The sequence below is a fragment of the Triticum aestivum genome, chromosome 4A (assembly GCF_018294505.1).
Source record: "Triticum aestivum cultivar Chinese Spring chromosome 4A, IWGSC CS RefSeq v2.1, whole genome shotgun sequence".
Taxonomy (NCBI): domain Eukaryota; kingdom Viridiplantae; phylum Streptophyta; class Magnoliopsida; order Poales; family Poaceae; genus Triticum; species Triticum aestivum.
The window spans coordinates 623,347,844-623,419,932 of record NC_057803.1 but is presented as its reverse complement, the minus strand read 5'-3'; the positions used below and the strand labels follow the sequence as shown (position 1 = coordinate 623,419,932).

Genomic DNA, 72,089 nt, shown 5'->3' with positions numbered 1-72,089 from the left:
TGGACAGCGGTCAAGAATATCCTGAAGTACCTAAAAAGGACTAAGGAAATGTTTCTCGTTTATGGAGGTGACGAAGAGCTCGTCGTAAAGGGTTACGTCGACGCTAGCTTCGACACAGATCTGGATGACTCTAAGTCACAAACCGGATACGTGTATATTTTGAATGGTGGGGCAGTAAGCTGGTGCAGTTGCAAGCAAAGCGTCGTGGCGGGATCTACATGTGAAGCGGAGTACATGGCAGCCTCGGAGGCAGCACATGAAGCAATATGGGTGAAGGAGTTCATCACCGACCTAGGAGTCATACCCAATGCGTCGGGGCCGATCAAGCTCTTCTGTGACAACACTGGAGCTATTGCACTTGCCAAGGAGCCCAGGTTTCACAAGAAGACAAGGCACATCAAGCGTCGCTTCAACTCCATTCGTGAAAATGTTCAAGATGGAGACATAGAGATTTGTAAAGTACATACGGACCTGAATGTAGCAGATCCGTTGACTAAACCTCTCCCTAGAGCAAAACATGAACAACACCAGAATTCCATGGGTGTTCGATTCATCACAATGTAAATAGATTATTGACTCTAGTGCAAGTGGGAGACTGTTGGAAATATGCCCTAGAGGCAATAATAAAAGCATTATTATTATATTTCCTTGTTCATGATAATTGTCTTTATTCATGCTATAATTGTGTTATCCGGAAATCGTAATACATGTGTGAATAACAGACACCAACGTGTCCCTAGTGAGCCTCTAGTTGACTAGCTCGTTGATCAACAGATAGTCATGGTTTCCTGACTATGGACACTGGATGTCATTGATAACGAGATCACATCATTAGGAGAATGATGTGATGGACAAGACCCAATCCTAAACATAGCACAAGATCGTATAGTTCGTTTGCTAGAGTTTTCCAATGTCAAGTATCTTTTCCTTAGACCATGAGATCGTGTAACTCCCGGATACCGTAGGGGTGCTTTGGGTATGCCAAACGTCACAACGTAACTGGGTGACTATAAAGGTAGACTACGGGTATCTCCGAAAATGTCTGTCGGGTGACATGGATCAAGACTGGGATTTGTCACTCCGTATGACGGAGAGGTATCACTGGGCCCACTCGGTAATGCATCATCATAATGAGCTCAGAGTGACCAAGTGTCTGGTCACGGGATCATGCATTACGGTACGAGTAAAGTGACTTGCCGGTAACGAGATTGAACGAGGTATTGGGATACCGACGATCGAATCTCGGGCAAGTAACATATCGATAGACAAAGGGAATAGCGTACGGGGTTGATTGAATCCTCGACATCGTGGTTCATCCGATGAGATCATCGTGGAGCATGTGGGAGCCAACATGGGTATCCAGATCCCGCTGTTGGTTATTGACCGGAGAGTCGTCTCGGTCATGTCTGCTTGTCTCCCGAACCCGTAGGGTCTACACACTTAAGGTTCGGTTATGCTAGGGTTGTAGGGATATGTATATGCAGTAACCCGAATGTTGTTCGGAGTCCCGGATGAGATCCCGGACGTCACGAGGAGTTCCGGAATGGTCCGGAGATAAAGATTTATATATGGGAAGTCCTGTTTCGGGCATCGGGACAAGTTTCGGGGTCATCGGTATTGTACCGGGACCACCGGAAGGGTCCCGGGGGTCCACCGGGTGGGTCCACCTGTCTCGGGGGGCCACATGGGCTGTAAGGGGGTGCGCCTTGGCCTAATGGGCCAAGGGCACCAGCCCCACATAGGCCCATGCGCCTAGGGTTTAAGGGGGGCAAGAGTCCTAGGAGGGTAAGGCACCTCCTAGGTGCCTTGGGGGGGGGAACCCCCCTTGGCCGCCGCACCCCCTAGGAGATTGGATCTCCTAGGGCCGGCCACCCCCCCTTGGCACCCCTATATATAGTGGGGGAGAGGAGGGACTTCATACCTGAACGCCTTGGCCTTTGGTTGCCTCCTTCTCCCTCCCCAACACCTCCTCCACCTCCATAGTGCTTAGCGAAGCTCTGCCGGAGTACTGTAGCTCCATCAACACCACGCCGTCGTGCTGCTGCTGGTGCCATCTCCCTCAACCTCTCCTCCCTCCCTTGCTGGATCAAGAAGGAGGAGACGTGGCTGTTCCGTACGTGTGTTGAACGCGGAGGTGCCGTCCGTTCGGCGCTGGTCATCGGTGATTTGGATCACGTCGAGTACGACTACATCATCACTGTTCTTTTGAACGCTTTCGTGCGCGATCTACAAAGGTATGTAGATGCATCTAATCACTCGTTGCTAGATGAACTCCTAGATGATCTTGGTGAAACGAGTAGGAAAATTTTTGTTTTCTGCAACGTTCCCCAACAGACATATGCACCACAAACTCTATACTCAGGGAAGTCCAATGTTTCCACTCTCATTGAGAGAAAAGAGATATTTTAAAATTGCTAGGCGTGATGAGGTATTTGTTGGCTCAACTCGAGTCATATTTACTATCCCTGTGGGTACCCGAGTAACATCGGGATGCTTTATTGCTTCCTAGGTTTAACTCGTACCCTACTAAACTATAGAGGTATCCGTCAAAATAGTTTCCATAGCGAAACTTATGATGACAACAAAGAGAAATATCTTCTCTTTACCATATGCAACGGATATGGCAAGCACATTCTCTATGTATCATCGGCATTGCACTACACATACTACAAAACCCGTAGCACATGTTGCGTACGAGATAGTTTTCCAGAGTGTCTTTTGCATGACAAACTTGGCATTCCTGCTTTGGTCATCATTGACATTGGGTTGAAACCGAAACTATCAACAATTCCACTGGTTTATGATTGTTATGATGCTAAATTCTAATAACATTTGGATTTTATGTGCACTACAAGTGACACAGGGAAGCTAATTTTAAGGCTCGCACACCTTAAAGTCTTCGCTGGACCACTCAGACTCCTTGAATGCATCAAGTCGAGGTAAGTGGCTCTTCCCAGCCATTGAGTAGACTACTCAGGTATCCATGGTTCTAAAAGACATATCTACATAATGGTCTTAAGTGTGTGCTTTATTCACACGAAACCATTGGCCATTATCCTGACATTGATTTCAAGCAAATTGAATGGATAACATTGCAGAATTCTCCTTGAGGGCCATCTCTATGGCTTTTGGATTGAAATATAGCAATTTGTCCTAATGTCTAGACTCAAAATGGTTTGGTAGAATCCTATCCAAAGAGTTAAGCTCACTGCATTATCTTACTTTGGAATTGCAACTTACCAACTTTACGTTGGAGTCATGTAGTTTTACACGCTCATGACAGAACTGCATAATATTATTCCCCACTATCTTTGATATGTGTATACCTACCAAGTATTTCCTATCTGCGGTAATTCGGTTGCATACCGATATCACCACCGGCATACATCATTGGCCCCTCAACATATAGTTGGGATCTATGTGAGGAATAACTGTATTTCCGTCAATACCTCAAGCCCCTCACATCGGGAGTTATTCAAGGCCAGTATGCTGATTCAATGAGGAACATTTCCAGGCATTAGGGGGAGATTTCAAGTACCATAAAGAATGCCAGGAAATTAGTGGAATGTTCAACACATTTTCTGCCTCAAATCCACATACTCAAAGATCTGAACCATGCGTTCAGAAGATTTGCATCACATTGCAAATAACCTGCCAGATTCATTTACTGACTATAAAGGTGTCACACAATCCTATAATCCTACAAAAATATGCCTGAAAGAGTGATGGTACCAACAAAATTCACTCCACTCCCTGTTCATAGCAACAAGGGGAGATGTATGGTAGAAGTACATCGGGATTCAGCTTCCCGCAAGCAAGGATATCAAGGCCTGTGAATCAGTAAATACAAGTCAACTTCACGTTGACAGACACCTATTAGGTAGTATACACCCAGTGGACGGGAAACCTCCACCAACCCAGGTCATAGTGCACACAATGACCAGGACATCGGAATACCTGACTCGATCGCATTGGGAAATCGCGAGCAGTCACCATGGGTAACGATATTTCTGAAGGAAATATGCCCTAGAGGCAATAATAAAGTTATTATTTATTTCCTTATAATCATGATAAATGTTTATTATTCATGCTAGAATTGTATTTACCGGAAACATAATACATGTGTGAATACATAGACAAACTAAGTGTCACTAGTATGCCTCTACTTGACTAGCTCGTTAATCAAAGATGGTTATGTTTCCTAACCATGAACAATGAGTTGTTATTTGATTAACGAGGTCACATCATTAGTAGAATGATCTGATTGACATGACCCATTCCATTAGCTTAGCACCCGATCGTTTAGTATGTTGCTATTGCTTTCTTCATGACTTATACATGTTCCTATGACTATGAGATTATGCAACTCCCGTTTACCGGAGGAACACTTTGGGTACTACCAAACGTCACAACGTAACTGGGTGATTATAAAGGAGTACTACAGGTGTCTCCAATGGTCGATGTTGGGTTGGCGTATTTCGAGATTAGGATTTGTCACTCCGATTGTTGGAGAGGTATCTCTGGGCCCTCTCAGTAATACACATCACATAAGCCTTGCAAGCATTACAACTAATATGTTAGTTGTGAGATGATGTATTACGGAACGAGTAAAGAGACTTGCCAGTAACGAGATTGAACTAGGTATTGGATACCGACGATCGAATCTCGGGCAAGTAACATACCGATGACAAAGGGAACAACGTATGTTGTTATGCGGTCTGACCGATAAAGATCTTCGTAGAATATGTAGGAGCCAATATGGGCATCCAGGTCCCGCTATTGGTTATTGACCAGAGACGTGTCTCGGTCATGTCTACATTGTTCTCGAACCCGTAGGGTCCGCACGCTTAAGGTTACGATGACAGTTATATTATGAGTTTATGCATTTTGATGTACCGAAGGTTGTTCGGAGTCCCGGATGTGATCACGGACATGACGAGGAGTCTCGAAATGGTCGAGACATAAAGATTGATATATTGGAAGTCTATGTTTGGACATCGGAAGTGTTCCGGGTGAAATCGGGATTTTACCGGGTTACCGGGAGGTTACCGGAACCCCCCGGGAACCATATGGGCCATCATGGGCCTTAGTGGAAAGGAGAAAGGGGCAGCCCAAGGGGGCTGCGCGCCTCCCCCCTTCCCCTAGTCCTATTAGGACTAGGAGATGTGGCCGGCCACCCCTCTCCCTCTTTCCCCCTTGGGAATCCTAGTTGGAATAGGATTGGGGGGGGGGGAGTCCTACTCCCGGTAGGAGTAGGACTCCTCCTGCGCCTCTCCCTCTTGGCCGGCGCACCCTCCCCCCTTGGCTCCTTTATATACGGAGGCAGGGGCACCTCTAAACACACAAGTTGACACAAGTTGATCCACGTGATCGATCCCTTAGCCGTGTGCGGTGCCCCCTGCCACCATATTCCTCAATAATACTGTAGCGGAGTTTAGGCGAAGCCCTGCTGCTGTAGTTCATCAAGATCGTCACCACGCCGTCGTGCTGACGGAACTCTTCCCCGACACTTTGCTGGATCGGAGTCCGGGGATCGTCATCGAGCTGAACGTGTGCTCGAACTCGGAGGTGCCGTAGTTTCGGTGCTTGATCGGCTGGATCGTGAAGACGTACGACTACTTCCTCTACGTCGTGTCATCGCTTCCGCAGTCGGTCTGCGTTGGGTACGTAGACAACACTCTCCCCTCGTTGCTATGCATCACATGATCTTGCGTGTGCGTAGGAAAATTTTTGAAATTACTACGAAACCCAACAGTGGCATCCGAGCCTAGGTTATTGATGTTGATGTTATATGCACGAGTAGAACACAAGTAAGTTGTGGACGATACAAGTCATACTGCCTACCAGCATGTCATATTTTGGTTCGGCGGTATTGTTGGACGAGATGACCCGGACCAACCTTACGCGTACGCTTACGCGAGACCGGTTCCCTCGACGTGCTTTGCACAGAGATGGCTTGTGGGCGACTGCCTCTCCAACTTTAGTTGAACCAAGTATGGCTACGCCCGGTCCTTGCGAAGGTTAAAACGGAGTCTATTTGACAAACTATCGTTGTGGTTTTGATGCGTAGGTGAGATTGGTTCTTACTTAAGCCCGTAGCAGCCACGTAAAACATGCAACAACAAAGTAGAGGACGTCTAACTTGTTTTTGCAGGGCATGTTGTGATGTGATATGGTCAAGGCATGATGCTGAATTTTATTGTATGAGATGATCATGTTTTGTAACCAAGTTATCGGCAACTGGCAGGAGCCATATGGTTGTCGCTTTATTGTATGCAATGCAATCGCGATGTAATGCTTTACTTTATTACTAAACGGTAGTGATAGTCGTGGAAGCATAAGATTGGCGAGACGACAACGATGCTACGATGGAGATCAAGGTGTCGCGCCGGTGACGATGGTGATCATGACGATGCTTCGGAGATGGAGATCACAAGCACAAGATGATGATGGCCATATCATATCACTTATATTGATTGCATGTGATGTTTATCTTTTTATGCATCTTATCTTGCTTTGATTGATGGTAGCATTATAAGATGATCTCTCACTAAATTATCAAGAAGTGTTCTCCCTGAGTATGCACCGTTGCCAAAGTTCGTCGTGCCCAGACACCACGTGATGATCGGGTGTGATAAGCTCTACGTCCATCTACAACGGGTGCAAGCCAGTTTTGCACACGCAGAATACTCAGGTTAAACTTGACGAGCCTAGCATATGCAGATATGGCCTCAGAACACGGAGACCGAAAGGTCGAGCGTGAATCATATAGTAGATATGATCAACATAACGATGTTCACCATTGAAAACTACTCCATTTCACGTGATGATCGGTTATGGTTTAGTTGATTTGGATCACGTGATCACTTAGAGGATTAGAGGGATGTCTATCTAAGTGGGAGTTCTTTAGTAATATGATTAATTGAACTTAAAAATTTATCATGAACTTAGTCCCTGATAGTATCTTGCTTGTTTATGTTGATTGTAGATAGATGGCTCGTGCTGTTGTTCCGTTAAATTTTAATGCGTTCCTTGAGAAAGCAAAGTTGAAAGATGATGGTAGCAATTACACGGACTGGGTCCGTAACTTGAGGATTATCCTCATTGCTGCACAGAAGAATTACGTCCTGGAAGCACCGCTGGGTGCCAGGCCTGCTGCTGGAGCAACGCCAGATGTTATGAACGTCTGGCAGAGCAAAGCTGATGACTACTCAATAGTTCAGTGTGCCATGCTTTACGGCTTAGAATCGGGACTTCAACGACGTTTTGAACGTCATGGAGCATATGAGATGTTCCAGGAGTTGAAGTTAATATTTCAAGCAAATGCCCGGATTGAGAGATATGAAGTCTCCAATAAGTTCTATAGCTGCAAGATGGAGGAGAACAGTTCTGTCAGTGAGCATATACTCAAAATGTCTGGGTATAATAATCACTTGATTCAATTGGGAGTTAATCTTCCGGATGATTGCGTCATCGACATAATTCTCCAATCACTGCCACCAAGCTACAAGAGCTTCGTGATGAACTATAATATGCAAGGGATGAACAAGACTATTCCCGAGCTCTTCGCAATGCTGAAAGCTGCGGAGGTAGAAATCAAAAAGGAGCATCAAGTGTTGATGGTTAACAAAACCACTAGTTTCAAGAAAAAGGGCAAAGGAAAGAAGAAAGGGAACTTCAAGAAGAACAGCAAGCCAGTTGCTGCTCAAGATAAGAAACCCAAGTCTGGACCTAAGCCTGAAACTGAGTGCTTCTACTGCAAGCAGACTGGTCACTGGAAGCGGAACTGCCCCAAGTATTTGGCGGATAAGAAGGATGGCAAGGTGAACAAAGGTATATATGATATACATGTTATTGATGTGTACCTTACTAGAGCTCGCAGTAGCACCTGGGTATTTGATACTGGTTATTGCAACTCGAAACAGGGACTACAGAATAAGCGGGCACTGGCAAAGGACGAGGTGACGATGCGCGTGGGAAACGGTTCCAAAGTCGATGTGATCGCGGTCGGCACGCTACCTCTACATCTACCTTCGGGATTAATATTAGACCTAAATAATTGTTATTTGGTGCCAGCGTTGAGCATGAACATTATATCTGGATCTTGTTTAATGCGAGACGGTTATTCATTTAAATCAGAGAATAATGGTTGTTCTATTTATATGAGTAATATCTTTTATGGTCATGCACCCTTGAAGAGTGGTCTATTCTTACTGAATCTCGATAGTAGTAATACACATATTCATAATGTTGAAACCAAAAGATGCAGAGTTGATAATGAAAGTGCAACTTATTTGTGGCACTGTCGTTTAGGTCATATCGGTGTAAAACGCATGAAGAAGCTCCATACTAATGGACTTTTGGAACCACTTGATTATGAATCACTTGGTACTTGCGAACTGTGCCTCATGGGCAAGATGACTAAAACACCGTTCTCCGGTACTATGGAGAGAGCAACAGATTTGTTAGAAATCATACATACCGATGTATGTGGTCCGATGAATATTGAGGCTCGTGGCGGATATCGTTATTTTCTCACCTTCACAGATGATTTGAGCAGATATGGATATATCTACTTAATGAAGCATAAGTCTGAAACATTTGAAAAGTTCAAAGAATTTCAGAGTGAAGTTGAAAATCATCGTAACAAGAAAATAAAGTTTCTACGATCTGATCGTGGAGGAGAATATTTGAGTTACGAGTTTGGTGTACATTTGAAAAACTGTGGAATAGTTTCACAACTCACGCCACCCGGAACACCACAGCGCAATGGTGTGTCCGAACGTCGTAATCGTACTTTACTAGATATGGTGCGATCTATGATGTCTCTTACAGATTTACCGCTATCATTTTGGGGTTATGCTTTAGAGATGGCCGCATTCACGTTAAATAGGGCACCATCAAAATCCGTTGAGACGACGCCTTATGAACTATGGTTTGGCAAGAAACCAAAGTTGTCGTTTCTTAAAGTTTGGGGCTGCGATGCTTATGTGAAAAAGCTTCAACCTGATAAGCTCGAACCCAAATCGGAGAAATGTGTATTCATAGGATACCCAAAGGAAACTGTTGGGTACACCTTCTATCACAGATCCGAAGGCAAAACATTCGTTGCTAAGAATGGATCATTTCTAGAGAAGGAGTTTCTCTCGAAAGAAGTGAGTGGGAGGAAAGTAGAACTTGACGAGGTAACTGTACCTGCTCCCTTACTGGAGAGTAGTTCATCACAGAAAACTGTTTCAGTGACACCTACACCGGTTAGTGAGGAAGCCAATGATAATGATCATGAAACTTCAGATCAAGATACTACTGAACCACGTAGATCAAACAGAGTAAGATCCGCGCCAGAGTGGTACGGAAATCCTGTTCTGGAAGTCATGCTACTAGATCATGATGAACCTACGAACTATGAAGAAGCGATGGTGAGCCCAGATTCCGAAAAATGGCTTGAAGCCATGAAATCTGAGATGGGATCCATGTATGAGAACAAAGTATGGACTTTGGTTGACTTGCCCGATGATCGGCAAGCAATTGAGAATAAATGGATCTTTAAGAAGAAGACTGACGCTGATGGTAATGTTACTGTCTACAAAGCTCGACTTGTCGCAAAAAGTTTTCGACAAGTTCAAGGGATTGACTACGATGAGACCTTCTCACCAGTAGCGATGCTTAAGTCCGTCCGAATCATGTTAGCGATTGCCGCATTTTATGATTATGAAATTTGGCAGATGGATGTCAAAACTGCATTCATGAATGGATTTCTGGAAGAAGAGTTGTATATGATGCAACCAGAAGGTTTTGTCGATCCAAAGGGAGCTAACAAAGTGTGCAAGCTCCAGCGATCCATTTATGGACTGGTGCAAGCCTCTCGGAGTTGGAATAAACATTTTGATAGTGTGATCAAAGCATTTGGTTTTATACAGACTTTCGGAGAAGCCTGTATTTACAAGAAAGTGAGTGGGAGCTCAGTAGCATTTCTGATATTATATGTGGATGACATATTACTGATTGGAAATGATATAGAATTTCTGGATAGCATAAAGGGATACTTGAATAAAAGTTTTTCAATGAAAGACCTCGGTGAAGCTGCTTACATATTAGGCATTAAGATCTATAGAGATAGATCAAGACGCTTAATTGGACTTTCACAAAGCACATACCTTGACAAAATTTTGAAGAAATTCAAAATGGATCAAGCGAAGAAAGGGTTCTTGCCTGTGTTACAAGGTGTGAAATTGAGTAAGACTCAATGCTCGACCACTGCAGAAGATAGAGAGAATATGAAAGATGTTCCCTATGCATCTGCCATAGGCTCTATCATGTATGCAATGCTGTGTACCAGACCTGATGTGTGCCTTGCTATAAGTTTAGCAGGGAGGTACCAAAGTAATCCAGGAGTGGATCACTGGACAGCGGTCAAGAACATCCTGAAATACCTGAAAAGGACTAAGGATATGTTTCTCGTATATGGAGGTGACAAAGAGCTCACCGTAAAAGGTTACGTTGATGCAAGCTTTGACACTGATCCGGACGATTCTAAATCGCAAACCGGATACGTGTTTACATTAAACGGTGGAGCTGTCAGTTGGTGCAGTTCTAAACAAAGCGTTGTAGCGGGATCTACATGTGAAGCGGAATACATAGCTGCTTCGGAAGCAGCAAATGAAGGAGTCTGGATGAAGGAGTTCATATCCGATCTAGGTGTCATACCTAGTGCATCGGGTCCAATGAAAATCTTTTGTGACAATACTGGTGCAATTGCCTTAGCAAAGGAATCCAGATTTCACAAAAGGACCAAACACATCAAGAGACGCTTCAACTCCACCCGGGATCTAGTCCAGGTGGGAGACATAGAGATTTGCAAGATACATACGGATCTGAATGTAGCAGACCCGTTGACTAAGCCTCTTCCACGAGCAAAACATGATCAGCACCAAGGCTCCATGGGTGTTAGAATCATTACAGTGTAATCTAGATTATTGACTCTAGTGCAAGTGGGAGACTGAAGGAAATATGCCCTAGAGGCAATAATAAAGTTATTATTTATTTCCTTATAATCATGATAAATGTTTATTATTCATGCTAGAATTGTATTTACCGGAAACATAATACATGTGTGAATACATAGACAAACTAAGTGTCACTAGTATGCCTCTACTTGACTAGCTCGTTAATCAAAGATGGTTATGTTTCCTAACCATGAACAATGAGTTGTTATTTGATTAACGAGGTCACATCATTAGTAGAATGATCTGATTGACATGACCCATTCCATTAGCTTAGCACCCGATCGTTTAGTATGTTGCTATTGTTTTCTTCATGACTTATACATGTTCCTATGACTATGAGATTATGCAACTCCCGTTTACCGGAGGAACACTTTGGGTACTACCAAACGTCACAACGTAACTGGGTGATTATAAAGGAGTACTACAGGTGTCTCCAATGGTCGATGTTGGGTTGGCGTATTTCGAGATTAGGATTTGTCACTCCGATTGTCGGAGAGGTATCTCTGGGCCCTCTCGGTAATACACATCACATAAGCCTTGCAAGCATTACAACTAATATGTTAGTTGTGAGATGATGTATTACGGAACGAGTAAAGAGACTTGCCGGTAACGAGATTGAACTAGGTATTGGATACCGACGATCGAATCTCGGGCAAGTAACGTACCGATGACAAAGGGAACAACGTATGTTGTTATGCGGTCTGACCGATAAAGATCTTCGTAGAATATGTAGGAGCCAATATGGGCATCCAGGTCCCGCTATTGGTTATTGACCAGAGACGTGTCTCGGTCATGTCTACATTGTTCTCGAACCCGTAGGGTCCGCACGCTTAAGGTTACGATGACAGTTATATTATGAGTTTATGCATTTTGATGTACCGAAGGTTGTTCGGAGTCCCGGATGTGATCACGGACATGACGAGGAGTCTCGAAATGGTCGAGACATAAAGATTGATATATTGGAAGTCTATGTTTGGACATCGGAAGTGTTCCGGGTGAAATCGGGATTTTACCGGGTTACCGGGAGGTTACCGGAACCCCCCGGGAACCATATGGGCCATCATGGGCCTTAGTGGAAAGGAGAAAGGGGCAGCCCAAGGGGGCTGCGCGCCTCCCCCCTTCCCCTAGTCCTATTAGGACTAGGAGATGTGGCCGGCCACCCCTCTCCCTCTTTCCCCCTTGGGAATCCTAGTTGGAATAGGATTGGGGGGGGGGGAGTCCTACTCCCGGTAGGAGTAGGACTCCTCCTGCGCCTCTCCCTCTTGGCCGGCGCACCCTCCCCCCTTGGCTCCTTTATATACGGAGGCAGGGGCACCTCTAAACACACAAGTTGACACAAGTTGATCCACGTGATCGATCCCTTAGCCGTGTGCGGTGCCCCCTGCCACCATATTCCTCAATAATACTGTAGCGGAGTTTAGGCGAAGCCCTGCTGCTGTAGTTCATCAAGATCGTCACCACGCCGTCGTGCTGACGGAACTCTTCCCCGACACTTTGCTGGATCGGAGTCCGGGGATCGTCATCGAGCTGAACGTGTGCTCGAACTCGGAGGTGCCGTAGTTTCGGTGCTTGATCGGCTGGATCGTGAAGACGTACGACTACTTCCTCTACGTCGTGTCATCGCTTCCGCAGTCGATCTGCGTTGGGTACGTAGACAACACTCTCCCCTCGTTGCTATGCATCACATGATCTTGCGTGTGCGTAGGAAATTTTTTGAAATTACTACGAAACCCAACAATTTCCATCAAGTCTGTATTGATATATAGATTCTGGAGAATCATATAACCGGAAGTCTACAATTGTCGACATATATTTCTCAACTAGATTGCAAAAACCTTTCAAATGATTCAGATCCAAAGACCATGGCCATGGCAAAGTGTGAACAACACTCGGACTGAACTCAAGCAAAGGGTATAATCTAGGTAGAAATGATCTTGCTCAATAATGGGAAGGTATTCATAAGCAATACCTACACCAGTTTTCTTCTGGAAACGGAATTGAGAACAATGAGGTGGTGAAACATAGAGCAAGTATTGTAGCACAAGGGTTCACGCAGATACCCAACTATTCTCTAGAGGCGGAATCTCTTTCCGATAACTTATATCATTGGCAGTACAAAATCATCTATCTCTGCAGTTGATAGATGTAGTGATTACATATCCATGTCGATCACTAGATTCAGACATATATGATTGATTCCCGATGGAGTCTCAATTCTGAATCGAAATACAAAATGCAACATACATTGTGTAAAATCAGTAAGTCACCATAAGACTTATTGTTGGCGGTACATATGGTACAATCGACGTAGTGAGGTCCTTATTCACAAGGATTACTCCTACAATGATGATTATCCATGTTTGTGTGTCTGCAATGACGACACATGTAATCATCTAAATGACGGAGTTTAAAATGAAGGATTTGGATGAACCAAAATACCGCTTGTTACTACAACTTAAGCACCTTCATTCATACATTATGGTATACTATGTTGTCTATATCCAAAATATATTGGAGAACATTGTGGACAAATCTTGTCCATCCATAACTCTAATGGTAGTTCATTCTCTAGACATAGAGAAAGACCTATTTAGACCAAGAGATGATGGAAATGAGATATTGGGACTCAACGTTCCATAATGCCATTGGATCCACCAAACACAATTGGTTGGTACTCAAGAATATCTTTCGATATCTCCAAGGCATCAAACATCTTGTCCTGGTTTTTCAGTTTCACAGAAATGTGAACACCAATATCATTGGATACATCGATCAGATCCCCACTATGTCAGATCCTAGACAAGCTTAGTGTTCCTACTAGGTGTGGTAGCCCCCTCATGAAGAGTCTTCAAAACAGACCTCATGGCTACATCCACCAACCATTATCTCAACGATAATGTTTCTTGTGTTGCCTGGATGCCAACAAGTTACATAATAAGCAATATCACTATATTGCATATCTTGCAAGTCAAATCATGTGATTGATTTGTTCATCGGGTATCTACCAACTTCTATGTTTCAGAAATGTGTTCATGGAGTTGGTAGGTGATGACTTCGAATTTTGCAAGAATCAGGGGGAGTATCTTCCTGAATTGTTCCTGTTCAATGCATCATATTATACTCTTTTCCCCTTCATGCGTTTACTTTACAGGTTCTCGTGAAGGTTTTTAATGAGGTAATATCAACATGAGATCATATGTCATACTTTCAGTTTTCCCCACTGGGGTTTTTAGGAAAGTATATATGACATATTCATTGTCCTCTAAAACTCTATGGGTTTTCTCGTATTGAGTTAAAAGAGACAATAACCATTATATGTTGCATCATTTTCTCCTTATTTTTCCCACTGGGTTTGAAGGAGTTTTAGCAACATATCAAACATCTATCTCTTCACATTTTTCCCACAGGGTTTTTCGAGGAGACTTACTTAAGTTGATGATGATGAACATTCTCAAAGACAAACCAACTCGGAGGAGCTTTTATGAAGATGATAGAAGTACATAGACAAGTGTAGATTAGGGGGAGTGTTAAGACTTAATTAACACAAGTTAATTAAGGATTAAATCTCCACTTATCCTGACCGTCATATAAATAGACGCGACTTTTGTAAGCGTCGTGTTCCTCCGGATGCGTCTCTTCGGAGACTATAAATATGTAACTTGTCATCATCAATAGACACAGTTTTCAATACTATCGATTGTCTTTCGTTTTCTTTCAACAGCATGAATGCAACTTTTCCTGTGGGTGACGCGGCAAGTGATATGGCAGCTTCTTCTTCTGTCATCTTTTTGTACCTTCCAAGTGTTAGGCGTTCGGGATGCTTAATGGCACAGGTTCCACAATATTTGTGATTCACTGAATGTGTGGGGAATGGTGTTCAAGTATCTCATGGGTCCGATGTAGCTTCAACAAACACCAAAAACTAAAGGTGACATAGCATGTTAGAGGGTTTAGATGTACTGAAAGAAAGGCAAGCCTCACACTTGGAGGCATTAAACGGACTTATCTTAGAAACAGAGCATACAAACTGTTTCTTACAAGTTATAAGCACTGGAATTCATTTGGCATCTCTTCTTATTCGTAAAAAAATATCTCTGGCGAGAACATGCCATCTCTAATCCGCTTAACCACCATTTCTTGCTCCTCTTTCCTATTTGGAAATTTCGAAGGACGCGACGACATAAGGGCGTCACAGGAACTACACTGCTCGTCTCCCATCAGAACTATCTTCTGCAAGTTGGGACATCGCTCCATCATTGATCTTATGAACGTAAACTGGTGTTCTAGTGATTTAAATCCAGCGAATTCTAGCTCTTTCAGAAGCTTGTTCTCGGAGCTGTTGTCCAAGTGTCTTTCCCACCAAGGAGTACTTCTGGTAAGGTAGGAAGCGAGCCTGCCCTCACCCACATCGCACACATGTTCCCATACCTGCATTTGTGGGACTGATTCATTACATATGTCATTGGAATCAAGTTTTAAACAACTTTCAACTAAAATTTGTGAAAAACTAAAGCTCCAAATGTGGACAAGAAGAGAAATACAGACAAAGACATCACCTCAATGTGCAATATTTCGACAGATGGTGCTGCTACAAGAAAGGCTATTGTCCATGAAATGTCAAATTCAACAAATATACCACGTACGGATAGCTTCCTTAGCTTGCTGAATGCGGTGTGGAGTTCCTCCATTTCAGGTTGCAACCAAAGCTGATCACAACATTAAACAAACAAACAAAATAACAATGAATAGTTTGCAAGCACATACATGATATAACTTTCATAAATGTGATGACATGACGAATACCAAATAAAGTACCATTTAGCAAAAATAAAATAGCACTGACATTTTCTCCTTGAAATCCAATGTGAAAGACATAGGGAATACCAAAAAAAAATGCACAATTAGCGAAAATGAAGTAGTACCTACATTTTCTCCTTGGAAATCCAATGTGAGAGTGTGTATACTTGTTACTCCATATAGAAGCTCACTTAATTTAAATTCGCGTTGATCACAATTTGAACCACATGAGAGTTCTAAGTCCCCAAGAGATGGGACAAAACCAAAGGTCACTGGGGCATACTCAGATACCCAGGTCTCACATAAGAACTTCTCCAATTTCGGGAGGCAGACCAGGTCAATCCTCACAAAGCGACACTTCTCAATTTCTAGGACACAAAGTTTTGAGTCTGGTGCATCAATCTTAAAGAGAGAGTAGGAACCAGTATCACAATGGAAAAGGCTTAGATGCTGAAGTTGCTTGCAGCAGTCAAACAGGACATGGTGCATGTCCAATTTATCAAAGCCTACATTTTTTAGGAAAAGCTTTGTGAGGCAGTGGAGCACACTAGGGTAAGCACTGAAAAAAGAATCTATTTCTTGAGCTCGCTGCAGCATATCCTCCTCAGTACGGGCCAAAGCATCTGTCTCATCAAGAACACTGAGATCCAAATCTTTCAACAAACCACTGTCGATTGCATCACCTATCAGTGGGCCAACTTCACACAGGAAAGTGTTGATCAAATAGAGGTTAAGGTGCAAACTTGAGATAGTGGATTCTCTCTGTTGTTTATTCAACAAACTCCTGGTTGCTTTGGTCAAAGAGGCCATAGCTTGCTCCATATCATTTTCCTCAATAGGGTCAGCGCGCGGAGCGGATAGGAAATCCTCGACATTGATGCTGAGTTCAGGCAGCAACCAAGGCAGATGCCTCCACCGTGTAGAGAGCACACTTGTCCTTGTAGCAATAAGTGAACTGACTCTCCCCAAGATGGACAGTAAAATATCATCGGTCAGCATGCTGAGCCTATCTTCGCCGTCCAGTTGCTGCAACATAAATCAAGGAGCCATTATTTAGCTGCCATAACTTTATTCAGAAATACCAAACAGAGAATATCTACACATGGTGACAGGAACTAAAAATCTATCTGGCGTGTAAATTGCTTGATTGTCTCTACTACTACAGCATACCAACTCTCAAACTTTGAATTCCAGGATGGAAACAAAACTATGGTGTGTTGATTAGTAACGATCTGACGGCTAAATTTGCCGCTACTGTACCATCTAAAGTAAGCAATGTGCACTTTGCTGTGTATGGTTCTAGGTACAACCTCAGTGGCCATATATATAAAGAAATCCTGCTAATTGTCGCCCGCCGACATTCGCAAACTTTATTATGAAAAGTATGCACCAATCCACACAAGTCAATAATCGTCGAAAAGCTGCCAACAGAATGGATGCAGGAGTTGTGCAAAAGAAGAAAATAAAAATCATTCCCATCACTATCATTGGCTAGAACAGGAAGATGTAAACTGGAGCTTTATATCGTCAGAACAAAGAGAGACATCTCCTTCGGACACGATCGTGTAAGTGTTCTACAAGTTGAAGGTGGGCAAAAACAAAACAAAGACACGGCGGCATGGCAAAACTTTGAACCCGAATCTGGCAATAATTTTTGGCTCTGTTTATTCACTTCTTCACTCTGTCAAACCCACGTAAATTATACTATGTAATTTGGCTCATAACACGCTAGACAAACAACTTAAAAAACAGAACATTCAACCTTTACATGGCGCGCTATAATAACTGCTAACAGTTATACAGCTATTGGCGTTGTACGCACAGTGGAATAGTATATAAGAAGAGAATTGGAACAAACGGGCATGGCGAACAAGAGTGGAGGGGACTTACTTGGCTGCGGGGACTGTCGCTAAAATCGTTATCATTCGCCTCCATGGAGTGTGATGTCTAGACGAGGTAGGAAGCTGAAACCCGACGAGGCTTTGAGCGTGGATGCTCGATTATCACAGGCCAATCCTCGTCCTTATTCTGCCACTATTTATAATGACTAGCCTGCACCCCCCTCCCAGTCGGAAAGGGAGGGAGGGAGGGTCCTAATCGGATTGCAGACCCTGAAATACAGTTCAAATTCAAATTCAGGGTCGAATTCGGCGTGGACTGGAACGTGCTGCACATCAGTCCTCCCGCGGAAATTTGAAGATCTGGCGCGCTACTGACCCGGGCCGGGCGCCAGACAGAGGACCCTGAAATCCATTCAATTCAAATTCACCCCCGCGTTAGAGATATGGATAGATGCGAACAAACGGAGCCGAATCCGTGATGGATTTGAACGCGCTTATACCTTGCCGGAGGGTTATGGCCGGCTGGGTTTGCGGAGAAGAAAGAAGAGGGCGGCGGCCGACGTCTGGAGGATGAACCCTAGCGAGATTTTTCTCGCTCGATATATATATAAGGATTGCCTGCCTGCTGGGCCAACGTTGGGCCGATACTTGTTGATTTCCTTTTTATATTTAACCACGAACCGAATTCTACCGACGGACCGGCGCGATGGTGACCGGCAGCGGCAGAGTGAGGCGCCGCGACGACACGACTGCCAGCCTAGAACAGAGACGAGGCAGAGTGATTTATCTGTTTTTTTTTTCTGAGAACAGAGTAAATTACGACAAGAATCACGAGGTGTTGGGTGACGACGAGCCAAGCCATGAATCTCGGCTGCCGGCCGATCGAGCGACGTTCGTCGACCTGACCTCGCGCGTCCTGCTGCCGTCTCTGCCCTGCTCCCGCCGGGAAAAAAAAAGTGCGCCAGTGTTCAGCAGCTGATGCGTCGACGAGTAGCTTGTTGCTGGAAGTGATCTCCATCGCCGGAGGCGGCCAAGGCAGGGACGGAGGAAGCGAGCGGCATCCGCCCCGGCGGCCCCGGTCACGGACTGTGGAGACGACGCGATCGATTCGATAGCGTGCGTGACGATTTTCTTTTTCTTTTTTATTAATTTGCCGCGTCCGCTTTCGATCCGCCGCGGTTTTTTTTTTGAGAAATCACGATTGGCGACGAAGTAGCTCAGTGCGGGAGGCCACGAATTGTCGTGCAATGGGCCCGGCCCAATAAACATGTTCTCTTTCGGTGAGAGAGACAGAGAGAGAAAATGTGTGCCCGTCCGCCAGAAAAAAAAAATCAAAATATGTTCTCTGCGGGGGAACCAGTTTGAAAACCTGCGACCTGGCTTCTCTGGCAGATTTTAAATTGTATCTTTGAAATAAATAACTCAGTCATTTAAAAAAATGTTTGTGCATTTATAATATGTTTGTGCATTTATACAATGTTCACAAAAAAAGATATGAAGTATCGTTATTATCCATGTCTCCATGATGAACAACCACGACTTTGTCGCTTGAGCATGAGTAGGATCAACATGAGAGTCCAAGAGTGGCTTCAATATGACTTGTCCTAATAGAGATCATCGGTAACGAAAAAGGAAAAAAAATGCAGAAAGAAAACCGAAAGAGCCGGAAACGAAAAAACAAAAGCAAAAACCCAATGGAAAAACTACGGAGCCATGCCCTGGGGGTCCGTTCATTCGACAATCATTGTCCTGTTTTGACCAGTCTGCAAAGACCGCCTATGTATGATTTGATACGAACTCACTCTATCCGTCGCTACGAGCGAATAATAGGTGATTCCGCTTAGGGTCTTCGAGTTGTCCACCTGCCTTTAAGGGCTTCGGAGGGCTCTTCTTCACCGGATTTGGATGGTAATATTCACTTCATGCTTCCTGATTATGTATGTATGTTGTTAAAAGGAAAACAATGCGCCAATGTTGAGGAACTGAAGCGTCGGCGACGGCGAGTAATTAGTCGCTGGACGCGATCTGGATCGCCGGAGGAAGTGAGCGGCATCCACCCCGATCGCCGAGTGTGGAGACGACGCCATCCATCGATTCCATAGTGTGTGTGACGAAACAGCAAGGCGCGTCTTGTTCGTTTTCGATTCTCCACGCTTATTTTTCGCGATGATAGTGGCTCAGTGTGGGAGGCCACCAATTATCGCTCAATGGGCCGGGCCAATAGTGCCCCCGCAGCTACGCTCTTTAGTGAGGAAAAAGAATGCGAGCCCGTTTCCTAGAAAACCCTATTTGAAAACCTTTCCCCACAAAAAATAGAAGGTTTTGAAATAAATAAGTCTGTCATTTTTTAAAAAAAATATGAATTTAAAATATGTTTGTGCATTTAAACAGCGTTCGCAAAAATAAAGAAATGAAGCCTCGTTATTATCCATGTCTCCATGATGAACAACCACAACTTTGACCCCAACGATTTTGTCGCTTGAGCATGAGCAGGATCAACATGAGAGGTGCCTCCGAGAGTGGCTCCAATCTGACTTATCCTAACAGAGGTCATTGGTAAAGAAAAAATGCGGAAAGAAAACCGGAAGAACCGACAGAGAAAAAACAAAAGCAGAAAACTCAAGGAAAAACAACGGAGACATGCCCTCGGTATCCGTTTGTTCAACAATCATTGTCCTGTTTCGACGGGCCCACAAAGATTGCCTATGTATGATTTGATACGAATGCACTCTATGCTTCGTTACGAGCGAAGAATAGGAGATTCGGCTCGGGGTCTTCTAGTTGTCCACCTGCCTTGAAGGGCTTCAGAGGGCTCTTCTTCACCGGATTTGGATGGCCTATTGCGCGGTGCTCAAATTTGATTGTATAGGCCTGCCACGGGAAATGACGATGTCCCCTTGGCAAACTTGCCTCGGAATCAACATGTAATACAAACTTGATATAGAGCATGTACACGATGAGATTGTAGACATAGGAAAAATCATATGGCCAACAAACAACTCACTGACAACAAGAAATCACAAACATCAAAAGTATCATTCACACATAATATTAGCACGACTAACCGTCATTTAAACAGGTTGCACGAAGTATGAGAGATCACAAGGGGCATGCTCCCCTCCAACGCCCCTTTGGCTCCATCACGGAGTACCACAAAAAAGAACACCACGTTCAAATATAAAGAGTGAAAACCTTAAAAGCAAACACTTATTTGCCTTCTTTTCATTGACAACATTTAGATGGCCTTTAGTAGTCTTTATCTACTTTGTACTTGTTTTTGCATCCACAACTTGTTTTCCTTCCTTTGCCCCGAACTTCTTGGCTTCTACATACCTTGCCATCAGTTTGTGCTTGCTGCCCAGTAAGGGAAAAAGGGTTCATGAAAATGGAAATCAATTGCAAAAAATAAGTATAGATGTAGCTAAGAGTTCCAAATTTAACTTGACTGCCTTCATTTTCCCCCCTCTTTAACATTGGAAAAGTTCTTATGTTGCCCTCTTCCAAGGTTATTTTTTTGCACATGGATTTTGCTACATGTTGGCATAGGCCTCTCTTGCATATAAAACCGCAATAGATGATTATCACTTTAGTTTCATATCCAATTGCCTAGGGACAATTTCGCGCATCCTACCACCCGCTTTTCCACACCCGTTAACTTTATTTTACAGTTCTTTAACAACTCAGCAACTAACTTTTATTTACAAGTCTTCATTATATTGCAAAGCTACCATTTCATACCAGCTAAGTACTTTTGTTTCATTTTCTAGGTAAAGCAAACACATAGTGTACGTAGGATTGTATCAGTTGCAGATAGGACCTAATTAAGAGAATACTAATCCTACCTTTATCTACTTGTGGGTTCGATACTCCATAATTACCACCTCCATCTTTGAAAAGTGCTGCGGCAATTCCTTGCACTTAGATTATCAATTGGTAAGTGCTAATTGGCAAGTTATGGTTTGATTTGTCAAGATGGAGGCGACATAATTAATTACAATTTGATTCCTAATCAAAGGGGAAAAAACAACATGTGACGTGGAGGTGAGGGGGTGGAGCCTAACGTAATTAAAGAGCTACTACAAAAACTATAACAAAACTGCTAACATACTGCATTAGCACCTGACATAAATATGTGATGAACATAAATTTCGAGCAACAAAGAAAAACATATGCTTAATGTCCAAGTCAAACAATCTACATATCTACCACACAGGGGGTTGGTGCTAGCAACCAATAGCTCATTGCCACAGCCGCCCTCGCGTCGTCCGGACGGGCAGCACGGGCAGTTTTCGATCTGATCTCTCGGCGACCTCCCCACCTCTCCCGCTTCCCTCGCCGCCGTCAGACGATGCTATCGGGCAAAGCTCGTGCGGCTGACGGCAGCGGCGGGGCTCCAGGCGATGGCTTTGATGTAAGGCGGGCCCGAGGGCGGACGACGAATCATCAACGATCTTCATATAGTGGCGGGCGGCTCAAGCAATCTGCGCGCAGTGACTGGGTGGAGCTCTGGACGCGGCATGGTCAAACCTTGGCAACGGCCTGGGTGGAGATGGCCATCATCCTCCATGTTCGTTTCGTGGAGGCTCTAGCAGCATGTGCAGTCAAGGTCCTGTTTGCAGTCTGGCGCGCTGCTACTCTAGCTGTCCAAACGTTGAGCACGACGGCATTGGTGATAAGGGTCGTCCACTTTCTCTGATGCACAGAGTCATATGGAGACCTAAGACGCTCGCCACCGGCAGATCACAAGGCCACGGGTGGTCGGCGGTGGCGCCTCGGGTCTCAGATTGGCATGCTGATGCTTGGCGCTTGGCCGCTAGGTGGTTCATCCAATCGCGAAGGAGCATTCGTCGTCATGACCGTGGCGGAACCGTCCGGCCACTCGAGCTGTAGATTGTGGTGGCCACTGGAGGATGTTCATGAGGATTTTCCTCTTCAGATCCAATGGCTGCTGCGAGCGGCACGCCACTGGCGACATTGCGAGATGCAACCAAAAGGCTCTTTTATGAGTTTTGGATGTTCATGAGGATTTTCCTCTTCGGATCCAATGGCTGATGCGAGCGGCTCACAACTGGCGAGATTGCGAGATGCAACCAAAAGGCTCTTTTATGAGTTTTGGTTGCACTCATTCCAGTCAGTCTGCATTCAACGGTGAGATAAATTATATGGATGGTGGCTTGACGTAGAGGATATGGTTGTGCGGTCATGGCGATAATGCCACGCTTGTAGCAGCTGGGAACGCGAAAAGTGGTGGCGACAAGACATGATAACATTGATTTGGTGGTGCTTCTCGAGTTCCTGTTCTCGAGTTCCGGGGTGAAAACCTGAGGTCTGACCTAAACTAGTTATACCTGGCAATGGCGATGTTTTTGCGTCTTTACCTTGTTGAGGGCATTGCTTGGATGTACTCAGACTTGTTTCTTGAAGGTGAAAACCTAGAGCCTGACCTTTAATGGTTGGATCCAGTGACAATGACGTTTGAGCGTCGTTTCCTTTCTGAAGGCGTTGATGTTGAAGAATCTTTCTCGTTGTCCTTGTAGTGTGAAGAGATGGTTGGTGCGGATATGGTCATTGTCGTAGATTATCCATCTTGTGTTGATCGTTTCAGATTTTTTTTCCCGCTTAGGCATAGCTTGGGTCTTGTATGACTTTGCTTTTTGCATGTATTTTCAGTCTAATAGTATAGACCGTTTTCTTCTCAAACCTTGATATTCTACAGTTTATCATAATGACCTTTTTTTCAGTCTACCTTGCTGCATGGTTATTGATAGGTAAAGCTCATAGATCATTTTGTTACCTCTAATAAGTTCTAACATAATGCCATATGTATAAAGATCAGCTCACTTTGGTTGCATGTTGATATATGTTCGTTTCTTTAATGATGGGCACGGTATGTGTTATTTTCATTTGGAACCATATACTGCAGTTCAATTTTCAGCGCAGCAGGATAAAAAGGGCCATAAAAAAGATATAAGGTGAGATTGTTCTTACCTATCTTCATTTGTACCCTTCATAATGTTTGTTTCTTTATTGATCTGCCCAGTGTTTGTTAATTTTATTTGGGATCATAGACTGTAGTTCATTTTATTTGGGAGTGACCTCTGATGTGAAAGGATTATCTTATACTGTATTTAAACATTGGCAGTTGAAAAAAAACTGTTAGTGAAATGCTTAATATTTTGGATATTACGTCCTCAGTGATGCAACTGCCGTTAATTTTGCAGTTATGACACAGGAAGATACAGAAGGTACATGGGCGTGGAAAGGGCATTTTCTGAAAGACAAAAAAGACAAGTATAGCTTTTTGTGCTCTGCAGGAGAGATGATGATGCTTCTGTGAAACAAGCTTTCAAAGTTGCACACGCACAAAGACAGAGCATCCAATTCTTTACTGTAATATTCAACACAAAATCCAACACATTGTGATCCGAAGTGGACACAAGGCTGCATGAGCCATGAGGTGTGGTGCCACACAACTTTCGGCAGAAACAGGAGACCACTCTGTCAGAGGCTGCGTTATTCAGTGCTGGAACTCCATGTCATGTACTCTCTCTGTTCCTAAATATTTGTCTTTCTAGAGATTTCAACAAGTGACTACGTACAAAGCAAAATGTGTGAATCTACACTTTAAAATATGTCTACATACATTTGTATGTTGTGTTCTATTTAAAATGTATAGAAAGACAAATATTTAGGAACGGAGGGAGTAAGTAGCACTATACTGTACCTGAACAATCAGTGATGTACAAGCAGCATGTAACACTTTATATGCATTCTCAACCATGTTTTTTCTTTTTTTGCAAACTACCCCCTCTGTATACTGTATCAAAACATAAAACATTTTTTGGCACTGTCATAGTGTCAAAAAACATCTTATATTAAGTTACGGAGGGAGCACATAAGAAAACTCTGCCTGTCTCTTCTGCATGTGCTGATTAATAAATCTTCTCATGTGCAGTACCGAGCAATAAGCTGCTTTCTTTTTCTCTGTATCTTTATACTCCACTGAACAAAATGTTGCATGGTTCTTCTCCACAGCTGCCTGCCTGCCTGCAATGCAGGGAGAGAAACTTTGATGTAATAAACTGGTGATACTTGAAACTTGATGCAAGCAAGCAAAGTCCTGGCAATGCATCTGCAGCCACACACACAACTTTGCCCAACAAGAATGGCAACAAGAAACAAGTGGCAGCAGCAACAGAGAGGAGCACTCCAAAAGGTTCATCCTCATCATGCTCATCGTGCTCGCTGTCGTTAGCTCGCTGACCGGTCAATCCATGCCATGCCAGCCCAGCTATACTACTAGTAATACTACTACAGTTCTTACATGCCACTGTAAAGTGCAAAGTGTGCGTGTGCTGTGAGAAGCTGATTCATCACAGCTGGACTCCAAGCAAAGGTGCTGGTAATCAAGCATGTGCTCAACTTACCACTTTACCAGAACGTGTCCTGCACTGGGCACAGTTACCGGTCAGATGCCGACGGCGTCGAGGAGCTCCGAGTGCTGCGCCACGGAGACGAGCGTGTTGGCGACAATGGCCCCGCTGGCGGCCACCGCGGGCACGCCGATCCCGGGGAAGGTGGAGTCGCCGCAGCAGAAGAGCTGCGGGACCGGCGTCGCCTGCCCCGGGAACGTCGCCTCCCCGGCCTTGATGGCCGGGCCGTAGGTGCCCCTGTTCCGCCGGAGGAACCGCTTGTGCGTCAGCGGCGTGCCGACCAGCTTCACCTCGCACTTTTCCCGGCTGAACTTCGGGCCCAGGGCCAGCTCCACCGCCTTCCACATCACCTGCAAGGAAAAAGTTTGCATTTGCATTACTACAAAGTTGGTTAAGACAGACAGCAGGTAACAGCAGCTCATGGCCAGTAAAAAGGAAGGATTGTCTAAACTAACTTTTGCTTCACTTTTGTGAAAGGAGTTTTTTGCTAAACTTTGGACGAAAGGAGCTCCAAAGGATGTTGAAAGTGGTAAAGTGCATCGATTTTCTATCTAGGTGCTGATTCCAAGAGACCATGGGAACAAAGCTATTACGTGGATTACTGGAAGAGTAGCAATTCTACATTTCTACTAGCTAGTATGTTGCATATTACTATGTGGAGTACCTCGGAACGCTCCTCTTTTAGGCTCCGGTATGCCGCACTCTTCCGGTCGAGCCCGTCCCACAGGCCGAAAGGCTCCGTCCCCGGTGTGTACGCGTGAAGGATGTGCTTCCCCGGCGGCGCCAGGCCCTCGCTGAGAACGCTGGGGACCGATATCAGCACCACGTTCTGCTCGCCGTCGACCCCTTTGTCCCAGTCATTAACCACGATATGGTGGATCCCAAGGTCCTCCTTGACACACTGTCCAGTTACATACATAGATGGTTACAGCGAGAAAATGTACCGATTAAGCAAACATGGAAGTAGACATGACTATCAGGGATAATTTGTTAGGATGAAGCATATAGTACTATATGACAACCAAATTAACCAACCTCCGTGTCGAAACCCAGGTGGAGGTGCATGAACGAATCGCACTGGGGGGTCGCCTTCACTTGATCTTGGTATGATCTCGGGACGGCATCTGGTGGCAGAAGACCCAAGGTATCCCACATGGACGCGTTGCTAACGACCGCTTTCTTCGCACGTACAATCTGCAAAGAGGAAAACATTCATTCATGACAGGATTTCAGCAGCCGATTCAATGTTTCAAGCATGATGGAAGTCGATACGAAGGAAAATGTAATCATGCATGGCACTCGAAAACAGATGCATGAGACAACGAGGAGGTCGCTCGTCTTGGCCTACAAGATTTCCATGGTCTGCCACTAGCTAGTGCAAAGGTGGCAAAGGCCTGAATCTTTAATGGGATGGATATCCAGTAGACAGTAGTACAGAAGATAGCACTTTGTTTACTTGGGAAGGATGATACTATATAGAATTGGCTATTGCGGATTTGTACTAAGGTTGTACTAAATCAGCAACACTTATTTTGGGACAGAGGGAGTGCTTCATAACTAAAGATATGCCACATGAATCTGAATTGGAGCCTTACTATCTGGCGAACGTTCGCCACAAGAGATGGCATTTACGAACGTTCGTCTGACAGTTTCAGTATATTTCGGAAACTGGGTTGCTTTTTTTTTTTGCAAAACTCTCATGGCATTTCTTTTATTTTGAGTGTAGAAAAGTTATCCAGTCTGCACCGTAGGATCAAGATCGTGTGGCAGTTTAGTCATTCGCTGGCAGTTGCTCCCTGGTGAACGTTCGCGAGTTACTATTTCCGTTATTGGATACTAAAATATTACTCCAGTACTCTTAGTATTGATTTTACTGTGTCCCCTCTGATTTCCAACCATGTATTGACACCTCACCCGGTAACTGTAATCGCGTAAGAATTCGTCTCTCACCTCTGTTCTATTCGACTGCTTAATTAGGTTGAGCCGCCTCCGTCGTCTTTGGGCCCTTCAGCGCCGCCACCCCCGGCTCACCGTCCTTGGATTCTCCCGTCCGATTCAGGTTCTCGGTTACTGTGCCACTACCTTCTCTCTCCCCTCGCCCGCTCCTGTGAATTTCCAGTGCTGTACAAGCCTACAAGGTAGCCTGCTTTCTGAATCTCCAACGCCAACGCACACACATGCTTTTTGATCTTGTTATTACTTGAAACCTAGCTCGATCATCTCGCCTTCTTTAGGTCCCATGTTGCCACTGAGTTCCAACTACGTACTACATTAGATTTCATCTTACCAGGATCAACAGATGACTCAGTACCACGCTACCCAGTAACAGTAGCCAGATATCGCGGATAATCCAAGGCCTTGCGCATTGTTTGCTATTGGGTCAAGTTACGATTCCTTCTTTCTTATGTAATTTCAGTTCTAAGCAGGCTATTTTTATACAGTTTGCATTCACACACGCTGCTCTCGTTCCAGGAGGCATAAAGAGATCTTTTTATTTGATGTTGATGTACATATATACTCCTGGTAATGATGCGGGTCCTAGTTATCCTACAAACCTGCCAATTACGCACATTCTTGCTGAATTCCGTGACATCCCCTTCTACACAAATAAATGCAAGTATCCCTGGGAGGAAGATGAGGAGGAGATTAAGGCGAATGAATACGATGAAATAGATTATAATAAAGTGTCGGGCAAACCGTGGTCACCCGTGCCACATACTAGATCGAGAAAGGGAAAGGGGCGAAGAGGAAGCAATGTTGCTGATTGCTAACAAGGGGAATGGCGTGACAACATGGGATCAGCTTTGGACGTGAGTCTCGGGGAGAAGGTGGATTCACCACAGCCGCTCATCACTAGTGATGAAGTTCTTCGTGTTCGTTTGGACATGTACCATCTGAAAGAGTCTCAAAATTCAGAAGAGAGCCTCTTCAATTGCCAGGCAGCCAAGGAGGAGCTACGTGTCGACTTCACTCGCACCATGACATACTACTATCATGCCATACGTGATGGCATCAAAGCAAAGTCCTATCCGCACTTCTTCCACCAATTTACTGGGGAGGTAGGTACACATCTAGATCTTTCCTCCAACTATCACTTAATTTCATATATGCATTGATTATGTAATGTACCGCATTTGGAGTCTTAGCTTTCTATGTTTTTCGTGTTGACAGTATTCCTCTCCATGTTGTAATTATATTGAACCTACCACCCTGGATGGTGATTTGCAATGCATCGAGTTTTTTGACAAGCTAATGGAGTCAGCGAGGTATAGAGAGACCAGAGATGGGGTGCTTGCTAAGGCTATCGTCATGGAAAATAAACTTTTCAATAAAATGCTATTTTTCCAAATTAAGATTGCTGTCAATGAGTGCTTACAACTCATGGAGCATCTGGAGAAGATGGGGCAGAGGCATCAGTTGTATTACTATGTTGTGCATGAACTTCTCATTAAAAGAAAGGACCGTCAAGATATTATCGACCAAATCCGAGAAGGAAAAGTTCAATTGGTCTACGATCTTACTGAGTTTGCTGGTCTAGATTTGGAGGATTGTGAATCTTCTGTACAAGATACGGTACTGGTTCACATGTATTATTACCATCCATTTAATATTTGTTTACACACAATATTGCACATTATGGAGTTAATTGTTCTGCATATACTTTTCAGGTTGATCATCTTATTGATCTTACTGGTGCTAAGGTAGCATTCAAAGCTTATCATTTATTTATTTTCCAAGAAGAGCAAATGACCCTTTTAGTCAATAGCGTTCTTCTGATGTTAGAATTTTGTGTTTCCTCCATAGCATACGACACTTTCCTCAAACAACTCTTTTGCCATGGTCTCATGTGTTTACCATGAATTTATCTTGTCAAGCGATTTGGGCTATTTATTCATGAAAATTAAAGCAAAACATGCATATGTTTGATTTGCTTGGTGTAGTGCCAACTTTTGCCTTGGCAAGCCAATAAAAATGGCTTCCACTTGGTTTGGCACTAACATTTGGAAATGCCCCAAAAGTTTGGTAAGGCTTCTCTCATGTTGGTAGCAAACGAAACGGGCCCTATGTTCCTGATGAAGCCTAATTCCTCCATAGAAACCAAACGGCCCTATCTTCTGATTAATATGACTCTTTCAATTCCTCTAATGCATCAGTGCTTAAGCGGTAAATACATGTTTGCTATCCTATCTTATAGGGAGTTTTCAGGAAAGGCATTTTGTACATATATCCTTAGATGAGATGTGAAAATATTTAAGAGTAGCACTTTGTGGCATTTCTATTTTTGAAGTGGCTTTTTGTCAGAGCTATCTTTCTTTGTCATTCAGTTCTTTGCAACTTATTTATCATTTAAACAGAAGCTAAATTTAAATTGGGATCTAGTTGTACACTTTCAAACTTTTGACGCGCGAGGATTGAAAATGTACTTAACATAACAAGATTTTCAGATTATTATTTGGTGGAAATTGAGATATCATATTAATCATTGACAAATTGGCTTTCAACAAAAAATCTTAAATCCATGCATACCTACGCAATTCATCTATTTGCTCAAATTTCTCTGTATTTGCATTTTATTGTCTGTTTATGATTTGGAAATATTCTAATTCAATTTTTGTTGCGTATAACAAAACACAGTCACCTCCAAAGAAAAGCATCAAGGATGGTACCTACAAAAGGATTATCTGTAACGAGGTCGATAAGCTGGTAACTAAGTTCTGTTTTGTAAAATCTCTTGACCTTTTTTTTAGTGTTATAAGGGTTCATAAGCAGTGTTGTTAATATTTTCTTCCCTCATTCCCCCCTCACAGTTTCCAGGAGATATTGAGCTTTATACATATTTTCTGAAGAAGAAGATGGAAACTGCCGAAGAACACAACGTGATACCCAAGGCAAGCTTCTAATGTGGACATAAGAAAGACATTCTTGCTCTTGCTCCACATCTTTTTTCTAACAGTAATTTCTCTTTGCCCGTTTTGAAGGGAACTTGTGAACATCTTGGCGGTTTATGTTCCTTTGACTCGAGAGATAAGAAACTAGGGATAACCAGGTGTATCACCTGCTATTGCTCAGTAAAAGGCTTCGCTTATCCGACTGCTGAAGGGGCGCAAAGAAAGATACAGAGGTGATTAGCCGAGTTCTTGGACTTTGACGTTGGAGCAAGCTGATGATTTGGTTGTTTGAGGCAAGGACATTTCAATCTATCAAGAATTGGGCCAGTGGCTTAGAAGATTTGGAGCATGTAGTTTCCTGCCACTAACAGGCTGTATTAATTATTGCATTTTGTACTGTACCATCTGACTCGAGGAATTTTGGCATCTTGAAGATATTATGAAATATATGTCGTCTGAATCAAAGACTTACTAATAATTGTCAAGCTGTTAATTCCCATGAACTAATATTATACTTCATATATTTGGCAATAAAACGGTATCCTCTGGAGCAGCTTACCTGTCCACCTCGTAGCTTGACGCCAACAGCCCGACCGTTCTCGATCAAAATCTTCTCCACATGAGAATTAAGAGCAAGTCTTCCACCGAACTTTTCGATACCCCGTACGAGGGCATCGATTATCGCTCCACTCCCGCCCAGAGGGTACTCCAGCTTGCATCCTGGCTTGTACCATTCTGCAAACATATAAACCTGACATTGTAGTTAGACCAAATGATGAACATAAATCCTCAGAATTATGTACTTCAGAATATATTCATGGAGCAGGGGCGAATTTCAAGGGAGTGTTCATCAGAGTCGCCAATGATTAATTAGAAGTAAAGGTTGATTTGATGTGGAAAAGCTAAGTCTCACAAGTTACAAAATCCCATGGATCTAATGTCAAATATCCGGACAAGAATTTATTCATGAATTATATTGGCAATGAAAATGCAACCCACGGATCATATGTTATATTGGCAACATACAGAATTACGACACAAGATGTGGCTGTAGTTTAGTGGTGAGAATTCCACGTTGTGGCCGTGGAGACCTGGGCTCGAATCCCAGCAGCCACATACATTCTTTTTTACTTTTTCCTTTCTATAAGAAACACACAAAGAATAAGTTCTGTTTTTGTTACTTTATAAATTTATCTCATTTCTACTACTTTCTAGTACAGTTCATTTTCATGCATGTGATGATCGGGACATGGATTTCTTTTGGACAAGCACTGAAGTGAAACAGGATAATTAACGTGGTGGAAATTCAGCTTACCATTTCTGCAGAAAGTGCGCTGTCGGATTTGACGCCCGCAAGCAGAAAGCACAGGAGGTCGATCCAGTTACGGACAAAGGGGTTTTTCAGCTCCAGCGAGTCGACGATCTCCGAGAACGGGCGTAGCAGTTTCGTGGCGCCTAGGGACCCCCGAGGCCCCATTTTAATCAAGGACTGCAACAGAGAAGGTGCGTATCTACCGGCTGCTGTGGAAAGGATGCCCAGATCGCCGCGGATGGAGAGCGGAGGCAGAGCCATCGCAGCTGCAGATATAGGAATAACTGCATCCTGAGATCGTTTTTGATACCGTGTTAGCAGAGGTTTCAAGGGGCATAACAGTACCATATGGTAAACTAACCTTTGGTCTCATATTTGAATCATGAAACTTCTATAAATTTAAATGATACTTGTATATATATGCTATACACAAAAAAGAGACAATTCATTGCCCATTTGGCTTCATGTGTTTTTTCAGCATTTCAGTAGGTACAGCTAAACAGACTTGTACTAAGAAACTGAATATCGAATGCAGGGAACTCACTAGAAGCTTTTGCCACTCCCGGGTCGCGTCAAGACCGACATAAGTCTCAAGGTCCTGCAAGAATTATATGTAATCACTTATACTGCCAGAGCATTGGGATACAAACAAAGGGTAACATACAACATCAAACAAAGTGCACTACTAAGTTTCATAGGTAGAAAGCAACCAATTGTAAGTCATGCTTATTAGCAAATTTCAGTCTCATCCTGCCGACCAAGCAGCGAACATCACATCTATGAATCCAGAACAATTCACTGCAAATTAACCAAGCAGAGTCTGGCATGTGCTACAAGTTAACTGAACCTTGAGGAAATCAGTCGGCCCTATCCGCGACTCGAACTGTCCTTCAGGGACATGAACCATCCAGGAGTCATAGGATGCACACGGAACCGATTCGCCTAGCGCGTCGAGGACCTGCAAGGCCAGTAGAATTCATCATTGCATCAGACCAGCCTCGAGCTCTCACCACAATTTCTGCATTTAGTACAGACAGTTTTGCTCTGTTGATTAGTTCAGTTAAGACTTCAGACAGTTATTAATTTCTCTGAAATGTTTTCCCAATTTTTGCTCTGTTGGTGTATGCAGAGGAAGGAAGGGTGACCTGGGCGAGGGGGTTGGCCTGCGGCCCTCTGGACTGGAAGCCGGAGAAGAGCGAGGGGCCGGAGTCGAAGTGGAACCCCTTGACGTCGAACGAGTGGGCGGCGCCGCCGGGCCGGTCGTGGCTCTCCAGCACCACCACGTCCTGCCCGTACCTCGCCAGGAGCCCCGCGCAGCAGAGGCCCCCGAGCCCGCTCCCGATCACCACCACGTCCGCCTCCGGCCTCTCCGCCACCCTGAACCAAACGTAAAGACGACGACGATTGCCTGATGAGCTCTGAGCCTCTGACACGGTTCGAACGGCGAAGAGCCGGTGCGAGTAGTGGGCTAATGATTAATACGTACCCGGGTGGCGAGGGGCCGGCGGGGGCGGCCACCGCCCGGCAGCGCGCGGCGGCGCCGAGACGGCGCGGCACTGGAGAGGCGGCGGCGGCGGCTGCCGGGCACGCGCGAGGGTGGCGGTTGCCGCGTGGCGCAGGGCGCGGCGCCGGGGAGGCCAGCGCGGAGGAAGCCATCTAGGCCGGCGGTCTCGTCGCCGGTGGCGCGCACGGCAATGTCACGGGTTTGGGTGGGGAAGAGGGAGCGGGAGTGGAGCTCGTGAGTGAGGCAGCGGCTGGGTACACGTGGCGCCTCAGTGGCCTCTCTCCACTTGCGGCTGAGCTCTCTCGCCTCTGCTGCTGCTAGTTGGCTTCGTAATCTTCCATGAGAATTGAAAAACGATTTTTATTTAAAAATGAAGCTGTTTAACAAGAATAAAGAATGAATTATATTTTTTACAAGAAGCCAGTTAACAGGGCATCAGAAACAAAAATCAACATGTGGTTGGATGGTTAGAGGGATAATGGTATCCCAGCGCTTGCATTATTTCTAAATTTCTTTCAATATTTCCGACGATGCGCTTTCAGTGGGAGGAGACATTCCCGTCGACCACGAGGCGCATAGGGATGAGTATATGCGCGTATGTATGAGCGCTTGCGTCTATACTGATGTAAAAAGAAAAGAAACAGAGAATGAAGTCATGTTCGGCGGACCTTTTTTGAAAAGCGAAATATATTAATATCAAGTAGATACCAAGTACACCCAGTCTCTGTACCAACAAGATGCTTAAAAGCATCCAGGATGCACAGAACCAAAAAACAAAATAAGAAGAGAAAAAGAGAAAAAATGACCCTGCCATGATGATCAATCACCCGAAGTACTAGCACTATAACCACCACTAAAGACAGCACCTGGACTACAAAGAAGGTTCTTCAAAAACAATGCCTCCACAAAGGAAACAATGCACAAGTGTTGTCGTTGCCCAATCAAAGATGGTTTTCACCCTGGAAACAATGCCTTCAACAAGGCCACTGCCAGACACAATCAATAAAGGCCAGACCTTGGGGTTTCAACTTAAAAAGCACGACTCGATACTCAAAGGAGCACCACCAACAATGAAATCCTCCAATGCTGCCGCCCCCACTTGCCAAGGCTACTACTACAAGTCACGTACCGCCAGACTCACAGGAACTCGTGTCCGGTCTGGACGGAAACATATCCCGCAAGCCAGGTCTGAACAACTGCCTGTGAAGCAAAGTCTTCTCACCTACGAGAACCAGACAACGCCGCTTGCAGGCCCTCCACTCATGCCATGGCATTCTCTGCATGTGTTGATCCTTTGGAAATCTTGATGCAAACATGTCCCAAGGTGTCAACAAAAATAGAGCTTCGTGATACCCCGCTGAAGCTGGTTATGCTGATATTGCGGGTGCACACGACCGGACCCAATCCAAACAAGGTGTCCAAAAAGTGCCATATACGTCAGTCATTGGTTTCCTTCGAAGGAGAAGTCTGAAACTTGCCGATGGCCAGATCAAAGAGGACTGATCAAAGGTACAATGGTGACTTCGCACGAAGACCACTAGGGCTACCCAGATCAGCTCTGTGTCACCGTACGTTCGGCGGACCTATGTTAAGCCTAAAATAAAGGCCACAAACATGACAGAAAATATCACGGCATAATGATGGTTTGTGTGATGGTGTACTGGCGTCGTGAATGCAACTAGGAGCTCTGTAAGGAAGCCAAGGCATGAGTCTATCGATGATCCTAACATATCATAATATCATAAAATATGAGAAGACACTTCTGGACGAGTTGTCATTTCTTTGGCCCACTTTCTCACCCTCCAACATATCATTTATCCCGACGCCTTTCATTCTCAGAGCTCTTCACCATGTTCTTAACCGGAACCGCTATTTTAAACATTAAATGTATATATAACATTGTTACACTCTTGTAGCCAATCATCTAATTTTGTGTTGTGTAAGAAAACATATTGTATTCATGCTAAGGTTAAGCGTTGAGTGTCCACGGGCAAAGGACCTATGGGGCGCGATGGCGAAGGACTGGATTCTTCCAGACATCAGTTTGATCCAGAACACGGGGCCGGAGTGGTTATTCGGTGTTCTGGAGCCCCTCTCGGATACTTCTCGCATGGTGGCCCTAATGATATTCTGGAGATCATGGCACGTTCTTAATGAGATCATTCATGACAAGGAACCGCCCCCCACAGAAGTTTCCTGCAGATTCTTGCATAGCTATATTTCTTCGCTTCTCTGTATTCAGCAGCACCCAATGGGAGATGTTGTAAAAGGCAAAATGGTGCTCACAGACCCGGCATGCCTAGCTGGTGTAGTTGCTGCGCCGGCGCCGAGCACGAGAGGCGCAGATCCGCGACCAACAGAGAAGTGGGAACCTCCCCCTGCTGGATGGCTAAAGCTGAACATTGACGGTGCCTTCTCCGAGCACGCAGGTAATGGTGGAGCTGGTATGGTCCTGAGGAACAGCGACGGCAACATTATCTTCACTTCATGCAGACACTTGTTTGCATGTGATAATGCACTACGAGCTGAGTTGGAGGCGTGCAAAGAGGGAATTTCTCTTGCGCAAGAATGGAGTTCGTTGCCTTTTATCATTGAAACGGACAACTCAGTGGCTGCAATGATGATCAGCCAAGCTGCTGTTGATCGATCTAAGGATGCTGCACTAGTCCAGGAGATCAAAATGCTAACCAGGGGTGATAGGAGGGTCTAGGTGAAGGCTATTAAACGTGAGAGGAATCAGGTTAGTCACGAGCTTGCTCGTATAGCTCGTACAGACATAAAAACTGCAGTTTGGCTGGGTTCTGGCCTTGAAGGGATTGTAAATCTTTGTGTACTAGATCAGCTTGATTCAGGTTGATTAATACAAATCCTTTTTCCTCCGCAAAAAAAAAGCGTTGAGTGTAGAATATGAAATTCACAATCAAACAAGTGGAGGGTTTATATAGGGAAGTGGATGTTAATATGGGTGGGAAAGTGGGTGAAGAAATAATGTACCCCTTGTATCGTGAGAGCGGAGATGAGTTGGAGACAATTTATTGTGAAGGTTAGTGATCTGAAATTGATTTATTTCACACATCACAGTTATAATAATATGTACGCATCATAGTTATAATACTGTTCACCGAGTGCAGATGGGCCCAGGCTAAAAAAATGAATATTCGGTTACTGAGGATACTTTTTATCTAAATTTCTTGAGAAAATATTTTTTTCAAGATACTCGCAAGGAGGCCCGCGCAGCAGAGCCCTCCAAACCAACTTCGGTTGACCACCATGTATGCCTCTGGCCTCTCGGCCATCGGGGATGAAACAACGATGACCATGACGGTCCAAGTGATTGTTTGTCGGTTGTCGCCCTCTTTCATGATTTGAGCGATGAAAAGCTAGTGCAAGTGGTCGATGAAAATTACTCCCTCTGTCCTATAATATAAGAATGTTTTTAATATTAGTGTTAAAAATGTTTTTATATTATGGAACGAAGGGAGTAATATATATCCGAGTGCTTCATATGGAGATAATTACATCTACAGTCCCTGTATTCTTCGGCGTGTAACATGATGGTCCTCAAATTCACGGAGTACTTCACTATGGTCCTCAAATACGAGAATATGCTCCAATACGGTCCTAGCTACGTCTCCTACTACAACCTGCTGCCCAGCCCTGTGCCACATCAGCATTCGATACACGCGTGGGTCCTGCATGTCAGCATATCAAAGAGGAACATGAAAAAAATATTCTGCATGTCAGCACAACAAAGAGGAACTTGGAAAAAGAATTACCAATCCAGAATTCGATGCAGAGCCCACACGTCAACCTAACAGACGAGCTAACCAACAGACCGGACGATGATTCGGTCTAACAATGATATAGAACTTTAGATAAATCAGTGTGTAACGTATCCGTTTCCTTTCTATTTTACTCCCTCCGTCCCAAAATTCTTGTCTTGGATTTGTCTAGATATGGATGTACCTAATACTAAAACGTGACTTGATACATCCGTATTTGGACAAATCTAAGACAAGAATTTTGGGACGGAGGGAGTATTTATCATCTGCGTGTTTATTTTTCCTTTTAGTTGACAATTTATTAAATAATATACATAAATTATGTATTAATAATTCTTGTAGTTTTTCTTACTTTTTTTAAAAATGGGAAAGTTAAAAAGGAAAAAAACATACTTGAAAATAAAGAATAAAAAAATAGTAGATAGGCGTAGATTTGGATAAAAATATAACCACACTGAACATTATCCAAAATACATGCTGTCAATTTATGTTAAATAGTATTGTATTTACAAACTATAGTGAAGATACCCTATAAATGTCCGTGTTGTGGTCCTGAATGAAGATAGATAAATTTTCCCAATAAATGTGCGTGCTTTTGATCCAAACTACATTTTTTTCTCTCTGATGTGCTGACATGTGAGGTCCACATTTGTACTGTATTGCCGGGAGTAGCGTGAGATGTAGACAGGACCATATTGGAGTGTATTCTCGTATTTGAGGACCATAACGGAGCACTTCATAAGTTCGAGGACCATCATGTTACATGCCGGAGAGTATAAGGACTATAGGTGTAATTATCTCGCCTCATATGGGGGCGGTCACCGCCTGGCAAACGAGCGACATCGACATGACTCGGCACTGGAGCGGCGGTGGCTGCTACTACTGGGCATGCGCGAGGATGGCAGTTGACGTGTGATGGAGGGGAGCCCAATGCAGAGGAAGCAATCTGGGCCGACGGTCTCGTCGCCGCTAGAGCGGAGGTGGCGCGCGCAGGCAAGGCCACGAGTTTGGGTTGGTAAGAGGGAGCACGAGTGGAGCACCTGACTGGCGTGGGACACGTGTCGCCTTGCCAACATCTCCGGCTTCACCTAATTGCGTAAGGCCAACTCCACCGCGCAACCCCAAATGGACGTCCGATTTGGCCGGATTTTGTCCCTTTGGGGCGGCTATGCAGTCGCCCATGTCTGCGTTTGTCCGTTGGGTCGTGGATACGCCCAGCGTGCGGCCGCACCCCAAATCATGTCCGCGGTGGACGTGATTAAAAAAACAAAGAACTTAAATAAAATGCCTAAAAAGTAAATAAACACACTTAAAAAAACTTAAAACATATATAAAGGTCACGGCGACAAAACGGCCCAGTTTCACGCCGTACTTAAACAGCCCAGTGTCATAATTAACATAAAAACAAAATAATAAAAAGCCGCCCGCACGCTGCTACCGCGCCCGTCCATGCCCTGGCCGTCGCCGTCGCCGTCTTCAGTGGACGTCGCCGTCTTCAGTGGCCGCCGGTGTCGTCGTCGTCGTCGCTGCAGAGGTCGACGTAGTCCGGCGGCGTCCAGAGATGGGCCGGCGGTTCGCGGTGCACGGGGGCGGCGGGCTGGAAGGTGGCCGGTGCCTGCACCACCTCCTCCCGAGGCGAGGCGTCGCGCTCCGGCGACCGTGGCGGCGTGGGGCACCAGTTGCCCCCCACGGCGTCCGCCATCTGCTCCGCCGTGCACGACCAGGTCCACCCCTGGCCCACCAGGCCCGGGTGGAAGGCGGCTATGATACGTCTCCAACGTATCTATAATTTTTGATTGCTCCATGCTATATTATCTACTGTTTTGAACTTTATTTTCCATTTTTATATTATTTTTTGGGACTAATCTATTAACCGAAGGCCCAGCCTAGAATTGCTGCTTTTTGCCTATTTCAGTGTTTCGAAGAAACAGAATATCAAACGGAGTTCAAACGAAATGAAACCTTCGGAAACGTGATTTTCTCATCAGATAAGATCCAGGAGACTTGGACCCTCCGTCAAGAAAGCCACGAGGCGGTCACGAGGGTGGAGGGCGCCCCGTTCCCTAGGGCGCGCCCCCTGCCTCGTGGGCCTCTCGAAGCTTCACCGACGTACTCCTTCCTCCTATATATACTTACGTACCTCCAAACGATCAGGGACGGAGCCAAAAACCTAATTCCACCGCCGCAACTTTCTGTATCCACGAGATCCCATCTTGGGGCCTGTTCCGGAGCTCCGCCGGAGGGGGCATCAATCACGGAGGGCTTCTATATCGTCATCCAAGCTCCTCCGATGAAGTGTGAGTAATTTACTTCAGACCTATGGGTCCATAGTTAGTAGCTAGATGACTTCTTCTCTCTTTTTGGATCTCAATACAATGTTCTCCCCCTCTCTTGTGGAGATTTATTCTATGTAATCTTCTTTTTGCGGTGTGTTTGTTGAGACCGATGAATTGTGGGTTTATGATCAAGTCTATCTATGAATAATATTTGAATCTTCTCTGAATTCTTTTATGTATAATTGGTTATCTTTGCAAGTCTCTTCGAATTATCAGTTTAGTTTGGCCTACTAGATTGGTTTTTCTTGCCATGGGAGAAGTGCTTAATTAGCTTTGGGTTCGATCTTGCGGTGTCCTTTCCCAGTGACAGAAGGGGCAGCAAGGCACGTATTGTATTGTTGCCATCGAGGATAACAAGATGTAGTTTTTTTATCATATTGCATGAAACTATCCATCTACGTCATGTCATCTTGCTTAAGGTGTTGCTCTGTTTTTAACTTAATACTCTAGATGCATGCTGGATAGCGGTCGATGAGTGGAGTAATAGTAGTAGATGCAGGCAGGAGTCGGTCTACTTGTCTCAGATGTGATGCCTATATACATGATCATACCTAGATATTCTCATAACTATGCTCAACTCTGTCAAATGCTCAACAGTAATTTGTTCACCCACCGTAGAATACTTATGCTCTTAAGAGAAGCCACTAGTGAAACCTATGGCCCCCGGGTCTCTTTCTCATCATATCAATCTCTATCACTTTATTATTGCTTTGCTTTTACTTTTTACTTTGCATCTCTATACAAAAATATCAAAAATATCATTTATCATCTCTATCAGATCGCACTTTCGTAAGTGACCGTGAAGGGATTGATAATCCCTAAGCGCGTTGGTTGCGTTGAGCTATTGTTTTTGTGTAGGTATGAGGGACCCACACGTAGCCTCCTACTGGATTGATACCTTGGTTCTCAAAAACCGAGGGAAATACTTACGCTACTTTGCTGCATCATCCTCTCCTCTTCAGGGAAATCCAACGCAGTGCTCAAGAGGTAGCAGGCCACCGGCGGCTCCTCCATCACCTCATCCTTCGGCACCATCTGCAGCTCGGGGTTAGCGACGTCGCCGGCGAGAGGGCCATCGTCTTCTCGAGGCCCGGCCATTGGCGCTCAACATGCGTGTACATGGAGTCGTCCATGACACGCGCCATGATCCGGGCCTCCTCCTCCACTGTCATGAGAGGAGGTGGAGGTGGCGATGGGGAAGGCGACGGCGTGGGCGTCAGGCCGCGCACCTCCCGACGTGGCCGCCGCGGCCCCGACACCGTGCCGGCGAAGTACGACGCGCGTCGCACGTCGTGCTCGTCCTGGAGCCAAGTGTCCCACAGGACGGAGTCGGGGCGTACCTCTCGTCGTCGAATAGGTCGTCGGGGAGGAGGCGACAGCGGCGCATGATCTCATCGCGTCTGGCACGGCCGCTCGCTGGCACCGGCGGGACAGGGTCCCGGTCCACGGAGAGGTGCCAGTTGGTGGGGAGGTGCACGTCGCTCCACGGGACCGGCGTCCTCGTCTCCCATGTTGGGGATCGTAGCAGAAATTTAAAATTTTCTACACATCACCAAGATCAATCTATGGAGTAATCTAGCAACGAGGGGAAGGAGAGTGCATCTACATACCCTTGTAGATCGCTAAGCGGAAGCGTTCAAGTGAACGGGGTTGATGGAGTCGTACTCGTCGTGATCCAAATCACCGATGATCCTAGCGCCGAACGGACGGCACCTCCGCGTTCGACACACGTATGGAACGGAGACATCTCCCACGCCTTGACACAGCAAGGAGGAGGGAGAGGTTGAGGAAGAGAGTCCAACAGGAGCACGACGACTTGGTGGTGATGGAGTGGCAGTACTCCGGCAGGGCTTCGCCAAGCTCACGCGGAGGAGGAGAGGTATTGGAGGGGAGGGGCTGCGCCAGGTTCAAGGGTGTGGCCGCCCTCCCACCCCTCCACTATTTATAGGTGGGAAAGAGGGGGCCGGCCCCCCTTAGATCCCATCTAGGGTTGGGGCGGCGGCCAAGGGGGGAGGAGTGCCTCCCAAGTCAAGTGGAGGCCCTCCCCCTTAGGGTTTCCCCTCTCCCATGCGCATGGGCCTTGGGGGGGCTGGTGCCCTTGGCCCATTAGGGTTAGGGCGCCCCCCTACAGCCCATGCTGCTGTATTGGACGTGGTGGAACATTTTCCGGACCTCCAGACCCCTCCGGAATCCTCTGGAACCTTCCGGAAGCTTCCCGGTACAATACCGGAAAAAACCGAACTTTTCCCAGAACCCGAACAACAACTTTCCATATATAAATCTTTACCTCTGGACCATTTAGGAACTCCTTGTGACGTTCGGGATCTCATCTGGGACTCCAAACAACATTCGGTAATCACATACAAGTCTTCCTAATAACCCTAGCGTCATCGAACCTTAAGTGTGTAGACCCTACGGGTTCGGGAACCATGCAGACATGACCGAGACAACTCTCCGGCCAATAACCAACAGCAGGATCTGGATACCCATGTTGGCTCCCACATGTTCCACGATGATCTCATCGGATGAACCACGATGTCGAGGATTCAATCAATCCCGTATTCAATTCCCTTTGTCCAGCGGTATTGTACTTGCCCGAGATTCGATCGTCGGTATCCCGATACCTTGTTCAATCTCGTTACTGGCAAGTCTCTTTACTCGTTCCGTAACACATCATCCCGTGATCAAAACTCCTTGGTCACATTGTGCACATTATGATGATGTCCTACCGAGTGGGCCCAGAGATACCTCTCCATTACATGGAGTGACAAATCCCAGTCTCGATTCGTGCCAACCCAACAGACACTTTCGGAGATACCTGTAGTGAACCTTTATAGCCACCCAGTTACGTTGTGATGTTTGGCACACCCAAAGCACTCCTATGGTATCCGGGAGTTGCACAATCTCATGGTCTAAGGAAATGATACTTGACATTAGAAAAGCTTTAGCATACGAACGACACGATCTTTGTGCTAGGCTTAAGATTGGGTCTTGTCCATTACATCATTCTCCTAATGATGTGATCCCGTTATCAACGATATCCAATGTCCATGGTCAGGAAACTGTAACCATCTATTGATCAACGAGCTAGTCAACTAGAGGCTTACTAGGGACATGGTGTTGTGTATGTATCCACACATGTATCTGATTTTCCTATCAATACAATTCTAGCATGGATAATAAACGATTATCATGAACAAGGAAATATAATAATAACCAATTTATTATTGCCTCTAGGGCATATTTCCAACAGTCTCCCACTTGCATTAGAGTCAATAATCTAGTTCACATCGCCATGTGATTAACACTCACAGGTCACATCGCCATGTGACCAACATCCAAAGAGTTTACTAGAGTCACTAATCTAGTTCATATCACTATGTGATTAATACTCAATGAGTTCTGGGTTTGATCATGTTATGCTTGTGAGAGAGGTTGTAGTCAACGGGTCTTGCCATATTCAGATCCCTATGTATTTCGCAAAACTTTATATCATAGATGCTGCTACCACATTCCACTTGGAGCTATTCCAAATTATTGCTCCATTATACATATCCGGTATCTCTACTCAGAGCTATCCGGATAGGTGTTAAGCTTGCATCGACGTAACTCTTTATGTCAAACTCTTTATCACCTCCATAACCGAGAAACTTTTCCTTATTCCTCTAAGGATAATTTTGACTGCTATCTGGTGATCCACTCCTAGAACACCTTTGTACCCTCTTGCCAGACATGTGGCAAGGCACATATTAGGTGCGGTACTTCAGCATGGCATACCGTATAGAGCCTATGACAAGAGCATAGGGGACGACCTCCGTCCTTCTTCTTTCTTATGCCGTGGTCAAGCTTTGAGTCTTACTCAACTTCACACCTTACAACTCAGGTAAGAACCCCTTCTTTGACTGATCTATTTTGAACTCCTTCAAAAACATGTCAATGTGTGCGTTCTTTGAAAGTATCATCAGAAGTCTTGATCTATTTCTATAGATCTTGATGCCCAATATGTAAGCAGCTTTATCCAGGTCTTGCTTTGAAAATCACTCTTCAAACAACCGTTTATGCTTTTCAAAAAATCTACATCATTTCGAATCAACAATATGTTATCCAGATATACTTATCAGAAATGTTGTAGTGCTCCCACTCACTTTCTTGTAAATACAAGTTTCTAGCAAACATTGTATAAACCTAAAAGCTTTGATCACTCCATCAAAACATATATTTCGACTCCAAGATGCTTGCTCTAGTCCATAGAAGGATTGCTGGAGCTAGCATACCTTTTAGCATCCTTAGGATCGACAAAACCTTTTATTGTATCACATACAACTTTTCTTACGAAAACTGGTAAGAAAATTTGTTTTGACATCCATCTGTAAGATTTCATAATCGAAAAATACAGCTAATACTAACATGATTCCGACGGACTTAAGCATCGCTACGGGTGAGAAATTCTCATCGTAGTCAACTCCTTGAACTTGTGAAAAGACTCTTTCCCACAAGTCGAGCTTCATAGACGGTAACATTACCGCCCACGTCCGTCTTCTTCTTAAAGATCCATTTATCTCAATGGCTTGCCGATCAACGGGCAAGTCCACCAAAGTCCATACTTTGTTCTGATATATGGATCCTACCTCGGATTTCATGGCTTCTAACCATTTGTCGGAATACGGTCCCACCATCGCTTCTCCATAACTCATAGGTTCATTGTTGTCTAACAACATGATATCTAAGACAGGATTACCGTACCACTCATGAGTAGTACATATCCTTGTCGACCTACGAGGTTCGATAGCAACTTGATCCGAAGCTTCATGATCACTATCATTAACTTCCTCTTCAACAGACGTAGGCGCCATAGAAAACATCGTTCTGTGTTGCATCACTCTCTGGTTGAAGTAAAGATTCGACAACCTCATCAAGTTCTATCTTTCTCCCACTCAATTCTTTCGAGAGAACTCCTTCTCGAGAAAGGACCCGTTCTTAGCGACAAACAATTTGCCCTCGGATCTGAGATAGAAGGTATACCCAATTGTCACCCTTGGGTATCCTATGAAGATGTCTTTGTCCGCTTTGGGTTCGAGCTTCTCCGGCTGAAGCCCTAAGCATCGCATCCCCAAACATTAAGAAACGACAACTTTGGTTTCTTGCCAAACCAATGTTCATATGACGTCGTCTCAACGGACTTAGATGGTGTCCTATCTAAAGTGAATGCAGCTGTCTCTAACGCATAACCTCAAAATGAAAACGGTAGATTGGTAAGAGACATCATAGATCGCACCATATCTCATAGGGTTCGATTACGACGTCCGGACACACCATTACCTTGTGGTGTTCCAGGTGGCTTCAACTGTGAAACAATTCACAATGTCTTAAGTGATTGCCAAACTCATAACTCAGAAAATCCCCTTTTGATCAGATCGTAGGAACATGATCTTATTGTTATGATGATTCTTAACTTCACTCTGAAATCACTTGAACTTTTCAAACGTTTCAGACTTGTGCTTCATTAAGTAGATATACCTATATCTACCCAAATCGTCAGTGAAGATGAGAAAATAGCGATATCCATCGCACGCTTCAATTCTCATTGGATCACACGCATTAGCATGCACGATTTCCAACAAGTCACTTGCCTGTTTCATTGTACCTGAAAACGGGGTCTTAGTCATCCTGCCCATGAGGCATGGCTCACATGTGTCAAGTGATTCAAAATCAAGTGACTCCAAACATCCATCGACATGGAGTTTCTTCATGCATCTTACGCCAATATGACCTAAGCGGCAGTGCCACGAGAAAGTGGTACTATCATTATTAACTCTACATCTTTTGGCGTGAACATGTGTATTACCATGACCGAGATTCAATGAACCATTCACATAGGGTGCATGACCATGAAAGGTATCATTCATGTAAATAGAATAACCATTATTCTCTAACTTAAATGAATGACCGTATTGCAATGAACATGATCTAATCATATTCATACTCAACATAGACACCTGATAACATTTATTTAGGTTCAATACTAATCCCGAAGGCAGATGGAGCGTGCGATGGTGATCTCATCAACTTTGGAAACACTTCCAACACACATCGTCACCTCGCCCTTAGCCAGTCTCCGTTTAGTCCGTAGCTTTTGCTTCAAGTCACCAATAATAGTAACTGAACCGGTATCCAATACCCAGGTGCTACCAGGAGTACTAGTGAGGTACACATTAATAACACGTATATACTTTGAAGTTGCCAGCCTTCTTATCTACCATGCATTTGGGGTAATTCCGCTACCAGTGACCGTTCCCCTTACAATAGAAGCATTTAGTCTCGGGTTTGGGTTCAACCTTGGGTTCCTTCACTGGAGCGGCAACTGGTTTGCCATCCATGAAGTTTCCCTTCTAGCCCTTGCCCTTCTCGAAACCAGTGGTCTTGTAAAACCATCAACACTTGATTCTCCTTCTTAATTTCTACCTTTTGCGGTCTTAAGCACTGCGAACAGCTCCGGGATCAACTCCATCCCTTGCATGTCATAGTTCATCACGAAGATCTAGTAGCTTAGTGATAGTGGCTAGAGAACTTATCAATCACTATCTTATCTGGAAGTTTAACTCCCACTTGATTTAAGTGATTGTAGCACCCAGACATTCTGAGCACATGCTCACTAGCTAAGCTATTCTCCTTCATCTTGTTGGCAAAAGAACTTGTCAGAGGTCTCACACCTCTCAACACGGGCATGAGCCTGAAATCCCAATTTTTTCAGCTCTTGGAACATCTCATATGTTCTATGGCGTTCAAAACGTTATTGGAATCCCGATTCTAAGCCGTAAAGTATGGTGCACTAAACTATCAAGTAGTCATCAGGATGTGTCTGTCAGGTGTTCGCAACATCCATAGACGATGTTGTAGGGGTTTGCACATCGAGCGGTGCATCAAAGACGTAAGCCATTTGTGTAGCAGTGAGGACACTCCTCGGACTACGGATCCAGTCCACATCATTGCTTACAATATCTTTCAACTTAATCTTTCTCTAGGAACGTATTGAAACAGGGAGCTACAACGTGAGCTATTTATCTACAACATATTTGCAAAGACAATTTAGACTATGTTCATGATAATTGAGTTCATCTAATCAAATTATTTAATGAACTCCCACTCAGATAGACATCCCTCTAGTCATCTAAGTGAAACATGATCCAAATCGACTAGGCCGTGTCCGATCATCACGTGAGACGGACTAGTCATCAACGGTGAACATCTCATGTTAATCGTATCTTCTATACGACTCATGTTCGACCTTTCGGTCTTCCGTGTTCCGAGGCCATGTCTGTACATGCTAGGCTCATCAAGTCAACCTAAGTGTTTCGCATGTGTCCCGAGGCCATGTCTGTACATGCTAGGCTCGTCAACACCCGTTGTATTCGAACGTTAGAATCTATCACACCCGATCATCACGTGGTGCTTCGAAACAACGAACCTTCGCAACGGTGCACAGTTAGGGGGAACACTTTTCTTGAAATTTTAGTGAGGGATCATATTATTTAAGCTACCGTCGTTCTAAGCAAATAAGATGTAAAACATGATAAACATCACATGCAATCAAATAGTGACATGATATGGCCAATATCATTTTGCTCCTTTTGATCTCCATCTTCGGGGCTCCATGATCATCGTTGTCACCGGCATGACACCATGATCTCCATCATAATGATCTCCATCATCGTGTCTTCTTGAAGTTGTCTCGTCATCTATTACTTCTACTACTATGGTTAATGCTTTAGCAATAAAGTAAAGTAATTACATGACGTTTATGTTGAGACGCAGGTCATAAATAAATTAAGACAACTCCTATGGCTCCTGTCGGTTGTCATACTCATCGACATGCAAGTCGTGATTCCTATTACAAGAACATGATTAATCTCATACATCACATATATCATTCATCACATACTTTTGGCCATATCACATCACAAGGCATATGCTGCAAAAACAAGTTAGACGTCCTTTAATTGTTGTTGCAAGTTTTTACGTGGCTGCTATAGGTTTCTAGCAAGAACGTTTCTTACCTACGCGAAAACCACAACGTGATATGCCAATTTCTATTTACCCTTCATAAGGACCCTTTTCATCGAATCCGATCCGACTAAAGTGGGAGAGATAGACACCCGCTAGCCACCTTATGCAACTAGTGCATGTCAGTCGGTGGAACCAGTCTCACGTAAGAGTACGTGTAAGGTCGGTCCGGGCCGCTTCATCCCACGATGCCGCCGAATCAAGATAAGACTAGTAACGGCAAGTAAATTGACAATATCGACGCCCACAACTGCTTTGTGTTCTACTCGTGCATAGAAACTACGCATAGACCTAGCTCTGATACCACTGTTGGGGATCATAGCAAAAATTTAAAATTTTCTACGCATCACCAAGATCAATCTATGGAGTAATCTAGCAACGAGGGTAAGGAGAGTGCATCTACATACCCTTGTAGATCGCTAAGCGGAAGCGTTCAAGTGAACAGGGTTGATGGAGTCGTACTCGTCGTGATCCAAATCACCGATTATCCTAGCGCCGAACGGACGGCACCTCCGCGTTCAACACATGTACGGAACGGAGACGTCTCCCACGCCTTGATACAGCAAGGAGGAGGGAGAGGTTGAGGAAGAGAGTCCAACAGCAGCACGACGGCGTGGTGGTGATGGAGTGGTAGTACTCCGGCAGGGCTTCGCCAAGCTCACCCGGAGGAGGAGAGGTATTGGAGGGGAGGGGCTGCGCCATGTTCAAGGGTGTGGCCGCCCTCCCACCCCTCCACTATTTATAGGTGGGGAGAGAGGGGGCCGACCCCCCTTAGATCCCATCTAGGGTTGGGGCGGCGGCCAAGGGGGGGAGGAGTGCCTCCCAAGTCAAGTGGAGGCCCTCCCCCTTAGGGTTTCCCCTCTCCCATGCGCATGGGTCTTGGGGGGGCTGGTGCCCTTGGCCCATTAAGGTTAGGGCGCCCCCCTACAGCCAATGCTGCTATATTGGATGTGGTGGAACATTTTCCGGTCCTCCGGACCCCTCCGGAATCCTTCGGAACCTTCCGGAAGCTTCCCGCACTACTAGAAAAAGGGCTATAGATGGGATTGACACTAATGGCGCACCAGACAAGCGGTGCGCCATTAGTATATACTAATGGCGCATCTTGCTGTCGTGCGCCATTAGTATGCCAAAGCACCTGGGTATACATGGCCCCCTAGGAGGCATACTAATGGCGCACTGTTGTATATACTAATGGCGCATCTGGGGTGCGCCATTAGTATACTAGATACTAATGGCGCACCTGTGGTGCGCCATTAGTAAAATATACTAATGGCGTGCTACTAATGGCGCACCACTAATGCGCCATTAATGGCCAAATTAGGTGCGCCATTAGTAGGCCTTTTCCTAGTAGTGCCGGTACAATACTGGAAAAAACCGAACTTTTCCCGGAACCCGAACAACAACTTTCCATATATAAATCTTTACCTCCGGACCATTCCGGAACTCCTCGTGACGTCCGGGATCTCATCCGGGACTTCGAACAACATTCGGTAATCACATACAAGTCTTCCTAATAACCGTAGCGTCATCGTACCTTAAGTGTGTAGACCCTACGGGTTCGGGAACCATGCAGACATGACAGAGACAACTCTCCGGCCAATAACCAATAGCGGGATCTGGATACCCATGTTGGCTCCCACATGTTCCACGATGATCTCATCGGATGAACCACGATGCCGAGGATTCAATCAATCCCGTATTCAATTCCCTTTGCCAGCGGTATTGTACTTGCCCGAGATTCGATCATCGGTATCCCGATACCTTGTTCAATCTTGTTACCGGCAAGTCTCTTTACTCGTTCCGTAACACATCATCCCGTGATCAACTCCTTGGTCACATTGTGCACATTATGATGATGTCCTATCGAGTGGGCCCAGAGATACCTCTCCGTTACACGGAGTGACAAATCCCAGTCTCGATTCGTGCCAACCCAACAGACACTTTCGGAGATACTTGTAGTGAACCTTTATAGCCACCCAGCTACGTTGTGATGTTTGGCACACCCAAAGCACTGCTACGGTATCCGGGAGTTGCACAATCTCATGGTCTAAGCAAATGATACTTGACATTAGAAAAGCTTTAGCATACGAACTACACGATCTTTGTGCTAGGCTTAGGATTGGGTCTTGTCCATTACATCATTCTCCTAATGATGTGATCCCGTTATCAACGACATCCAATGTCCATGGTCAGGAAACTGTAACCATCTATTGATCAACGAGCTAGTCAACTAGAGGCTTACTAGAGACATGTTGTTGTCTATGTATCCACACATGTATCTGAGTCTCCTATCAATACAATTCTAGCATGGATAATAAACAATTATCATGAACAAGGAAATATAATAATAACCAATTTATTATTGCCTCTAGGGCATATTTCCAACATCCCAGTACCGCCAGCACACATCGACGGCCAGGTACCGCCGGTCGCGCACGCCGGCGGCCCTAGGCGCGATATTGAAGGGGGCAGGCATGGGGGCTCGAATGGAGGAGCGCGGTGGTGATGCGGGCTCCTCCTTCTTGACGGAGCCGTGGCGGCGTCCCGAGGAGGAGCCGGCCTCGCGGTCGTGCTTCCCCTTGCGGTTGTGCTTCCAAAAGCCCATGGCTGCAGCCAGACGGCGAGGTCGACGACGGGGAGCGGCTAGGGTTTTGAGGGGGCAGAGAGGGGCTGGAGTGGGAACTGTGGACGACGACCGGTCCATGGCTTCCCATTTAAGAAGGACGGCGGCCCTTCGCAGTGCGGATGACAGGTGGGGCCACCCGCCCGTGCGCATTTATGTTGGCGGGTGGGAGGTAGGTGGCCGCCTGCCACGCGGCCCCGACGCGGACATTCGAAGCATCCGTTCGTTGTCCGCCGCGACCCAAACCCGGTGCAAGTTTGCGCTCGAAATGGGTCGGCCCGGACACAAAACGGACCAGATGGGTCCGGACCGTCACGCGCTGGGCCGCCTCGTTTGTCCGTCTTACCCCAAACGAAAGGGGCCGGACAAAATGGGGTCACGCGGTGGAGTTGGCCTAATCTACCCTAAGAAGCGGCTAAATGAGAAGGCATAACAAATGAAAACGAATTATTGTATTTTTACAAGAGTCTACTGAGCAAGAAGACACAAAACACATAAGAGGACCGAAGTCGCGGTCGGTGGACCCATGAACTTCTAGAAACCTAGAAAAAGGCCAGAAATATGACTGAAAATATCGTCTGCAAGACAAGGATCTGTTTGTTAATGTTCTCCCTCCGTTTCTTTTACTATGCGTATAAGACTTAGTCAAAGTCAAACTTTGTTGGAAAAAATATAAACATCTACAACACTAAAGCTATATGGTATGAAAATTAATTTCATGATGAGAAAATTCCTTATTTGATATGATCTTAAAATCTGCTTTCTTATTTGACACTAGAAATTTTTTTCTTCCCTATTTGACACAAGTTCTAAATTTTATTCCCTATATGACATTTCCGTCCATTTTGAGCCTAAATGACACCTAAAAAGACTCGTTTGCCCTTCATGTGGTATGTGTGTGGGGACAATAGCACACACACGCAGCATCAATGCGAGGGCAGGAGCACACACGCAACAACACATACACATGCACCAACACACACGCACGCAACAACACGCACGCGCACATGCACACACACACGCACGCACACACACGCACGCACACACACGCAGCAACACACATGCACGCGCGCACACACACGCAGCAACACACATGCACGCAACACACACACGCGCGCACACACACGCATGCAGCACATAGGCACGCAACAGCACACACACACACGTACACACGCAGTAGCAAACACACACGCAGCAGCACACATGCAGCAGCAGCACACATGTGCGCGTGCATCCACACACGTAACAGCACACACGCGCGTACACACATACCGCATGATCGTCTTTTCAGGTGTCATTTAGGTTTAAAATGGACGGAAGTATCGTATAGGGAATAAAATTTAGGACTAGTGTTAAATAGGGAAGAAAAACTGTCGTGGTTCTAAGTCTGACAGTAGAAAGGGGGATACATAGGAGGAGGCAAGATCCTAGCTACGATGAGGTTGTGCACGCAAGATTTACGAGCTCAGGCCCTTCTTGGAAGAAGTAACAACCCTACGTCTCAATGCCCTGAGGCGGTTGACTGGATTATGTGTGAAGTTACCAGGGACGCGAACCCTTGTGCCAGAGGAGTGGGGTGGCTTATATAGAATGCGCCAAGACCCCAGCCGTCCCACGTTACACATGGTTCAATGTAGATTAAGGTGAGGCGTTGCTAGTAATGTCAGTAATAAGGACATATAAATGATCATTAACACTAGGAGTGAACGCCTGACCGTTGCCATCCTGAGTGACTTTAGATCTTCTGTACTCCGAGTGGTTTCTTGTTCGGTCGAGTGACGATATACTGGTCGAATGGTATTGGGTTATCCGAGTGGAATTATTGGTCGAGTGGGTTGTACTCCGAGGTGATTCCAGTCGGTGAAAATTGATGTGCCTTGAATGCCGTTGATCTTAGGGTAGTGACCTTAGGGAGGGCGTTTAGGTCAGGCCCATTACCCTACCCTAGGTACATGCCTTCGTCAGACGTCGACACGGCACGACACTGGAGCGGCGATGGCTGCTGCTGCTGGGCACGTGCGAGGGTGGCAGTTGACGCGCGGCGGAGGAGAGGAAAATGTAGAGGAAGACATCTGGGCCGACGGTCTCGTCGCCGCTGGAGCGGAGGTGGTGCACAGAGCAAGGTCACGAGTTTGGGTGGGAAGAGGGAGCACAAGTGAAGCACCTGATTGAGGCAGCGGCTGGGGACAAGTGTCGCCTCGCTAGCCTTTCTGCCCTCGTAGTTGAGCTATCTCGCCCCACATCACTTTCTTATGCTACTACTAGAGTAGTCGGCTTGCTTAAAGTCTTTAACTTACTACGTAATCTACCCTGAGAAATGAAAATGATTTTATTTGTAAAAATAAAGTGGTTTAACGAGAAGGCAAAACAAATAGAAATGATCTGTTGTATTTTTACAAGAATCTACTGAACAAGAAGACACAAGACACAGAGAAGGACCAAAGTCGTGGTCGGTGGACCTATGAACTTCTAGAAACCTAGAAAAAGGCCAGAAATATGACCGAGAATATCCTCTGGAACAAGAGCATCTGTTTGTTGACGTACAGCCGCCATGACAGGCGCAAGGAGCATAGCCGGGAAGCCAAGGCATGAGCCTGTCGATGCTCCTAATCTATCATAAAATCATATCGGACTGAAAGACATTACTGTCTGAGTCGAAATTTCTTCAGTCCACTCTCTCATCCTCACATGTATCATTTATCCCAATGCCTTTCATTCTCAAACCTTTTCACAATGCTCTTGACCAGGAACCACTATTAAGCATTAGATTACTATAGCACTGGCATGCTCTTGTAACTACTCGTCTATTTTTATGTACAAGCAAACTTGTTAAAATTCATGCTAAGATGTGCGGCTGGGGTGTAGACTATGAAATTCACAAGCTGTTAAGCCTTAAGCGAACGATTTATAGGCGAGTGAATGATGCTATGGATGGGAAAGTGGTTGAAGAAGTAATGTACACCACGTACCGTATCGTAAGCAGCACAAAGGAGTCCAGGAGTACTATTTATTGTGTAGGTCGAGAATACGAAATTTATTCATTTCACACATCAATTACTTTCTCTGCCTCAAGATGAATGTCTTAACTTTATACTGACTTTAGAACAAAGTGTTGGGCCACTTATTTTGAGAAGGACGGAGTAACTTATGCATGTCTAAAGAAGATACATTATTATTGTAGTAATAAACCAAATGTAAGAAAAGACTTTTTCTAGAGGCCCGAATAATCAGCATTTCCTGGGATGCACGCATACTGTTTGAACGGTAAAGAGTGGAGTTGGCGCTATATCGGAGAGGCTACAATAGCTACTGGGCATGCACGAGGGTGGCAAGTGGTGGTGGCGGTGCCGCGCGGAGGAGAGGTGGGGGGTGTCGTGGCTCTACAGCACCACCCCGTCCTGGTTGTACCTCGCCAGGAGGAAGAGGCCCGCGCAGCAGATCCCCCCGAGCCCGCTCCCGATCACCACCACGTCCGCCTCCGGTCTCTCTGCCACCCTGAACAAAACGTAAAGACGACGTCGACAGTTCAAGTGCTTGCTTGACGCGCTCCTACACGGTTTGAACGGTGAAGAGCCGGTGCGAGTGGTCAGGTAATAATTTATACGTACTGTTTGACATGAAAAATAATAAAAACAACGGTGATTGTCGTGTTATTATCTCTCTATGCGTCAGAAGAAATAAATATGCGAGTGTGCCAGTGTACTAAATACACAAAAAACATAGGCAAACTTGTATGTTATTAATCTCTAATAGGAGAAACAAATTACATGATCTCTTTACATAAGCGCTCCATGGCCTGCTAGCGCGGCCGATATGACTTGGGCGATTGTGAAGTTCTGGTTCACGGGGCCTCGGAAGGCTCCCGATTAATTACGTCCGTGAGTCGAAGTCGCGGACCACCTCCGATTAAGCTGCTGCAATGATCGTCGTCTTCAAGTCTCGTCTTCTTCAAGTGGTCGGTGTAGATGATGGAGATGATGATTAGAAGGGTGGAGCGGTACATCCCTCGCTTCGACAATGCTTGCAATATCCCTCCGGCTTGTCGATGTCCAATGATGAAGATGTCTGGCTTCGTCAGCTCAGACAGATGGGTGGCCTTCGCCTCGTCGGTGCCCGGCCTGGTTGTGTCCGCCTCGTTGGTGTCGGACATGGTGGCTTGCCTTCGCCTCGTCGGTGCACAGCGAGATATGGGTAGCTTCATCGAAAGAAGACATGTCGGTGAAGTGGCTTCGCCTCGTCAGATGAAGAGTTGATGTAGAAGTTGGAGTAGACTTGAGTGTCGCCGCCTGGCATGCGGCCTCGCTTGAAGATGACGAGCTTGCCGATGTAGAGCTCGGGACGTCCCAGTTACGGTGATGACCTCCACTTAGTGCAGACGGTTGGTGTAGAAGGATGGTAGCGTGCCGATACAGTCGGCATCCTCGCCAGGAAGTAAGTCAAAGAAGATGGCAATATCATCATGTCGAAGTTCGGTGGCGCCGAGGTAGAGGACATCCTCGCCAAACAAAGAGTTGATGAAGATTGCGATGTCGTGGCGCGGTAAACGGTGTCGACCCCGGGTATGAAGTCGATGTAGGCGTATGACGGCGCATTGATGCAAACGTCGTCCTCATCGGATGAAGAGTTGATGCAGTTGAATGACCGTCGAGCCTGATGTCGGTGATGATGACATTGGCGAGGTTGATAAAGATGCCAAGACGATGGGTAACTCCTCCTCCGTCTTCTTTGGTGGCACCGGGCGAGCTCTAATCATCCGGCCATCATCTCCATAATGAGTCCTATCAGTCGCTCAACTCTGGATGGGCTGAAATGACAGGGATAAAAAGAGAGAAAGAGGTAAAGAGAAGATGGTGTGAGTAGGCATGCTATTGAAGAAGATGGATGCCGTGATTTTGATCTTCCCTTGTTGAGGTAGATGATGGCGCGGTCTTAGATGTCCGCCTCCTCCTCGTGGCTACACGGGTTCTCCTGAAAGATGCATGTGTTACTCCGTCTCTAGTACGTATGCACGCAAGTCCGTCGTCGACGCCGGCATGCTTAGTCTCGGCGCCTCGTCTGCAATCTTCATGGGCGCGCACCTGGTCGCTGCCATCTTGAGCTTTGTTGTAGCGTGTACTACGTCGCTGCCACCGAGTGTCTTGTTGACTCCATGGAGATGTCATCGGAGCTTCTTCTTCCTGTGTACGTGAATATCATCTGTCCAGCTCTTGGGCGTGAGGTGTTGCCGCTCTCAACTATGGTGCAGGTTGATGATGGCGGGATGGAGATGGCGCCGGGCTGTAGGCCGGCAGCTTGGACGTTGTCGCGGTGGTGTAGATGGCGACAGGCCCGATGCTGGCATATGGTGTAGATGGCGCCGGGCTATAGGTCAGCGGCTTTGACATCGTTGTAGTGGTATAGATGGCGACGGGCTGGACGCCGGTGGCCTCTCCGATGTCACCGCCGAGGTGGAGTTGGTGTCATGCTACACGCCGCCAGCCTTGTGGTGGTCTAGATGGATGAAGACGCCGATCGAAGAAGGCGCCATAGGTGGCGCCCGCGGCCGCCTTGAGTGCTAGGGCCAGTTGTGCGGGCTCCTTCGTGTATCTGCAGCCGCCGGACGACCAGGGTGTATGCGCTGCTCGGCGAGCATGCCTTTGCCATGGGCACGTCCTCGCGATCTCCTCGCCGCCGCCGCCATGGGAGCATCTCCAACTGGGCGTGTGTTGGCCTCCATGCGTATGTGGGGTGGCCGTGCGCGCTGCCGCCGACGCGTCGTCACATCCTCGACGCAGCCACCGCAGGCGCGTCTCCTCTTGGCTCGGTTCCTCCCGGGGTAATCTCCCGATGGCCTTGAGGTCTCCTCTTGCTGCTTTTTTCCGTGTCGATTACCTGAAAGATTAGGGATGGAGAGAACGAGATATATGTACATACCGCATAAGATGTCTCCAGATGATGATTTTCGTGGAGCTAGCTTGGACAAGTCCATATAAAGCGGCCAAGTGTGCGCCCCCGCTGGCGACGCAACTTCCCGGCCTTGCGTCACCTGAGAGATTAGGAGTGGAAAGAACGAGATATATGTATATATAGATAAACCATGAAGTAAGAAGAAGTGCATCGTGATCGATCGGCTGTGTTCTCCACGGTTCCGCGCCGTTGCTGCCGCTGTCGCCACCACTGCCACGGACTGCGTACATCTCCTGATAGGGCGCGTCGTTCACGACCTCGCACCTTGGCTCGCTGAAGCGTCTACCTTTGAGATCTCATGGGATCATGTACGATCTGATCGCTTTTGCCTCCGGGTTCTCCCCAACGCCGCCGCCACGGGCGCGTGTCTCCCCTTCAACTTCGCTCCTCCCCAGTGTGCTCTGCACAGCCTTTTATAGGCGAGGGTCCTACGGAAATGGATATGAACGAGCTGCACGGGCGCCGCGGAAGAGTTGTTCGGCAGGTCCTATTCTTATGGAGATGATAAGCTCGTTATCTCTTTTGATGAAACTTATCTCTTGTGCGTGCGGTGCAGCAGCTAGAGCTGCACACGGTCGCGGCTGGCACGTAGTGGCCTGGCCTGATCGGACTGCATGGCTAGTCCAGAGCCAACTAGCTCGTTGCTAGCCACATGCACGCATAGGATCTCCATCTTAATCATAACTTGTACGTGAGATGTGCCCGTGCATAACTCTTTTGCATGCCTATGTACAAACTGGATGCTAGGTAATCAGGTTGATTAGGTCAAGTATGTGTGGACATAAATAATCACTGCTCCGTGGTCTTGAAGACTCTCTTTGATGAATATCAACATATTATTCTTGGTCATATTCATGCTTGCACATACATATTGACACCATTTTTTTTTATATTTCATAACAAAAATCCGCCAAAATGGCGTCGAACACGTATCCAGCTAGCGAGGGGCCGGCGGGGGCGGCCACCACCCGGCAGCACGCCGCGGCGCCGAGACAGCACGACACGGCACTGCAGCGGCGGCGGCAGCTACTGGGCACGTGCGAGGGTGGCGGTTGCCGCGTGCGGGAGGGCGAGGTGCCGGGGAGGCCAACATGGAGGAAGCCATCTAGGCCGGGGGTCTCGTTGCCGGTGGCGCACACAGCAGTATCACGAGTTTGGGTGGGGAAGAGGAAGAGGTAGCGGCTGGGTACACGTGGCGCCTCAGCTGCCTCTCCTCCCTTGGGGCTGAGCTCTCTCGCCTCCACTGCTCCGTTGGCTTCCGTATTCTCCCACGAGAAATGGAAACTGATTTTTATTTAAAAATAATGCTGTTTAATAACGAGAATAAGCAATGGATTATTATAATTTTTTAGAAGAAGCCAGTTAACAAGGCATCAGAAACACAAATGGATGTATTACAGTCACGGTCGGCAGACCTATCAATTTCTCGAGTCCTGAAAAAAGGCCACAAATATGACCAAAAATATCCATGGCATGATGATCGTTTGTCTGCTGTTGTACATGTGTCATCGATGCAACTAGGAGCAATGTCAGAAAGCCAAGGCATGAGTCTATCGACGATCCTAACATATCGTAATATCATACTATATGGGCATGGAATTCTGAACGAGTTGTCATTTCGTTTGCTCATTTTTTCGCCCTCTAACATATCATTTATCCCGATGCCTTCCATTGTCAGAGCTCTTCGCCATGTTCTTGACCGGGAACCGCTATTTTAAGCATTAAATGAATATATAACATTGACACTCTCTTATAACTAATCATCTAATTTTTGTGATGTGTAAGAAAACCTATTGTGTTCATGCTAAGGTGTAAGCGTGAAGTGTAGAATATAAAATTCATGATCAAACAAGTGGGGAGTTTATATAGGCGAGTGGATGTTAATATGGGTGGGAAAGTGGGTGAAGGAATAATGTACGCCATGTACCATACCATAAGCAGTAGACGGAGTCGGACATAACTTATTTGTGTAGGTCAGTGATATGAAATTGATCTATTTCACACATCAGTTATAATATATACATGTAAGCTTGTAGGTTGCGGGGATACTTTTTATCTAAACTATCTTGAGAAAATATATTCTGTTCATAAAGTGTGCATAGTGCAGAGGTCAGGGTTCAACCTCCTTTTCGGAAAAATATATGCATAGATGAACAAAAACATACGTAGCCGATTTAAATATAAGATGCAATTATCAAGAGTTAAGGGCATGAAAACATGTCTAAGTTTTAAACCGATTCACCAGTAGAACATGTCTTAAGAAGATAAATTATTCTTGCAGTAAAAGTAGTAATGAAGTACATGTGAAAAAAAGATTTTTCTTGAGGCCTAAACAACCAACTTTTCATGGCATGCACATGTATTGTTTGAATGGCAACGAGTTGGCGAGAGTGATTGGGCGACACGGCTAGGGGCCGGCCACCACCTGGTAGATCGTGACCGCCCAGAGTCTACATAGAAGAGGATGCGGTGGCTACTGGGCATGCGCAAGGGTGGCTAGTGGTGCACATGCATTGTTTGAATGGCAACGAGTTGGCGAGAGTGATTGGGCGACATGGCTAGGGGCCGGCCACCACCTGGTAGATCGTGACCGCCCAAAGTCTACATAGAAGAGGATGCGGTGGTTACTGGGCATGCGCAAGGGTGGCCAGTGGTGGTGGGCTGGTGGCGGTGCCGCATGCTAGGGAAGTCAGCAGAGCGGAGGTCTAGTCGTCGTTGATGTGAAGGTGGCATGCGTTGCAAGGGTTTGAGCTTAGGTAGGCGAGGGGAGAGGATTTGTAGCACGCATGGGTGAGGGCACGCAACCCTCTTTTTCATTTGACTTTCTATTTACAATCTTTCATATCTTTTGAACCAAAATTTTAAATTAAGTTTCGTTTGCATATTCATGTTTCTGGTGACTAGGGCTTTCAAATTAGATCCATTTTGAAGACATTTTGATGAGTTTTTAAAATTTTGTTAACTTTCATTTTCTGAAAATTTGTACAAGAGATCGATAAAATTATAAGTTTCAGAACCTGTGACCAACAAAATCATAATTTTTTAGTTTCAACTTCGGAACTTGGTGAGAACGTCCGAAAAATTTATAAGTTTCAGAACCTATGACCGAGTATGTTTCTGCAACTAAAACCTAAAACTTGTTGTGGCCTCATGCAGGATCCAACTACTTTATGGATCGCGGGCAATTAGACAGCTAGCACGGCTGGGCAGATGCGTGCTCCATACATGTCTGTGTCGGAGCTAAATCTGGCATACCTCCTGGTAGGGATGCTAAATTAGGCTTCATGGGACGATGATACCAGGGACACAAAATTCGCCCAGGTTTGTGCTCTCTGAAGAGACAAAACCTTATGTCTCGTATGTGTTTTATTGTGTTGGAGTGTGTACAAAGTACATGTAAACTACCAATAGATTTCTGATATGTATCTATAAGCCATTATACCTGGCCATGGGAATCCCGGCCCGACCCGACTCGAAAAATCCCGACCCGGCCCGGCCCGATGCTACTCCCGAGCCGGGCTCGGGCCTAGATTTTGAGCCCGATGGCTGGGCCGGGCCGGGCCCAGGCCCGTCATTTTTGCACTTTTCTGAAGGTCGGGCCGGGCTGGCCCGAAGCCCGACGGGATTTTATATGTTCGCGCCGGGCTTGGGTCCAGAAAACAGGCCTGATGGCTGGGCCGGGCCGGGCCGGGCCCGGGCCTGAGTTTTTTGCGCCAGGCTTGGCTAGGCCCGGCCCGAGGTATGGCCAGGTATATAAGCCAGGCCCCTACGTTTATATGGCACACCAGGGGTCCTATGGTACATGTCTCAAGAAGAGCGGGTGCGAGTGGTTGGGTAACAATTAATACGTACCTGGGTGGAGCTGGGCCAGAGGGGGCGGCGCCGACACGGTGCCGCAACAGAGTGGCGGCGGTTGTGACTGCTGGGCGCACGCGAGGCTGGCGGCTGCTTAGCGGCGGAGGGAGCGGCGCTGGGGAGGCCAACACGGAGGAAGCCATCTGGGCCAGCGGTCTCATTTGTGAAGTGGAGGTGGCTCGCGCAGCAAGGTCACGAGTTTTGGGTGGGGAAGAGGGAGCGGAAGTGAAGTAAGGCAGCGGCTGGGTATACGTGTCACCTCAGCAGCCTCTCTCCCCTAGCGGCTGAACTCTCTCGCCTCACCTCACTTGGTGTTGGTGCCTGATGGTGAGCTCTTTGTCAAGAAGGTAAAACAAAAATAAATTGATTTCTTTCAAAAGTCAAGAAGGCACGAGAAACGGAAATTGACTCGAGTCAAGGTTGGGATGGTTGGCATCCCCATGAACTTTTCCAAGACTAGAAAAACATCCACAAATACATCTGAAAATATCTGCGACACCACGACATTCTTCTCATTGCCGTACAAGTGCCATGATCAGAACGAGGAACATTGCTGGGATGCCAAGGTAGGAGCCTGTCGATGCGAAAAATGCCAATAGCGGCCGCGCTGGCTATTTTTTTTAAAATAATATATATTTTTTATTAATTTGTACAAATATTACGTTTAAAAAATAATTTTTGAAAATAATACACTGTCGGCCTGCAGCCGGTCGAGTGGACCTAGTCGGCCCACAGCAGGCCGACTGAGACCCTATCGACTGAGACCCACACGTACATCTGGTCGCCCTATAAAGAACTTCTCCCACGACCATAGTTGTAGGAATAGAGGGCATCCAAGAAGGGCTGGCTTTCTCGATGTAAGCTGGCAACCGTTGCACATACCTCGATATGTAGCCGCTAAGACCGCCGAACCCCAACTCCTCTGTCTGATCTGATCCGCCGTCTGAGCGCTCGCTATCTCGAGTGCCATAGGGATGTAGAGCGCGTTAATAGTGGTGACATGGTTCTCTGTAAACATCACCTTGCCGAAAAGCCACATTAAGTAGGCCTCCAGGCTCCGAGTGATCTGTTCCGCAGTCAACGACACCCGGAAGTTTTGGATCTGCATTAAGCAAAGAGAAAGTTTTAGTTAGCCGCAGTTATTTTCTGTAAAACCATATGCACGATAACTTGAAGATAAGAGGTTTGGAAAATTACCCGGAAATTGAGCAACCACTCATACTTAGGTCCGTGATGCTCCCATACCGGATCCGGAGCATCCGGAAAAACACCATGAAAACGTTGTGTAAGGGCTCGCTCCCAACCAGCCGGTGCGTCCAACGGTCCTATGGCATGACCTGCCAACGGTAGTCCGAGCAAAAGTGACACGTCCTCCAAAGTAGGAGCCATCTCTCCCCATCGGAAGTGAAACGTGTGGGTCTCTGGCCTCCAAAGGTCCACTAAGCAGCTCAGCAAGGACCCGTCGATGGCGATGCGTTTCTCACCCGGGATAGACTCAACCAGACGCGTGAAAGGTAAAAGGCCGGCCCATTTCATGAAGGAAATATGCCCTAGAGGCAATAATAAAGTTATTATTTATTTCCTTATTTCATGATAAATGTTTATTATTCATGCTAGAATTGTATTATCCGGAAACATAATACATGTGTGAATACATAGACAAACAGAGTGTCACTAGTATGCATGTACTTGACTAGCTCGTTGATCAAAGATGGTTATGTTTCCTAACCATAGACATGAGTTGTCATTTGATTAACGAGGTCACATCATTAGGAGAATGATGTGATTGACTTGACCCATTCCGTTAGCTTATCACTTGATCGTTTAGTTTGTTGCTATTGCTTTCTTAATGACTTATACATGTTCCTATGACTATGAGATTATGCAACTCCCGTTTACCGGAGGAACACTTTGTGTGCCACCAAACGTGACAACGTAATTGGGTGATTATAAAGGTGCTTTATAGGTGTTTCCAAAGGTACTTGTTGGGTTGGCCTATTTCGAGATTAGGATTTGTCACTACGATTGTCGGAGAGGTATCTCTGGGCCCACTCGGTAATGCACATCACTATAAGCCTTGCAAGCATTGCAACTAATGAGTTAGTTGCGGGATGATGTATTACGGAACGAGTAAAGAGACTTGCCAGTAACGAGATTGAATTAGGTATTGAGATACCGATGATCGAATCTCGGGCAAGTAGCATATCGATGACAAAGGGAACAACGTATGTTGTTATGTGGTCTGACCGATAAAGATCTTTGTAGAATATGTAGGAGCCAATATGGGCATCCAGGTCCCGCTATTGGCTATTGACAAGAGAGGTTTCTCGGTCATGTCTACATAGTTCTCGAACCCGTAGGGTCCGCACGCTTAATGTTCGTTGATGATATAGTACTATGAGTTATGTATGTTGGTGACCGAATGTTGTTCGTAGTTTTGGATGAGATCACAGATATGACGAGGAACTCCGGAATGGTCCGGAAGTAAAGATTGATATGTGGATAGTAGTGTTTGATCTCCGGAAGGGTTCCGGAATTCACCAGAAGGGGTTCTGGACGTCTCCCGAAATGTTTGGGCACGAGAACACTTTATCTGGGCCAAAGGGGAAAGCCCACGAGGCTTTTGGAAAGTGCAAAAGGAAAGTTTTGCGGAGACCAGAGGCTAGACGCCAGAAACCCTGGCGTCTAGGGGGTAGACGCCGGGAACCCTGGTGTCTAGCCCTGGAGTCCGAGAAGGACTCTTGCCTTTTGGGTGAAACCGACTTTGAGGAGGCTTTTACTCCAAGTTTCGACCCCAGGGCTCAACATATAAATAGAGGGGTAGGGCTAGCACCAAAGACACATCAAGAAACACCAAGACGTGTGTCGGCAACCCCGTCCCCTCTAGTTTATCCTCCGTCATAGTTTTCGTAGTGCTTAGGCGAAGCCCTGCGGAGATTGTTCTTCACCAACACCGTCATCACACCGTCGTGCTGCCGGAACTCATCTACTACTTCGCCCCTCTTGCTGGATCAAAAAGGCGAGGACGTCACCGAGCCGAACGTGTGCAGAACTCGGAGGTGGTGTGCTTTCGGTACTTGGGTCGGTCGGACGTGAAGACGTACGACTACATCAACCGCGTTGATATAACGCTTCCGCGAACGGTCTATGAGGGTACGTAGACAACACTCTCCCCTCTCGTTGCTATGCATCACCATGATCTTGCGTGTGCGTAGGAAATTTTTTGAAATTACTACGTTCCCCAACATTTCAACCTTCATCAGAGAACATTTCAGTTAGTGTCTCCCATTAATATGCATGTTAGTGTGCAAATTAATAAAACACGTACCGCTGAAGCCATCCTGGGTGTATCATCCAGTTTTCTTTAGGAGGGCGAGTGACCAGAGGCTCAAGCTTGCGCTCATACCATATCGCACCATGATGACCCCTATCAATGTCCCCATTCAGCAACCACAATCCCGACATTCCTGCACATAAAAAACTCATAACATAGTGCCACACTTAATAAAAATTCAGAATATAGTGCCACACTTAATAAAAATTCAGAACATAGTGCCACACTTAATACAAATTCGGAACATAGTGTCACACTTAATAAAAATTTAGAACATAGTGCCACACTTAATACAAATTCAGAACATAGTGCCACACTTAATACAAATTCAGAACATAGTGCCACACTTAATACAAATTCAGAACATAGTGCCACACTTAATACAAATTCAGAACATACTACTGCTAGCTTAGCTTCTTCCTCTCGCCCTTACTCCTCTACTGCCTCTACCTCCTCTTCTTCCCTGGTTGCCTCATCCACGCCCAGTGACGAAAATGGGACAATTAGTGTCCCTATGGCCAAATTCATTGCACAGAATGCATTGCCTAGTCGGACCTCCTACTTCAGATTCATCCATATCACTCCGGATGCGCCGACAATGTCGTCTGCCTCTACTTGTACGCATATGCTCTGGGTTTGGAATGTAACGCCTTTCAGCGGGGTTGACGCTGTTGAAATTACCCATTGATCGAAAACCCATCAGCTCACCTGTCCAGGTATTGAGGACAGACTCTTTCAGAAAAAATGGAGACACAAATGATATTGCATCCATTCCAAGCTGCCCGCAAGCAGCAAGTACATGTGAGCAAGGTAGGTGAAGCAATTTCGGTTTGTTGCATGTGCACTCACACGTTGGCCAGGCTTCATTACCAATTTTCACCTCATGCATCCTCAACTCATTTGCACATCCAAATTTGTTGTTGGCTAAGCGGACCTCAAACCTTCTTTCTTGATTACCGATGACGACTACAGTGTGTGATCTAGCTTTTTGCATCTTGTTGTTCATGTACTTCATGACTCTTTCACAGTACCGTGTATTCGGGTCACATTGGGCTTCTCCTTCACAACTGATATTTTCAACTGCCTGAAGAACCATGTCCAACTTTCAATGTTCTCACTCTCCACAAAAGCAAATGCGAGTGGGATGACTTGATTTTGGCCGTCTTGACCTATGGCTGTCAGGATCTGACCCTTGTACTTGCCTGTGAGAAAAGTACCATCAACACATATCACCGGTCGGCAATGCCTGAAAGCTTCGATATGCATACACCGAAAGAGAAGAAGAGACGATGCAACACCCTCACAGTTGGGAACTCTGGCATGAACATGTCTTGGATATCGATATAGGTGCCTGGATTCCACTGCTGCAGGGTGTGGAGGAGCTGGACAACAGAGTCATATGCATCAAAATAAGAACCAAATCTCCTCTCAAGCGCCGCATGCTTAGCCCTCCAAGCCTTGCCATAATAAATTCTATACTTGAACCTGGCGAAGACTTTTGTCTGGACTGCCTTCACTTCCATATCTTTTCCCTGCACTATCTCATCGTAAAACAACCGAGCAATAAGCGTCGATGAAAGGTTGGCATGATCCCGAGGGATGCAGGGAATAAGACAACTGTGATTAACTAAGTCACTTATCACCCAACTTGTGCCATACTTAGGGAGAAAGCCGTGCACCCTGGCGGGACAATCTACGTTCTTGCATACCATTGTCAGGAGTTTCTAACTGGACACCTGAGCTGTGAAAACCCTTTGCGTGGACATTGCCCAGTTAATTATTGCATCTTTCAGGGCTTGCTTGTTCGGATACATAGCACCCGTTGCAATATTGTTCTGGTGATATTGCCAGGATGAATCGTGTCCATCATTCACGGTCATTGCAGATGAGAAGTCATGATTCCACGATGCAGGATTCGGGACCTCCTCTGCATTTTCTTCTTCATCTGACTCGTCAGAATCATCGGCATGACCCCTTTCAACATCGGTGTCTTCTTCTTCCATTTGGTCCTACATGTGCCCATCTACCTCGTCAGCGTCCACCTCGCCATTGTAATCAGCATCGGCATTTCCTCCTTCTACCTGACTACTCTGCCCTGGTTCATAACCATAAGCATTTCCTCCTTCTACCTGACTGCTCTGTCCTTGTTCGTAACCATCATCTCCAGCATTTGTCATAGATAACTGCCTCCCTACACTGCTATGACCATGATCATAGCCACCCTCGCCTTCATGTGCAGTGACCTCCTTCACGACGGGAAGCACTAAAGCAACAGGATTGCATCCCCTTCGTTCACAACCTTGTAACCACCGCACCCATTCGGAGTCTCGCTATATCGACCTCAAATAAAAGTAAATTATTGAACTTGACCCTGTCCACAATGCATGAACACCGACGGTGTGTGTTTCAGTATCAAGACCTAAACTTGCCGCAATCCATTCTTTCAACTGACTGACAGACCATGTTTGAGGTGCGCTCATTGGCACATATATATGAGTAAATTCACTCAGATATGCTCCCATCTCGGTTGTTTGGACAGTACCAGGACCATAGCAAAATCTGAAGTTCACTACATCGGACATCTCGGCTCACCTATTTTTTTTCAACAACGAAATACAGGTATTAAGCAACAACTTAATATACCCCCACTAAGAAATATTAGACATGTCTATATATTAGCTAGCTATATATTACAGAATATTAATGGAGCAACTAATAGTCTAATACTGCCGGAGCAACTAAAATATTTTTACACAACTAATTAGTTAACATCTAAATATATTTACATATACTACCGGAGCAACTAACAATAATCACACACCTAATTTATTTCACATCGAAACATATTAACAAATACTACCGGAGCACCTACGAAAAATAAAATGTTGGTTGAAATATACCCTTGAAGCGTGCGTGCGAACGATGAACGATGGCCTTCAATCACCGGAATCGGAGCGGGAAACTCCACCAAACTGCCGAAGCTTCATCTCCACCGCCTCCACCACACTGCCCCAACTTCTCCACCACCACCTCCACCTCCACCGCCGCAACAAGCTCCACCAATGAGCTGGAAAAAAAACTCCACCTAAATGCTCACCACGACCGCCACGAGCTACCCCATCAGTAGATCGAGGTCTCTTTTGGTTGCCCTAACTGAGTAGAATCCATTCACGGTGCCAAATCCTTAAATAAATGGTTCATTTAGGTGTAGAAATTGGGGCATTTTGTTGTACAGAGAGGAGAAGGAAAGAACAGAAGAAGAACCCTCACGTGCGTGGGAGGAAGAAGAGGCAGGAGCCTGCCGTGCCGCGCGAGGTGGGTCCACACCCTGTCGGCCCGCAGCTGGCCGATCGGCCCGCGGTAAGCCGATAGGCCTGCGGTAAGCCGACAGGGCTCGCCCCGTGACCGCCGCGCCGACAGCTCCTGATGAAGCTATGTACCTAGGGTAGGATCATGGACCTGTCCTAACTGCCCTACCCAAGGACATCTCTAGAAGAAACCACCTTTCAATCGACTTGGAGGTGTTCCATTCAACAGACTCGAAGACGCTCGACCAAGAAGCAATCACTCGACCAAGATCCAACCACTCGACGGCCAGGAGACCTGAAGTCACTCCGCACGCTAACGGTCGGTCATTAAGTAGCTTTTATGGTCATCATAGCACTTTATTACTAGCGTTACCAATAACGCCCTGCCTTAATGTACATTGAACCCTTTGTAACGTGGGCTGGCCGGGGTCCTGGCGCACTCTATATAAGCCACCCCCTCCTCCGAGACAAGGGTTCGCACCTCTGTAACTCATATTCACATAATCCAGTCGACCGCCTCCGGGCTCCGAGACGTAGGGCTATTACTTCCTCCGAGAAGGGCCTGAACTCGTAAAGCTTGCGTTCTTACAACTTCTCCATAGCTAAGATCTTGCCTCTCCATACTTACCCCCCTACACTACTATCAGACTTAGAACCACGACAGTTGGCGCCCATCGTGGGGCAGGTGTTTTAGCGTTTGTTGGAGAAGTTGCGACTTTTTCCGACCCGAATCATCATGGTTTTCGGTGGAGTTTCGGTGGAGGGCTGCGAGATCCGTCTCGGCACGCTCACGTTCATCGTCGACAACTCTTCTTGCCTCCAGGAGGCTCCGCTCGACGTGGACGCACTCCCTGCTCGCGGGGCAACGCACTTTAGCACGTGCGTCCGCGACGTTCTCCTGCGGCAACCGTCGACCCCCAATCGGTCGGCTCCTGTGTTGTCCTCACTCCCCGTTTCCCGCCGGCGCAAGCGTTCCGGTCGGTCGAGACTTCAGCGGTGGGTGAGGCACGCGGTGGCGCGTCAGTCGGCCACCCCCAGGTCGCGGCGATCGTGCCCGACGAATCCCTCTACGGCCTGTTCGACCGGCTCCGCAGAGACCGCATCCGAGTGCGACAGCTGCGATCCGGCGGCGGAGGTTCTGATGGTCGATGGACCGCCCAGTCCTCCCGGTTTTCCCCGTACCGATGGAGGCGCGGGTGGAGGCGACCCGTCGCGTCTCCATGAGGAGTATCTTCTCGAGCCTCTCACGTCACTGCAGAGAGAAGAACTTCGCCGCCGGAACATGGATGCACTGCACACTCCTATCGTTGGAGAGACCCCCGAGGCTCGCGCCTTGGAGGACGCGCGCCTGGCAAACTTGGCCGAGCACACTCGACTGGAAAACCTCCAGCGAGCACTCGACGAGCGTGCGCGACAACGGGTTCCGGAATCTAGTCGACGTCAGCTCTTCCCGCCCCCGCAGGTATATCAAACTCCGATTCAGAATTTAGCAGCTGCGACCCGTATAGCGATTCAGCCTTCCCAGTCGGAGGCTGGCAGAGGCTTGCTGCAGATCAAAGCGTTACTCCGGGCAGCAGGAGATCAGAATTCCGCTGTTTCTCAGTCGCGGAACAGGATTCACAGCAGATCCGTTGCCGCGGACACAGTCCAGTCAGCTCATAGCCCGAGATCGCCCCCGAGGCGTGAGGGACGTGGAGACCGGCATGACTAGTATGGGAACCATGAGCAGTATGATCACCGAGTCGATCGTGACGGTCGACGTCGAGTGCCCATGCCTTCCCCGAGGAGCGGGTCGTATGTGCCTCGCCAGCAGGATGACAGACGCCCTCATAGTGGTGGGCGAAGGATTCCAGTCGACCCCAGACGGCCAGGCTTTGACGCGAGATCCATTCTCGTCCAGGGTTTGGTCGACAGGAACAGGGCTCACCGAGAAGGTCATGACAGAGATGCACCTACCAGCAGCAGAGTACATGTTTCGGGGCCAGAGTGCTTTAGTAGAGCCATCAGAGCCGCTGTGATTCCTCCCAACTTCAGGTTGGCGACTGGAGTCAGTAAGTTCACTGGCGAGTCCATGCCCGATACTTGGCTTGAAGATTACCGAGTGGCCGTCCAGATCGGCGGCGGCAATGATGAAGTGGCCATGAAGCACCTCCCTCTCATGTTGGAGGGCTCGGCCAGAGCATGGCTGAACCAGTTAGCACCTAGCAGCATTTACACTTGGGAGGATCTCTCCTGAGTGTTCGTCACCACATTTGAAGGTACGTGCAAGCGACCGGCAGGGCTGACGGAACAGCGGTCTTGTGTACAGAAGCCAAATGAAACTTTGAGGGATTACATCCAGAGGTGGATCACGTTACATCACTCGGTGGAGAATGTGCCTAACCACCAAGCAGTTTGTGCCTTCAAGGAAGGCGTCAAGTACAGAGAACTGAATTTGAAATTCGGTCGAACCGGGGATATGTCCCTGAATCGGATGATGGAGATTGCCACCAAGTACGCTAATGGCGAAGATGAAGATCGGCTCAGGAGTGGCAAACTCAAGTCAGTCGCCCAAGAACCCGGAGGCAATTCCAATCGGAAACAGAAGCGGAAAGTCGAGCCAGCGGCTCCCGGGGAAGCCTTGGCTTTAACCCAAGGAAAGTTTAAAGGGAAACCTAAAGGGCCTTGGAACCCTAAAAAGGTTAAAGACCAGGACAGAAATGATGTGTTGGACTTGCCATGTCTCGTCCGCACAAAGAAAGATGAAGAGGGTAATTTCATTTACCCGAAACATACCACTCGACAGTGTCGACTCTTGATCCAGCAGTTCCAGGGCAAACAACCCAAAGGTAAGGAAAAGGAGTCGGACAAGGTCGAGGACAAAGAGGACAGTGACGACAGATACCCTCAAGTCAATTCCACCTTGATGATTTTTGCTGATGTTGAGAGCAAAAGTCGATTGAAAGTCATCAACCGAGATGTGAATATGGTTGCTCGGGCGACACCAAGTTATTTGAAATGGTCCCAGACTGCCATCACGTTCGACCAGTCCGATCACCCAACGCATATTGCCACCCCTGGGAGGCAAGCTCTGGTGGTCGACCCAGTGGTTGAAGGCACTCGACTGACCAAAGTCTTGATGGATGGTGGTAGTGGTTTGAACATATTGTATGCTGAGACATTGAAAGGGATGGGCATTCTGATGTCCAGACTTAGTGCCAGCAACATGAGTTTCCACGGAGTCATTCCTGGGAAGAAGGCTGAATCACTCGGCCATATTGCTCTTGATGTGGTTTTCGGTGATTCCAAGAATTACCACAAAGAAAAGTTGACATTTGAAGTTGTAGACTTCCAGAGTGCCTACCACGCTATTTTGGGCAGGCCGGCTTATGCACGCTTCATGGCCCGACCGTGTTATGTGTATCTTAAATTGAAGATGCCTGGCCCCAATGGTGTGATCACTATTACGGGCAATCGGAAGAAAGCGGAAGAATGTTTTCAGAAAGGTTCGAAGATCGCCGACGCTCAGATGGCAGTGGTGGAGTTGCGGGAATACCAGAAGACTGCAGAACCAAGTGATTTGTTGCGAGCCAAGAAGCCCGCTACAGAGTCAGCTTTTCAGTCGACTGACGATACAAAGACAACTCATATCCACCCGACCGACCCCAGCGCTGCTCCAACTCATATCTCGACAACACTCGACTCCAAATAGGAAGAAGCGCTCATCCATGAGAACTGGGACATTTTCGCATGGAAGCCCTCTGACATGTCGGGTGTTCCCTGGGAGCTGGCTGAGCACCGCCTAAGAGTCGACTCAAAAATAAAACCTGTCAAGGAACATCTCCGACGGTCCATCGTCCAGAAGAGAAAGGCCATTGGCGAAGAGGTAGCTCGGCTCTTAGCGGCAGCGTTCATCCGAGAAATCTACCACTCCGAGTGGCTCGCCAATGTTGTCATGGTCCCCAAGAAGGACAAGTCACTTCGCATGTGCATTGACTTTAAACATATCAATCGGTCCTGCCCGAAAGACCATTTTCCTCTCCCCCGCATCGACCAGATAGTCGACTCGACTGCGGGATGTGAGCGACTGTCTTTTTTAGACGCCTATTCCGGGTACCATCAGATCCGTCTGTATGGACCTGACGAGATCAAAACAGATTTCATCACTCCATTCGGGTGCTTCTGTTATGTTACCATGCCATTCGGCCTCAAGAATGCCGGAGCCACATTCATGAGGATGATTCAGAAGTGTTTGCTCACCCAAATCAGTCGGAATGTGGAGGCGTACATGGATGATACTGTGGTCAAGTCACGGAAGGGTTCCGACCTGCTGACTGACCTTGCTGAAACCTTTGCCAACCTCAGAAGGTTTGATATCAAGCTTAATCCATCAAAATGCACATTCGGGGTTCCTGGCGGAAAGTTACTCAGTTTTCTCGTTTCCGAACGGGGAATCGACGCCAATCCAGAAAAAGTTGGTACTATACTCCGAATGAAAAGTCATGCGCGAGTGCACGATATTCAGAAGCTTACTGGTTGGTTGGCCGCCCTAAGTCGATTCATATCTCATCTCGGTGAAAAGGCATTACCTCTTTACCGATTGATGAAGAAGTCTGACAAGTTCGAGTGGACTCCTGAAGCTGACGCAGCGTTCGCAGAACTCAAAGCTCTGCTCTCCACCCAGCCGGTGCTTGCTGCCCCAATCAGCAAGGAGCCTTTGCTGCTTTAGATTGCAGCCATAGGACAAGTCGTCAGTACGGTACTCATGGTAGAGCGGGAAGAAGAAGGGAAAACCTTCAAAGTTCAGCGTCCAGTGTATTATATTTCTGAAGTCTTGACCCCATTGAAGCAAAGATATCCTCATTATCAGAAGCTCGTATATGGGATTTATATGACCACAAAGAAAGTTGCCCACTACTTCTCTGATCATTCCATTACAGTCGTCAGCGACGCTCCGTTGTCAGAGATCTTGCATAACAGGGACACAACTGGTCGAGTGGCAAAATGGGCGAGTGAACTCCTTCCTCTAGATATCAAGTTTGAGGCAAAGAAAGCTATCAAGTCCCAGGCAATCGCAGATTTCGTCACCGAGTGGATTGAATAGCAATTGCCGATTCAGGTCCACTCGGAGCATTGGACCATGTTCTTTGACGGTTCCAAGATGATAAATGGTTCCGGAGCTGGAGTGGTGTTGGTCTCCCCCAAAGGAGATAAACTCAGATATGTTATTCAAATCCACTTTGATTCCTCTAACAACGAGGCAGAATACGAAGCACTTTTATATGGGTTGCGCATGGCCATTTCACTCGGCGTCCGTCGCCTCATGGTCTATGGCGACTCAGATTTGGTGGTCAATCAAGTGATGAAGGAATGGGATGTCAGAAGTCTAGCCATGACTGGTTATTGCAATGAAGTGAGAAAACTGGAGAAGAAATTCGAGGGGTTAGAGCTTCATCACATACCCCGACTGAAAAATCAAGTAGCTGATGATCTGGCAAAAATAGGTTCCAAAAGAGAAGCCATTCCTAGCAATGTGTTTCTGGAACACATCCACACACCATCAGTCCAGGAGGATCCCTTCACTGAAGAGGCCCCGCAGCCAAAAAGTGCCACAGATCCGACTGAAGTTGAAGTGCCAGCTATGGTCGACTTGATCATGGAAGTCTTCGTTATCACTCCCGTCTGGACAGAACCGTACATCACGTACATCCTAAGGAAAGATCTCCCAGAAGACGAAGAAGAAGCTCGACAGATCGTCCATCGATCCAAGGCCTTTACAGTCATAAAGGGACAGTTATATAGAGAAAGCGCGACTGGGGTCGGCCAGAAGTGTATTACACTAGAAGAAGGTCAGATGATCCTTAACGATATCCACTCGGAGACCTATGGTCATCATGCTTCCTCTCGGACCATTGTGGCTAAAGCATACCGAGCGGGGTTCTACTGGCCAAGAGCCAATGAGATGGCCAAAGAGATAGTCGACAAATGTGAAGGATGTCAGTATTACTCCAACATGCCACACAAGCCCGCGTCAGCCCTGAAAACCATTCCACTCGTCTGGCCCTTCGCTGTTTGGGGGT

General features: G+C 46.3%; 2 protein-coding genes and 1 non-coding gene across 4 annotated transcripts; 1 reads left to right on the top strand and 2 right to left on the bottom strand.

Moving 5' to 3' along the window:
* Positions 1-14,966: 14,966 nt before the first annotated feature.
* Positions 14,967-18,413, bottom strand: LOC123087680 (uncharacterized). The gene is made up of 5 exons (XM_044509736.1): positions 18,145-18,413; positions 17,694-18,046; positions 15,933-16,829; positions 15,563-15,712; positions 14,967-15,434 (listed from the first exon to the last, which is right to left on the bottom strand). Exons 2-5 carry the CDS (start codon positions 17,736-17,738, stop codon positions 15,081-15,083), a joined length of 1,446 nt encoding a protein of 481 aa, XP_044365671.1. The 5' UTR covers positions 17,739-18,046; positions 18,145-18,413; the 3' UTR covers positions 14,967-15,080.
* Positions 18,414-24,160: 5,747 nt separating this feature from the next.
* LOC123087679 (prolycopene isomerase, chloroplastic) lies at positions 24,161-33,081 on the bottom strand. 2 transcript variants are annotated; one of them, XM_044509735.1, is made up of 11 exons: positions 32,765-33,081; positions 32,424-32,655; positions 32,126-32,236; positions 31,823-31,876; positions 31,282-31,569; positions 30,526-30,717; positions 26,113-26,271; positions 25,742-25,978; positions 25,264-25,427; positions 25,072-25,232; positions 24,161-24,691 (listed from the first exon to the last, which is right to left on the bottom strand). In XM_044509735.1, exons 1-10 carry the CDS (start codon positions 32,932-32,934, stop codon positions 25,106-25,108), a joined length of 1,734 nt encoding a protein of 577 aa, XP_044365670.1. In that variant the 5' UTR covers positions 32,935-33,081; the 3' UTR covers positions 24,161-24,691; positions 25,072-25,105. The 2 variants fall into 2 exon arrangements, with proteins under 2 accessions (XP_044365670.1, XP_044365669.1); XM_044509734.1 differs by having other exon boundaries at positions 25,072-25,427.
* On the top strand, positions 31,011-31,082 carry TRNAH-GUG (transfer RNA histidin (anticodon GUG)). The gene has a single exon. It is a non-coding gene; the product is annotated as a tRNA-His (tRNA).
* Positions 33,082-72,089: the final 39,008 nt, after the last annotated feature.

What these genes read in the sequence shown, in the direction of transcription:
- LOC123087680 (XM_044509736.1), bottom strand. Translation starts at nt 17,738, where the DNA reads ATGGAGGCGAATGATAACGATTTTAGCGACAGTCCCCGCAGCCAA. An exon ending in GCGACAGTCCCCGCAGCCAA is followed by an intron (nt 16,830 to 17,693) that starts GTAAGTCCCCTC and finishes TTTATGTTGCAG; the next exon opens with CAACTGGACGGCGAAGATAG. An exon ending in TCGAAATATTGCACATTGAG is followed by an intron (nt 15,435 to 15,562) that starts GTGATGTCTTTG and finishes CCACAAATGCAG; the next exon opens with GTATGGGAACATGTGTGCGA.
- LOC123087679 (XM_044509734.1), bottom strand. Translation starts at nt 32,934, where the DNA reads ATGGCTTCCTCCGCGCTGGCCTCCCCGGCGCCGCGCCCTGCGCCACGC. An exon ending in GCCGGCCCCTCGCCACCCGG is followed by an intron (nt 32,656 to 32,764) that starts GTACGTATTAAT and finishes CGTTTGGTTCAG; the next exon opens with GGTGGCGGAGAGGCCGGAGG. An exon ending in GGCCGACTGATTTCCTCAAG is followed by an intron (nt 31,877 to 32,125) that starts GTTCAGTTAACT and finishes TAATTCTTGCAG; the next exon opens with GACCTTGAGACTTATGTCGG.